The 72089-nt window shown below is 44.4% G+C and overlaps 1 protein-coding gene across 1 annotated transcript; it reads left to right on the plus strand.

Moving 5' to 3' along the window:
• The first annotated feature begins 7221 nt into the window (after positions 1-7221).
• On the plus strand, positions 7222-44501 carry LOC143767277 (uncharacterized). Its single transcript, XM_077255484.1, has 6 exons — positions 7222-7371; positions 7819-7998; positions 8081-8204; positions 8288-8385; positions 12622-12712; positions 40642-44501. Exons 1-6 carry the CDS (start codon positions 7294-7296, stop codon positions 41727-41729), a joined length of 1659 nt encoding a protein of 552 aa, XP_077111599.1. The 5' UTR covers positions 7222-7293; the 3' UTR covers positions 41730-44501.
• The last annotated feature ends 27588 nt before the right edge of the window (positions 44502-72089 follow it).

Raw genomic sequence — 72089 nt, forward strand, 5'->3', positions numbered from 1 at the left:
GTGGGGGGGCGGGATTTTGTGTGGTGATGTGGTGTGGAGGGCGGGATCATGTGTGGTAATGGGGTGGGGGGACGGGATTATGTGTGGTAGTGTGGTGGGGGGCGGGATTGTGTGTGGTAATGTGGTGGGGAGTGGGATTGTGTGTGGTGATGTGGTTGGGGCGGGATTGTGTGTGGTAATGGGGTGAGGGGCGAGATTCTGTGTGGTGATGAAGTGGGGGGCGGAGCTACTGTGCAGGGGGCGGGATTAGCGAGTAATCACGATGCCTCTTATATATAGATAAGAATAATAATATTACTAGGGTTAAGAAATCTCCGAATCAAACAACTGACAGATAGATAATAATGGCTGAAGCACCTTATCATGGGTAGTTATTTGTTGAACAGTACCTGCGACACTTTACCGGTCTTCAGGGACCGAAACTACCGAATTGAAATCCCCACCCACTATTTTATTAGAGTTGTAATCAAGCATGAGTCTAGTTTCCAGTTGTTTAAAAAAAGATTTGTTCCCCACACTAGGGGCATAAATATTGTAAATAGAGAAAACCCCACTAGGCGTGGATATTGTTAGGTGGATTAGTCTACCTTCACTATCCGATTGCTGGTTAATGATATGGTGTGTGAAGTGTTTATCGATTATGATTAAGACCCCAGCCGTCCTGTCCACTGAAGAAGAGCCATAAACCTTGCGCACCCACAGCTTCTTCATCCTGAAGAAATCTGACCCTGGAAGATGTGTTTCCTGTAAGAGGGCTATGTCAGGTTTTAGGCGTTTTAAATGTCTGAGGATTTTCATGTGTTTTTGAGGAGATCTCAAACCTTAAACATTCCATGACACAATAATCATACTTGGGACCAAAATGGATGATCAGCACTAATAAGATAATTACAAACTGAAGATGGCATATAGTCAGATCAGAAAACAAAAAAATTTTTTTCTCAACAATGTATAACAGACCTAAACCAAAGGTATCAAACAAAACCAGATAATTGCCCTAGCAGGAGTAAGGACATTTTGCTCCAAACTCGCTAGGAAAAAAACTTTCTACTGGACTTCACTTCTGCCCGACCAAGTGTATGAAACTTATAAATAGCCCCCCTATGTAAGATTTTCTCTTCCGCATGTCACTCTCCCTTTTCCTACTCCCACCCCCTTCTCACCTCCCTAACTTTTCTAACACTCCCAAGAGGAGGTTAATTACATCAGTTCTGTGATAAAGATAATAAAAATCCTGAAAGAGAAAGAGGTAAAGGCAAATAACACAAATTATGACTGTTTAGCATTCCTTGACTTATATCTGTTAGGTCTCTGTTCTCCTTTGCTCACTCAACTTGCCGAAACCCCTGGGAACCGTGAATGGTGAGATTCCCCATCAGCTTAGGGAGCCCGATCAGAAATGCATGTTGAACTCAGAAGTTTGTTAACAAAAGTCCCCGCCTTGTCAGGTGACAAAAATTCTCGAAAGGAACCTTCAGGTTCCTTCACATGTAAAGTAGCTGGGTAACGGAGTTGAAAGCGGATTTTTTACCTTGTGCAGCCTGGTGCATATGGAACTGAAAGCTCTGTGTTTCCTGGATACCTCCATAGAATAGTTCTCGAAAAGCAGGATTTTATGACTTTGAATGAAAAGTAGTTGGTTCAGCTCACTGTATGCTCTGCTAATGTCCGTTTTATCATTGAAATCCAGAAACTTCATGATGACTTGTCGCGGTCTAAGTGCATCATCCCGGTTATCGAGAGAAGATGGTGGGGGACCAATCCTGTGAACTCTCTCCAACTTTTTGCTCCTTGTAGTTTGAGCTCTTGGAACATCATCTTCACATAAAGGCTTCAGGGTATTGTGTGAATATGAATCCGGTAGCCCCACTAAGTGTAGATTGCTTCTGCGGGAACGATTTTCTAGGTCATCAATGCGATCTCTCAAAATCAAGTATTCACGGGCAATAGCTACCATCTTGGCATGATCATCATTTAAAACATCCTCGATGGATGATACTCGCGTTTCCAGTTCAGCCAGTTGTTCGGACTGCTCATCCTGTCTATCTTGTAGGCCCTTCAGGGCAGAAGTAAGAGTGGATTCAATTATTGTTTTAATTATCGGTAGCAATTTAGCCGTGACCTCAATAGCTAGGTCAGAAGGGTCCATTTGAGTTTCCCCTTTCTTTGAATAGAGGTACGGGGCAGGCGAGGGAATGATCCATCTTCTCCCCCAAGATGAACAACTGAGAATGTTGTTCATCTTGGTCAAGAGTGGGAGCCATTTTTGTGGAGGTTGGAGACGTCAAAAAGACTGGAGGAGACAGGCTGTTTTTGCCCAAAACGAAGGAGATAGCGGTCCATACAAGAAAATATTATTTTTTAAAGGTCACTTTTAGCTTGGTGTCAGCTTCAAAGATCATGAGGAGGTAAAAGTCAAGTGTCTAAATGATATAAGCAGGGGGAGAGCATAAGGGGTGTAATCAGGATTCACATGGTCGGTGCCTGAGCCAGAAGACCTACAGTTCAATATTTTGCAACGCTGATTGTCTGAATATCACAAAGGTATTCCACTCATTAACCAGTTAAGAACTCAGGTTTTGTATGTTTTATTGTAAGTCCGTAAGTGTAGTCATACTCTGACAACATTGTTCCTAGCAGCAACCTGGGAGTCTGAAATGTGTGCAGGTATCTTCCTCATACTGTTCCCATTAAATTTGAGGACAGTTTATATCCATTTCAGAGACTTTCCCGCCCCTCTGCAGAATTTCACATTGTGGACCTCGGCCTCAAGGATACTGCTCTCTCTTGGTTATTCTCCTACCTCTATAACCACTCCTTCACTGCAACATTTGCCTGCTCTTCTTCCCCTCCTCTTTCCCTTACTGTCAGAACATGTAATATGTAATAACATTTGAAGATTTTATCTTATTTTCTTAGATGTGCTGATCAACTTTATTATTCTTGGACATACCATCTCTATGCTGATGACGCCCATTTCCTATTTTTTCATATCTTCTCCTGACATCACCCCTGCATTACTATAAAATAACAGTGATTGTCTGTCAACCGTCTCTAACATCATATCCTCCCTCCATCTGAAATGGAATGTCTTCAAAACTGAACTTCTCGTGTTTCCTCCCTCTACTAACCTACCTATTCTCAATATAGAAATCTCCTTGGGTGGTACAACCATCTGTGGATCATATTTGACACAGAACTTTCCTTTATTCCCTATATCAAATCACTCACTCATGTCACCTGCATCTTAAAAGCATCTCTAGAATCCGATCCTTTCTCAACTTTGAAACTACAAAAACTCTTATTTAATCTCATCTGGACTACTGCAACTCTCTACTGATCAGTCTCCCTCTGACCATATTTTCTCCTATCCAATCCTTCTGGAATGCAGCAGCCAGGGGTACAACGATGCCTCAATTTTGTGTCCGTCATTGCACTGGTTACCCATCTACCACAGAGTACAATAAAAACGTATCCAGTACCCTACCTGTGTTCTCCTTTCGGCAACTGTTCTAAGACTAACATTCTCCATAATCTGAACCTTCCACTTCTATTTCCAAGACGTCTCTTGTGCTGTGCCAGTTTTATGGAATGCACTACCTCGGATGATCCAATTAATACCTAGCACCCACATTTTAATGTGTGCTTTAAAACACATCTCTTTAGCCGCCTATCACCTCACTTCACTAATCTAACTCTCCCCTGTTCCCTTATTTCTAATTTTTCCTGTCCCATCCCTGCTATTCCACATCCTCCCTGCACCAATAACACTTGGTATCTGCACTTAGACAGATCCTGGTTTGTGACTGGATCCTGCAGCTTTATATGAAAACTCCCAATTATTATACTGATGGCTGCACTGTACATGACGGCACGTCCTACCTATTGTGTCCCCCTTTTTCCTCATAGACTGTAGCTTGTGAGCATGACCTTCACTCCTCCTGTAACTGCTGAACTATGCATTAGTTTGTATTGTCTTTGTTGTCTGTATATATCCCCCCTTATTTGTACAGCGCTGTGGAATATGTTGGCGCCATAGAAATAACATTATTATTATCACAGCCAGCACAGCGGAGTCCTGCATACACTTACACTGAGGCCCCTGATCATGTGACCCCTGACTCCTCCCCTCCTGTGACCTCATCACAGGTCCTGTGCGCACAGAACAGCCATATATGTGGTGTGCGGCTCTGCAGGTGGAGGTAGGTGCTGGAGATTCCCCATTACTGGGCGGGGCAGGGGGCAGTAACCCCCTCAGTGCTGGTGACATTTCGCTCCTCGCTCCCATATAACTGACTGATGGAGGTTTCTTCTCTCTCTCTGGAGCCAGAGCTTCTGTTCTCTCCATAGACGATGAATAGAGAGAAGCACACACATCTCCTTTGGAAACCTCTCTGTGGTCATATACTAGATGGCAGCCCGATTCTAAAGAATCGGGAGTCTAGAATCCATATATACTTTATTTATTCAAATGTAAGAATAATTTGGTGGGCGGGGACCCTCGGCCTCTGATTTGGTTGGCGGGGCCCCACGGCCTCCGATTTGGTGGGCGGGGTCCCTCTGCCTGCGCTTTGGTGGGCGGGGCCGCTCAGCCTTTGATTTGGTGGGCGGGGCTCCTCGGCCTCCGATTTGGTTGGTGGGGCCCCTCGGCCTCCGATTTGGTAGGCGGGGCCCCTTATCCTCCGATTTGGTGGGCGGGGACCCTCGGCCTCCGATTTGGTGGGCGGGGCCCCTCGGCCTCCGATTTGGTGGGCGGGGCCCCTCGCCCTCCGATTTGGTTGGCGGGGCCCCTCGGCCTCCGATTTGGTGGGCGGGGCCCCTCGGCCTCCGATTTGGTGGGCGGGGCCCCTCGGCCTCCGATTTGGTGGGCGGGGACCCTCGGCCTCCGATTTGGTGGGCGGGGACCCTCGGCCTCCGATTTGGTGGGCGGGGACCCTCGGCCTCCGATTTGGTGGGCGGGGACCCTCGGCCTCCGATTTGGTGGGCGGGGACCCTCGGCCTCCGATTTGGTGGGCGGGGACCCTCGGCCTCCAATGTGGTGGTCGGGGCCCCTCGGCCTCCGCTTTGGTGGGCGGGGCCGGGCCCCTCGGCCTCCGCTTTGGTGGGCGGGGCCGCTCGGCCTTCGATTTGGTGGGCGGGGCTCCTCGGCCTCCGATTTGGTTGGCGGGGCCCCTCGGCCTCCGATTTGGTTGGCGGGGCCCCTCGGCCTCCGGTTTGGTGTGTGCTCTGCCTGGGGCCACTGTGCTCTGCCTGGGGCCCCATATGCTGCCTGGGGCCCCTGTGCTCTGCCTGGGGCCCCATATGCTGCCTGGGGCCCCTATGCTCTGCCTGGGGCCCCTGTGCTCTGCCTGGGGCCATTGTGCTCTGCCTGGGGCCCCATGTTCTGCCTGGGGCCACTGTGCTCTGCCTGGGGCCCCATAAGCTGCCTGGGGCCCCTGTGCTCTGCCTGGGACCACTGTGCTCTGCCTGGGGCCCCATATGCTGCCTGAGGCCACTGTGCTCTGCCTGGGGCCCCATATGCTGCCTGGGGCCCCTGTGCTCTGCCTGGGGCCCCATATGCTGCCTGGGGCCCCTGTGCTCTGCCTGGGGCCCCTGTGCTCTGCCTGGGGCCCCATGTTCTGCCTGGCGCCCCTGTGCTCTGCCTGGGGCCACTGTGCTCTGCCTGGGGCCCCATATGCTGCCTGGGGCCCCTGTGCTCTGCCTGGGGCCCCATATGCTGCCTGGGGCCCCTGTGCTCTGCCTGGGGCCCCTGTGCTCTGCCTGGGGCCCCATATGCTGCCTGGGGCCCCTGTGCTCTGCCTGGGGCCCCATGTTCTGCCTGGGGCCCCTGTGCTCTGCGTGGGGCCACTGTGCTCTGCCTGAGGCCCCATATGCTGCCTGGGGCCCCTGTGCTCTGCCTGGGGCCCCATATGCTGCCTGGGGCCCCTGTGCTCTGCCTGGGGCCACTGTGCTCTGCCTGTGGCCCCATATGCTGCCTGGGGCCCCTGTGCTCTCCCTGGGTGTAGGACACTGGTGACGTCACTTAGCTCCGGACATTAGCTCCGGACATTATCTCCGGACATTAGCTCCGGACAAAGCCACGGAAGTTGGCACAAATTGCAGGAAGTAGTATTCTAGGCAAATATATATATATATAACTTTTTTCTGTCGCGGTTTCTTCAGGTGACATTTATAATGGCGGCTGTTATAATTAATGACTCCTGTAATCCCCCTCATGGCCGCTCCCTGGGACCCTCCCAGTGTCATCACTCTTTGTGTTTCTGCTGGTCTCCTCCATATTTCTGAGGTCCCTGTAACCAGAGTGACTCCTGTAGTGATAATCTCCACCACTCCCCGTCACGGCAGATTTGGGGGGACGAACATAAAGTGCATGGTGTTCAGTCCGCGCTCCATCTTTATGGCACATATCCCGCTCTCAGCATCTTCATCATCCTCGACTTCTGGTATCGGTGATGGAGCTGTCTTCATATGATATTACATGCTCAAATCCATATTGTCACTCCGGTGACTTGATTAGGTGGTAAGTGCCGCCCTACTTGCCAAGAACACCGCTTTGCTGCCCCCCAGTCGCGGGCTGTCTCACTGAGCTGCCTCTTGTAGCATTCCAACCCTGATGCATCCTCCTGAAGCTGGTAAGTCTCCACCTTGGTTTAGGAAGGCACAGCCACTTTCTTCAGGTATTTAGCCCCATCGTGTACTGCACAGGTGAGATTCTCTGACCTATTCCCAAGCAGCAGGGTGTTTATTAATTAGGTTCCTTCCCTCACTCCTCACATAATCTAAGGTTCTAGTTCAGTTTCTGTCTAGATTCCTGTAAGGTGCTGTCTTGCTTTGTCTCTCCTGTTTTCTGACCCAACTTGCCTACCCGTTTATCCTGACTTCTCTGCTCCTGACCTCAGCTACATATATGGAACCAATGCTGCGTGCCCTAACTTTGGCTTGTCTGATCTGATCTTTGGCTCTGTCCACCTGTACTCCTTACCCATGTTTCTGACCCTTGGGTCAGATGCTGCCGACCCGGGACCTCCCTGGAATGGTACTGGCAGCCAAGCCTATCTTCACCATCAGAAACTCCAGTTAATACATGGTAGTCACTCAGTTACGTCCCTCCAAAATCTACACAGTATATTTTCACGTATGTTAACCCCTATTTTTGTCCAGTAATTGTTTTCTTACACGGGACTCTTTATGATGTTACATCAGCATTTTCTCCCCATTCAGGTCCCTACAATATCGGATCCTCTCAGTGGAGATCTTCTATAGCATAGAATTTTCCTGATTGACCAATCAAGGATGGATAGGGACAGGGACAAGATGGCGGAGAGGATATTACACCTCACCCTAGAGATCCTCTTCCGGCTTACTGGAGAGGTGAGAGATTCTGATGACGTCACATTTAGTGATGAGCGAATATACTCGTTACTTGAGATTTCTCGAGCACGCTCGGGGTCCTCCGAGTATTTTTTAGTGCTCGGAGATTTAGTTTTTCTTGCCGCAGCTGAATGATTTACATCTGTTAGCCAGCATAAGTACATGTGGGGGTTGCCTGGTTGCTAGGGAATCCCCACATGTACTTATGCTGGCTAACAGATGTAAATCATTCAGCTGCGGCAAGAAAAACTAAATCTCCGAGCACTAAAAAATACTCGGAGGACCCCCGAGCATGCTCGAGAAATCTCGAGTAACGACTATATTCGCTCATCACTAGTCACATTACATCATTCTTATCTATGGGAACAATAGATGGACAAACCTGGAGAGGTGAAGACTCTGGAAATGTCTGTAGTGAGATTTATTATTGTGTCTCTCTATAACTAGGATTACACAGTAGTGAAGAAGACCTCTAGTGAGCGCTATCAGGCCCCTGTGTCTGAGGGGTGGGGAAGACCCCTGAGCCCAATCACGGGGCCTCCACCTCACCCCCTGATACATGAGGTCATCAATGACCAGAAGATCCTAGAACTCACCTACAAGATGATTGAGCTGCTGACTGGAGAGGTGACACTGCTGGGAATGCTGGGACATTATACAGTAACACTATGAAGGGATCGGGGGATGACGGTATCATTGTATGTGTCAGGTTCCTATAAGGTGTCAGGATGTCACCGTCTATTTCTCCATGGAGGAGTGGGAGTATTTAGAAGGACACAAAGATCTGTACAAGGACGTCATGATGGAGGTTCCCCAGCCCCTCACATCACCAGGTAATAGACAAGACTAAATACACACGGCCTATAATTATCTGTATGTAAAGAATGAATTCAGTCCCTGTATGTGTTTTCTACAGTTCCATTAAGTGAGAGGACAACACCAGAGAGATGTCCCCAGCCTCTTCTTCCACAGGACTTTAAACAAGAAGATCCCAATGTTCCTCAGGATCATCAGGTAGATGGAGAGAAGGTGTCATGAAATCTTCCCTATAATGTGTAGAAGGCTGTGATGGTCTTGTGTTCAGTCTTGTTTTATCCACCAATATTATACTCTGAATGGCCAATTTATGTGAGACATTGTCTCTTTCATAATTATAGTTTCCATATATTAAAATTAGACCAATGACCTCAGAGTGCCGTAGAAAAAGAAGTGATAATTTTTCAGTGTGACTCCAAATTAGAATGAAAAACAAGAGTGATTCCAGTGGCTTTGACTGAGGTACAGTCATCAGAGCTAGGGTCAGCCCCAGTATTTCAGAACCTGCCAAATTTGTGGGATTTATATGTGCTGGGGTGTCAGGAGTATACAAAGGAAAAAACTTTAATTGAAAGGGGATTGTGTGGCTGTAAACAACTAATCTAAAAAGATATCAAGAACCATTCTTAGGGACACGTGGTACACAATTAATGCAAATTAAAACTGAACCAAGAAAAGAATAGGAAATTCGAGTGAACTGATCATTTCAGTCTGGTAAAGGTACCTAAGCATTGTGTACGATCAAGATCATCTCTTCGTGGCACCTGTCTACCCTGTGGTAGAAGGACAATGCCCCATGCTCAGAGGCGTAGCTAAGGGTTCAGCTCAGGGGGGGCGAACCATCTGAGTGGGCCCCTAACCCTTGATTACAACTATGGTGGCACACTTTAATCATGGGTATAGGGGGAACCTCAGCAGATGATCCTGCTGTAATCGAAAATGTATAATGGCCCCCGCATTGGCCCCCACGTTGTATCTCCCTTGGATTCTGGTCTCTGACCCTTTCTGTGGGCTGCAAATTGCAGAAAATAAAAACAACCAGTAAATGTGTATAGAGTCCATCATATGGGAATAGGTCCCTGAATGAATCCAGGTAACCCTAAAAGGAATACTCTTGTCTGGACAAGACCCAAAAGAGGTGAATGGAAAGAAAGAGGAAAGCAGAAGAAAGGGGGAGGTAAAATATCACACAATGAAAGAAGAAAGTGCGCCCCCCCGTATGTCATCTCTTCTTTTTTTGCCCTTCTCCCCATTTGCGGGCCATGTTATTCAGACTGAGTATACATATGCAGCTAAAGGTGATTGTGATTATCTATACTCACCTACTGGCTGTTCCCATTTTTATTCTATTTGGCTTTTCATCATATATATTTATACTCAACTTTATGGGGATTTTTATTGTTTATATAAATAGCATTTTCATGTTTGTTACCTTGTATTTACTGATATGAGATGACACACACTGGACTGATAGGACCCTGAGGCCATGTTCACACTTTGCGGTGTGCTCTGCAGGTTTATCCCGCAGAGGAATTGATAAATCTGCAGGGCAAAACCGCTGCGGTTATCCCTGCAGATTTATTGCGGTTTGTTCCGCGGTTTCCGCTGCGGGATTACTCCTGTACTATTGATGCTTCATATGCAGCAATATGCAGCATCAATAGTAATGATAAAAATAATAAAAATTGGTTATACTCACCCCCTCTGATGTCCAGATCTCCTGGGCGCTGCACCCGGCGCTCCGGTTCCAAAGATGCTGTGCCGAGAAGGACCTTCGTGACGTCACGGTCATGTGACCCGGGCGTCATCACGGTCATGTGACCGCGACGTCACCACAGGCCCTGCTCGCACAGCAAACCGAAGACCGGACGGCCGCGGGCAGCGCTGAGAGGTGAGTATAACATGATTTTTTATTTTAATTCTTTTTTTTGTTATACTATTTATGGGTCCCAGGGCCTGGAGGAGAGTCTCCTCTCCTCCACCCCGGGTACCACCCGCACATTAACCGCTTACTTCCCGCAACGTGGGCACAGCCCCATGCGGGAAGTAAGCGGTTCAATGCATTTCTATGGGTGCAGAATCGCTGCGATTCTGCACAAAGAAGTGGCATGCTGCGGGTTGTAAACAGCTGCGTTTCTGCGCGGTTTTTCCCGCAGCATGTGCACTGTGGTTTGCGGTTTCCATAGGGTTTACATGTTAATGTAAACGCTATGGAAACTGCTGCGGACCCGCAGCATCAAAATCACCGCGGATCCGCGGTAAAAACCGCAAAGTGTGAACATGGCCTGACCCCAGCTACAGGACCACATTACAAGAGATAGAGAGAGAGATGCTGAGAGACTGAGAGACAGAGAGAGAGAAGACAGAGAGAAAGACAGAGAGCGAGACTGAGAGAGACAGAGAGCGATACCGAGACAAAGAGACAGAGAGACTGACAGAGAGACTGAGAGAGACTGACAGAGAGGGACTGAGAGACTAATAGAGTCACACAGAGAGACAGACAGAGAGAGACTGACAGAGACAGACAGAGAGCGAGACAGAGACTAACAGACAGAGAGAGAGACTGACACAGAGACTGAGATCGAGACTGAGAGAGCAAGACAGAGAGAGAGCGAGACTGAGACAAACTGAGAGAGAGAGTGAGACAGAGACTGAGAGACAGAGAGAGACTGCCAGAGACTGAGAGAGACAGAGAGAGACTGACACAGAAACAGAGACTCAGAGAGAGACTGAGACAGAAAGACACAGAGAGCGAGACTGAGAGAGACAGAGAGCGAGACCTTGACTGAGAGAGACAGAGAGACTGAGAGAGACAGAGAAAGAGACAGACTGAAGAGAGAGACTGACAGAGAGACAGAGATTGAGAGACAGACAGAGAGACAGGGAGACTGACAGACTGAGAGCGAGACAGAGAGAGAGCGAGACAGAGAGAGAGCGAGACTGAGAGAGCGAGACAGAGAGAGAGCGAGACTGAGAGAGAGAGACTAAGACAGAGACAAACTGAGAGTGAGACAAAGACTGAGCCAGAGAGAGACTGACAGAGACTGAGAGACAGAGACTGACAGAGACAGAGACTGAGAGAGTGATTGACCCTGAGAGACAGAGAGAGCGAGACAGAGAGAGAGCGAGACTGAGAGCGAGACAGAGTGAGAGAGAGCGAGACTGAGAGCGAGACAGAGTGAGCGAGATAGAGAGTGAGCAAGACAGAGAGTGAGTGAGACAGCGCGAGACAGAGAGTGAGCGAGACAGAGATAGACAGACTGACAGAGAGCGAGACAGATTGAGAGAGAGCGAGCCTGAGAGCGAGACAGAGCGTGAGCGAGACAGAGCGTGAGCGAGACAGAGACAGACAGAGAGAGCAAGACAGAGTGCGAGACAGAGAGAGAGCGAGACTGAGCGAGAGACAGAGAGCGAGACAGAGAGCAAGCGAAACAGAGAGCAAGCGAGACAGAGAGCAAGCGAGACAGACAGCGAGATTGAGAGAGCGAGACAGAGAGACTGAGAGACTGACAGAGACACAGAGAGCGAGGGAGACAGAGAGACTGACAGAGACAGAGCAAAACGGATGCAAGAAACCTCAGGGACATGTCAGGAGGGGAACAACAGTGTCCTGCCTCCTCCTCACTGCACAGTGCAGTCACCTCCAGCCCCCTGCAGCCTGAGCTCCTACTCCGTCCTATCTCCTGTCCTGCTCCTGTATGCAGGGCAGGGAGGGAAGAAGCAGCGTCCTGAAGTCTCTCTGCAGACAGACACCACACAGCCGGCAATGTGTGCGTCTGCAGTATGCTCTGCTGGAGGCAGCAGGTACAGTGCCGGCACCCAGCGTCCCCGGGTACATGCTCCTCTACAGAACAGACCGCAGCAGAGCAGGGAGATTCTGTCCCTGCTCTACTGCAGAGCTCAACTATATTGGCGTGCACAGCAGGCTAATATAGTTAAGGGTAGCGTAGCTCCAGGTGGGCCCCCTCTGAGCTCCGGGCCCGGGGCGACAGCACCCTCTGCCCCCCTGGTAGCTACGCTACTGCCCATGCTACAAGGTTTTGTAAAAAAGTATCCTGCCTTCATAAGCCAACATTTCAACAAGTGTAATCACCAACAACAAATTGCTAAGATTCTGATGGCCACCAAGGTTTAATTCTCTACTAGATGGGTGTCGCTAATAAAGTAGCTATTCAGTGTATGTTTTATACTTGGTGGAAATGACAGAATAAAGCTGACCATAGATATTAGATGTTGTCTGGAGGTTCTCACCATTTTCTGATTATGGAGCCCGCTGATTAGAATTAGGAGCCAACAGGTTGGATTTATACAGGAGACCTGCAGATGTGTGATAACTACTGCTGTCGTTTGTGGTTGTCTTGTGAATTTACAATCTTTTCTAGTCTTTCACACAACTTTTCCATCTGTCTGTGACTTTTACAATCTTTGTTTCAGGGTAAAGATCTGCCCCATATTAATACTACAGAGACATATGTGAGGGGTGATGTCAAGTGTAAAGAGGAGATTCCTACAGATGACCGCACAGGTGAGTAGTGACACCTAAATGCAGAGGAGTAACAGATTTTATTCATCAAGAGGCTGATACAATTACACAAGTGGTACCCCTCGTTTAATGACAGAAAAACCCGCATTGATCACAGAAATAACTTGAATCTGACAAAAGTAATATTAAATAAAAGATCTATGAAAATGAACAAATGAAAGTCAGTCATGGCTTTTCAGCCATTCTTTCACAGAATTTTTTAAAAATAAAACTCATGAAATAGGGCTGGACAGAAATGATGGTACCCTTAACTTAGTATTTTGTTTCACAACCTTTTGAGGCAATCACTGCAATCAAACGATTCCTGTAACTGTCAATAAGACTTCTTCACCTCTCAACAGGTATTTTGGCCCACTCCTCAAGAGCAAACTGCTTCCGTTGTCTCATGTTTGAAGGTTGCCTTTTCCAGACGGCATGTTTCAGCTCTTTCCAAAGATGCACAATAGGATTTAGGTCAGGGCTCATAGAAGGCCACTTCAGAATAGTCCAATTTTTTCTTCTTAGCCATTCTTGGGTGTTTTTAGCTGTGTGTTTTGGGTCATTATCCTGTTGCAAGACCCATGACCTGCGACTGAGATCAAGCGTTCTGCCACTGGTCGGCACATTTCTCTCTAGAAACCCTTGATAGTCTTGAGATTTCATTGTACCCTGCATAGATTCTAGACACCCTGTGCCAGATGCAGCAAAGCAGCCCCAGAACATAACAGAGCCTCCTCCATGTTTCACAGTAGGAACAGTGTTCTTTTCTTGATATGCTTCATTTTTCCATCTGTGAACATAGAGCTGATGTGCCTTGCCAAAAAGTTCAATTTTTATCTCATCTGTCCATAGGACATTCTCCCAGAAGCTTTGAGGCTTGTCAACATGTAGTTTGACAAATTCCAGTCTGGCTTTTTTATGATTTTTATACAGTATAATAAGCTGGGTTCTTCTGTTATAAGGTCCATAGTGATATGGTTCTTTGAGAAATCGGGAACAGAACAAGGTAGTGTCATGGGGATACCACGACAGAGAGTGTCCAGAAGACCTCAGTGTCTGTTTGAACAGACGCACTCAAATCCCCCAAGGAAGAAATGTGGAGGATGGCCTCCGAAAAATGTTTTCCCTGTTTAAAGGAGCAGGTCTCCAAAACTTGTAATGCCCATACACTAAGTGCATGGGCTGCCAAACATTTTCCCCTGGGGGTACACCTCAACATACTGTGTAAGCATTTTTGGAAAGAGCATCATAAACACCCTTGAAAAAAATTACTTGGCTGCTGCATCACGGAACACATTTACCCTGGCCTGTCTTTTTTTTTTAACGCAAAATAGTGTATAGAACTAGAGTAACACGCAGCAAAACAGTTGAATGGAGGCCTCAAATGCCACAATTTGTAGGACACAGATAGATGAGGCGTCTGACGGAGATACCACACTGTTCAATATGTGGCCTGTCTTTTTAGTTTTTTAACGAAAAATAGTGTATAGAACACGGGTAACAGACAGCCAAAACAGTTTAATGGTGATCTCAAATGCCACAATTTGTAGCCCACAGATAGATGAGGTGTCTGAAGGAGATAACCCACTTTCAAATATCTGGCCTGTACTTTTTTTGCCCAGCTAAATTGTGTCAACGAGTAGGCTAAGACACAAGAAAAAAAATTCTATGGAGGCCTGAAATGGCACAATTTTGAGTGCAATGATATGCGATCCATGTGGCGGACAAAACCCAGTGTAAAATATCTGCCCTGTAGCTAAATATTTTTTGGCAGCTAAATATTTTTTGGGCAGCAAAATAGTGTCAAGAAATTATATAAGACACTCCAAAAAAAATTTCCAGTACCACAGAAAATGGCATAATTTTCTGCGCACTCAGATGTGATGGTTGGGACGAGCAAACCCGTTTAAAATAGCTGGATGTTTACGCTGTACTATGAAAGATTTGGCTGTATTCTGTGTCAACAAGCAAATGGAGAAAAAAAAGGGGGCTCTGGATTGCTTTGGAATAAAATAATCAGGATTAAGATGCCAAAAAAAAATTATTCATGACCACTGATACCTGGGGCTATGTATATACGGTCAATATATTATTATTTATTATTATAGCGCCATTTTTTCCATGGCGCTTTACATGTGAGGAGGGGTGTACATAATAAAAACAAGTACAATAATCTTGAACAATACAAGTCACAATTTGTACAGGAGGAGAGAGGACCCTGCCAGCGAGGGCTCACAATCTACAAGGGATGGGTGAGGATACAGTAGGTGAGGGTAGAGCTGGTCGTGCAGCGGTTTTTAACCCCTTAATCCCATATGACGTACTATCCCGTCGAGGTGGGGTGGGCCTTAATTCCCACCGACGGGATAGTATGTCATAGCGATCGGCCGCGCTCACGTGACCGCTCACTATGTGCCAGGAGCGGTCACGGACTGCACCCGGCACATTAACCCCTCCATGACCTTGGGATTTTCCGTTTTCCCGTGTTCGTTTTTCCCTCCCCTCCTTCCCAGAGCCATAACTTTTTTATTTTTCTGTCAATTTGGCTATGTGAGGGCTTATTTTTTGCGGGACGAGTTGTACTTTTGAACGACATCATTGGTTTTACCATGTCGTGTACTAGAAAACGGGAAAAAAATTCCAAGTGCAGTGAAATTGCAAAAAAAGTGCAGTCCCACACTTGTTTTTTGTTTGGCTTTTTTGCTAGATTCACTAAATGCTAAAACCGACCTGCCATTATGATTCTCCAGGTCACTACGAGTTCATAGACACCTAACATGACTAGGTTATTTTTCACCTAAGTGGTGAAACAAAATTCCAAACTTTGCAAAAAAAAAAAAAAAAAAGCGCCATTTTCCGATACTCGTAGCGTCTCCATTTTTCGTGATCTGGGGTCAGGTGAGGGCTTATTTTTTGCATGCCGAGCTGGCGTTTTTAATGATAGCATTTTGGTGCAGATACGTTCTTTTGATCGCCCGTTATTGCATTTTAATGCAATGTCGCGGCGACCAAAAAAACGTAAATCTGGCGTTTCTAATTTTTTTTCTCGTTACGCCGTTTAGCGATCAGGTTAATGCTTTTTTTTTTATTGATAGATTGGGCGATTCTGAACGCGGCGATACCAACCATATGTGTAGGTTTGATTTTTTTTGTATTGATTTATTTTGATTGGGGCGAAAGGGTGGTGATTTAAACTTTTATATTTTTTTAATTTTTTTCACATTTTTTTTTAACTTTTTTTTTTTAACTTTTGCCATGCATCAATAGCCTCCATGGGAGGCTAGAAGCAGGCACAGCACGATCGGCTCTGCTACATAGCAGCGATCTGCTGTTCGCTGCTATGTAGCAGAAAATCAGGTGTGCTGTGAGCGCCGACCACAGGGTGGCGCTCACAGCTGCTGGAGATCAGTAACGATAGAGGTCTCAAGGACCTCTATGGTTACCATTTAGAAGCATCGCCGACCTCCGATCATGTGACGGGGGTCGGCGATGACGTCATATCCGGCCGCCCGGCCGGATGCGGTAGTTAAATGCCGCTGTCTGCGTTTGACAGCGGCATTTAACTAGTTAATAGCGGCGGGTTAATCGTGATTTCACCCGCCGCTATTGCGGGCACATGTCAGCTGTTCAAAACATCTGACATGTCCCGGCTTTGATGCGGGCTCACCGCGGAGCCCTGCATCAAAGCAGGGGAGCTGACCTCGGACGTACTATCCCGTCCGAGGTCAGTAAGGAGTTAACCCCCGGCACACCGCGATCAAACATGATCGCGGTGTACCGGCGGTACAGGGAAGAATCGCGCAGGGAGGGGGCTCCCTGCGTGCTTCCCTGAGACGATCGGTACAAGGCGATGGATCCAAAATGGCCGCGGGGCTGCATCCGGGTCCTGCAGGGAGTACTTCCGGGTCCGGAGCAGGCTGCAGAGCAGCCTGCTCCGATTAAAGTATGATCGCCTATCTGACCGAGTGCTGTGCAAACTGTCAGATCGGCAATCAGTGATGTCCCCCCCTGGGACAAAGTAAAAAAGTAAAAAAAAAAATTTCCACATGTGTAAAAAAAATAATAATAAAAAAAAATTCCTAAATAAAGAAAAAAAATATATATTATTCCCATAAATACATTTCTTTATCTAAAAAACCCCCCCAAAAACAATAAAAGTACACACATTTAGTATTGCCGCGTCCGTAACGACCCAACCTATAAAACTGTCCCACTAGTTAACCCCTTCAGTGAACACCGTAAGAAAAAAAAAAAAACGAGCCAAAAAACAACGCTTTATCATACCGCCGAACAAAAAGTGGAATAACACGTGATCAAAAAGACGGATATAAATATCCATGGTACCACTGAAAACGTCATCTTGTCCTGCAAAAAAACGAGCCGCCATACAGCATCATAAGCAAAAAAATAAAAAAGTTATAGTCCTCAGAATAAAGCGATGCCAAAATAATTATTTTTTCTATAAAATAGCTTTTATCGTATAAAAGCGCCAAAACATAAAAAAATGATATAAATGATGTATCGCTGTACTGACCCGAAGAATAAAACTGCTTTATCAATTTTACCAAACGTGGAACGGTATAAACGCCTCCCCCAAAAGAAATTCATGAATAGCTGGTTTTTGGTCATTCTGCCTCACAAAAATCGGAATAAAAAGTGATCAAAAACTGTCACTTGTCCGAAAATGTTACCAATAAAAACGTCAACTCGTCCTGCAAAAAACAGGACCTCACATGACTCTGTGGACCAAAATATGGAAGAATGATAGCTCTCAAAATGTGGTAACGCAAAAAATATTTTTTGCAATATAAAGCGTCTTTCAGTGTGTGACGGCTGCCAATCATAAAAATCCGCTAAAAAACCCGCTATAAAAGTAAATCAAACCCCCCTTCATCACCCCCTTAGTTAGCGAAAAATAAAAAAATGTATTTATTTCCATTTTCCCAATAGGGTTAGGGTTAGGGTTAAAGCTAGGGTTAGGGCTAGGGTTGGGGCTAGGGTTGGAGCTAAAGTTAGGGTTGGAGCTAAAGTTAGGGTTGGGGCTAAAGTTAGGGTTGGGGCTAAAGTTAGGGTTAGGGTTGGGGCTAAAGTTAGGGTTAGGGTTGGGGCTAAAGTTAGGGTTAGGGTTTGGATTACATTTACGGTTGGGATTAGGGTTGAGATTAGAGTTAGGGGTGTGTCAGGGTTAGGGGTGTGGTTAGGGTTACCATTGGGATTAGGGTTAGGGGTGTGTTTGGATTAGGGTTTCAGGTAGAATTGGGGACTTTCCACTGTTTAGGCACATCAGGGGCTCTCCAAACGCGACATGGCGTCCGATCTCAATTCCAGCCAATTCTTTGTTGAAAAAGTAAAACAGTCCTCCTTCCCTTCCGTGCTCTCCCGTGCGCCCACACAGGGGTTTACCCCAACATATGGGGTATCAGCGTACTCGGGACAAATTGGACAACAACTTTTGGGGTCGAAATTCTCTTGTTATCCTTGGGAAAATAAAAATTTGGGGGGCTAAAAATCATTTTTGTGGGAAAAAAAGGATTTTTTTATTTTCACGGCTCTGCGTTGTAAACTGTAGTGAAACACTTGGGGGTTCAAAATTCTCACAACACATCTAGATAAGTTCCTTGGGAGGTCTATTTTCCAATATGGGGTCACTTCTGGGGGGTGTCTACTGTTTGGGTACATCAGGGGCTCTGCAAATGCAACGCGACGCCCGCAGACCAATCCATCTAAGTCTGCATTCCAAATGGCACTCCTTCCCTTCCGAGCTCTGCCATGCGCCCAAACAGTGGTTCTCCCTTACATATGGGGTATCAGCGTACTCAGGACAAGTTGGACAACAACTTTTGGGGTCCAATTTATCCTGTTACCCTTGTGAAAATACAAAACTAGGGGCTAAAATATCATTTTTCTGAAAAAAAGAATTTTTATTTTCACGGCTCTGCGTTATAAACTGTACTGAAACACTTGGGGGTTCAAAGTTCTCACAACACATCTAGATAAGTTCCTTGGGAGGTCTAGTTTCCAATATGGGGTCATTTGTGGGGGGGTTGTACTGTTTAGGTACATCAGGGGCTCTGCAAATGCAACATGACGCCTGCAGACCAATCCATCTAAGTCTGCATTCCAAATGGCGCTCCTTCCCTTCCGAGCTCTGCCATGCGCCCAAACAGTGGTTCCCCCCCACATATCGGGTATCAGCGTACTCAGGACAAATTGTACAACAACTTTTGGGGTCCATTTTCTCCTGTTACCCTTGGTAAAATAAAACAAATTGGAGCTGAAATAAATTTTGTGTGAAAAAAAGTTAAATGTTCATTTTTATTTAAACATTCCAGAAATTCCTGTGAAACACCTGAAGGGTTAATAAACTTCTTGAATGTGGGTTTGAGCACCTTGAGGGGTGCAGTTTTTAGAATGGTGTCACACTTGGGTATTTTCTATCATATAGACCCCTCAAAATGACTTCAAATTAGATGTGGTCCCTAAAAAAAAAAATGGTGTTGTAAAAATGAGAAATTTGTGGTCAACTTTTAACCCTTATAACTCCCTAACAAAAAAAAATTTGGTTCCAAAATTGTGCTGATGCAAAGTAGACATGTGGGAAATGTTACTTATTAAGTATTTTGCGTGACATATCTCTGTGATTTAAGGGCATAAAAATTCAAAGTTGGAAAATTGCGAAATTTTCTAAATTTTCACCAAATTTCCATTTTTTTCACAAATAAACGCAAGTTATATCGAATAAATTTTACCACATGAAGTACAATATGTCACAAGAAAACAATGTCAGAATCACCAAGATCCGTTGAAGCATTCCAGAGTTATAACCTCATAAAGGGACAGTGGTCAGAATTGTAAAAATTGGCCCAGTCATTAACGTGCAAACCACCCTCGGGGCTTAAGGGGTTAATATGCAGCAGCCTGTAATGGAATGGACCCTCTTTATGTATGCAATGAAGTATGCCACATACAATGCCTGCCTGCTACTGATATTTATATACCCACAGACACTCCCTGCCTACCCAGCACTGCAATCTATATACCCCGTAATTAGTCCTTAGAATGATTGTTGATTAAGCTGGATTTGTGTATTCTTTTATGGTATACCCATACTAACTTATAAACTCCCAAATCTGTCCTTATCTCGCCAGCAAATCTCCCTACACTGATTCCAGAGGTGACTGTTCCGAGAAGGGCGGTGCCAGGTGTGATATAGACCTGATGACACTGTGCGGCCAGCCAATCACTGTAATGCCGCAACCAACATGACTGTGGCATTACAGTGCGTAGCAGACCATCCCTGCATGTTGATTGGCGCTCTAAAGAGTTCCAAACATGCAGGGCGTGGACCCGAACTCCCGCTGAATAATCACATAAATGCTCGGCGCTCGCCGAGCACCACGAGTACAGCGAAGCTCGAGCGAGTACCGAGCATTACCGAGTATGCTCACTCATCACTAATAACAAGTATAGCAGAGCCCAGTGACAATAGCAGAGCTACAGTTGTGGCCAAAAGTATTGACACCCCTGCTATTCTGTCAGATAATACTCAGTTTCTTCCTGAAAATGATTGCAAACACAAATTCTTTGGTATTATTATCTTCATTTAATTTGTCTTAAATGAAAAAAAAAACACAAAAAGAATTGTCCTAAAGCCAAATTGGATATAATTCCACACCAAACATAAAAAAGGGGGTGGACAAAAGTATTGGCACTGTTCGAAAAATCATGTGAGCTTCTCTAATTTGTGTAATTACCAGCACCCGTAGCTTACCTGTGGCACCTAACAGGTGTTGGCAATAACTAAATCACACTTGCAGCCAGTTGACATGGATTAAAGTTGACTCAACCTCTGCCCTGTGTCCTTGTGTGTACCACATTGAGCATGGAGAAAAGAAAGAAGACCAAAGAACTGTCTGAGGACTTGAGAAACCAAATTGTGAGGAAGCATGAGCAATGTCAAGGCTACAAGTCCATCTCCAAAGACCTGAATGTTCCTGTGTCTACCGTGCGCAGTGTCATCAAGAAGTTTAAAGCCCATGGCACTGTGGCTAACCTCCCTAGATGTGGACGGAAAAGAAAAATTGACAAGAGATTTCAACGCAAGATTGTGCGGATGTTGGATAAAGAACCTCGACTAACATCCAAACAAGTTCAGGCTGCCCTGCAGCCCGAGGGTACAACAGTGTCAACCCGTACTATCCGTCGGCATCTGAATGAAAAGAGACTGTATGGTAGGAGACCCAGGAAGACCCCACTTCTTATCCAGAGACATAAAAAAGCCAGGCAGGAGTTTGCCAAAACTTACCTGAAAAAGCCTAAAACGTTTTGGAAGAATGTTCTCTGGTCAGATGAGAAAAAAGTAGAGCTTTTTGGGCAAAGGCATCAACATACAGGGGTTGGACAAAATAATGGAAACACCTAACGTTTTGGCATTATAATCTTCGAACATGTGATAAACATGCAAACCGTGACATATGGTAATGTTTTGTAGTTGATTATTTGTGTTAGGTGATATGTGTATGTAAATTAACTGTTTGTTTTGCATAATTGTAAGGACATTGATGAGAACCTGATACCAATGGCAGACCTCTCGGATTTTCAAAGAGGCCAAATTGTTGGTGCTCGTATGGCAGGCTCTAGTGTAACAGAAAGTGCCCGAATGCTTGGCGTGTCAAGAGGTACTGTCTCCAAAGTAATGACTGCGCTTGAAAGAGAAGGAAAAATGTCCGCAGCAAAGCACAGGTCCGGCCGAAAGTCAAAGTTGACTGAGAGAGACCGTCGGGCTCTAAAGCGAATTGTGAGAGAGGATCGCAAGACCACAGCCCCGAAAATCAGTGCTGATCTCAATGAACACCTACAGAACCCAGTTTCCACGAAAACTGTTAGTCGGGAGCTGCACAAATCTGGATTCCACAGAAGAGCTGCAATTAGAAAACCATTGCTCTCAATGACAAATGTTTCCAAGCGTTTGGAGTGGTGTAGAAACCTCCAGAATTGGTCCCTCGAGCAGTGGAAACATGTGATATTCTCAGACGAATCATCATTTACCCTATTTCCAACCTCCGGCCGAGTGTACGTTTGGAGACAGCCGAAAGAAGCATTCCATCCAGACTGCCTTCTCCCAACCGTAAAACATGGTGGAGGTTCTGTGATGATCTGGGGTGCTATTTCGTGGAGATCCACCGGGCCAATGGAAGAATTAACAGCCGAGATTATTTAGGCATTTTGGGTGACCAAGTGCATACAATGGTTCAAGCACTGTTCCCGGAGGAGAACGCCATCTTTCAGGATGATGATGCACCAATTCATACAGCTAGAATCATTAAAGCATGGCACGAGGAACATTCTAATGAAGTTGAGCATCTCACCTGGCCACCACAATCCCCAGACCTCAACATTATTGAGCATTTATGGTCGATTTTATATATTCAAGTTAGACGTCGATTTCGGCCACCATCGTCGCTCAAAGAACTGGAGGGTGTTTTAACAGCAGAATGGGCTAAAATTCCTTTGGAAACAATTAACACCTTGTATGAATCCATACCTCGGAGAATTGCCGCAAAAGGTGGACCTACACCATATTAAACTAACTTTTGTTAATGTTTCCAGGTGTTTCCATTATTTTGTCCAACCCCTGTAGAGTTTACAGGAGAAAAAGAGGCATTCAAAGAAAAGAGCACAGTCCCTACAGTCAAACATGTCAGACGTTCCCTGATGTTTTGGGATTGCTTTGCTGCCTCTGGCACTGGACTGCTTGACCGTGTGCATGGCATTATAAAGTCTGAAGACTACCAACAAATTTTGCGGCATAATGTAGGGCCCAGTGTGAGAAAGCTGGGTCTCCCTCAGAGGTCATGGGTCTTCCAGCAGGACAATGACCCAAAACACACTTCAAAAAGCACTAGAAAATGGTTTGAGAGAAAGCACTGGAGACTTCTAAGGTGGCCAGCAATGAGTCCAGACCTGAATCCCATAGAACACCTGTGGAGAGATCTAAAAATGGCAGTATTATCTGACAGAATTGCAGGGGTGTCAATACTTTTGGCCACAACTGTAAGTATGGCATGATGGCCAAGGTAGAGATAAACAAAAGAGTTGAGAAACGCTTATAGTTGAATTTATCAGGAGACTGTGGCAGTGTAGCAGTTTTAAATGGTATGAAAGAGCTGGGTTAGAAGCCAAGTAAAATGAAAAAATTAAAAATTGCCAGTCTTGATGAACTGAGGCCATTGGAGGAAGATGCAACGCGTTGCTCCATATACTGTGTATAGTCTACTTCTGGATACTGCTGAATAACTCCTGTTCTCTTAAATTGAAGCTGTTCTGTAATGCCAAACAGTCGGGCTCCCACCTATCTGATATAGATGGCCTTTCATAAGGATAGTTCATCAACTGGACATCCTCTTCAAAGCACATTTTACATGCAATATTAAACTTAATCTTAAAGCTTGGCAATTCTTAACTTTAAAGGAAACTCTTGGACTTGTCAGCTGCTTTATTTTGTATATTACTAGACTTGCCAGATAGAATTGAAATGATCAGAAACAGCCCCTGGAGTATCAATCTCTACAGGAAAGAGGTTCAACCATGATTCAATCATAAATCAGCTTAGACGATTGTTCTGGTGAAGAAGAATCAGGGCTATAGAGACCAAAGACACCAGAAAAGACCACTTATTGATTTGTCTGATAATGATGCAGTCTGATATGTACTGTGATATATTTTGTTAGATAGAATGAATAATTCCAGTTTAATCAGCTGGTGGTAACGACGTTTCACGTATTCAGTATAAAAGCCCATGTCTGTTTTATGCAACGTTTACATAATATCCTATCCAGTCTGAGAGCAAAGTCATGACAGTCTACAAAAAATTAGCGATTGGATATTAAGGTATCAGCTTCCTCTAAGGCCTGACGTTCTAGAAGAAATTGACTTCAGATGTCAAAATCGTTCCACTGAGAATTTATCATCTGAACTCAGAGTAACAGTCTCCTGCTCAGTGTCCAGCCTGATGAAAATGTAGAATTTTTCTTTCTGAACTTTGTTTAGGTCATTAACCCCTTACTGACAACCAACGTACACTTATGGATGCCAGAAGTGCATATATTGAGCAAGCTCAGGAGCTTAGCCCACGTCATATACAGTGGATGTTGAATCTCATACAGTGCTATAAACGTAAAAATAAAAAAGATATGCATTTCAGGAAAAGATAACTGATTTCTTCAACATTTATAAGTCTTTTAAAAGCTTAAAAGCACTAAAATATAAGTTTAGTGTAACCATAGTCGAACTGAACTTAAAAACCATATCTACTGTTGATGGAAATCAGTAAAAAAAAAAAAAAGTTTTTTCTTACCATTTTTCCATTCTTGGAATTTTGTTCCCAGCTTTCCAACACATTGTATGGTAAAGTGAAAATAATTATTATGGTAAAGGTATACAAAACTGTAACTCATCCAACAAAATAAAAAGCCTTTATATTTCTATGTCGATGGAAAATGAAAAAAGTTATGGCTCTTTTAACCCCTTATCCCCCAAGGGTGGTTTGCACGTTAATGACACGGCCAATTTTTACAATTCTGACCACTGTCCTTTTATGAGGTTATAACTCTGGAACTCTTCAGCGGATCCTGATGATTTTGACATTGTTTTCGCGTGACATATTGTACTTCATGATAGTGGTAACATTTCTTTGATATTACCTGCGTTTATTTGTGAAAAAAAAACTTTGAATTTTTATGCCCTTAAGGCTACTTTCACACTAGCGTTAACTGCATTACGTCGCAAATCGTCTTTTTTCAGAAAAAAACGCATCCTGCAAAATTTTTTGCAGGATGCGTTTTTTCCCCATAGACTTGTATTGGCGACGTATTGCGACGGATTGGCATACGTCGTGTCTGTCGTACGACGTATGCGTCGAAATTTGGCGACACGTCGGCGGCAAAAAACGTTGATTGTAACGTTTTTTGTCTCCGCCTAAAAAACGTGTCGCGACGCATCCTGCGGCATGCGTCGTTGGCTACAATGGAAGCCTATGAGCGACGGATGCGTCGGGACACGTCGTACGATGCAATGCAGCGCTGCAATACGTTTTTTTCCACTTAGCATGCTCAGAAGCTAGATTTTGTTGCCAATTGGCCAGACACCCCCAAATCTATATAAACCTGGCCTGGGCCTTCAACCCCACATATGCCAGCAAGACCCAGAGGAGAGAAGAAGCCTGCCAGCAAGACTCCAGGCTGCCAGCAAGACTCCAGCCACCATAGAGCCAGTGTGAGTATTGCAATTTTTGTGTGCGTCTGTGTGCCTGTGCATTTGTGTGTGTATGAGGTACTGACTACAGCAAGAGCTTAAAACCTGAAGAGAACCAGAGGCCTGCCATCGTCCTGCAACAGCCAGTGCCATGCTAGAGTCCAGATCCACCCTGATGCCAGCCACTGTGAAGACATGCAGCTCCAGCCAGAGGATTGTCAGCCTTTTTTACGTGTGTGTATGTGTGTGCGTATGCGTCTTCTGATTGGGTCCACCTTTCTGCCTTTGTTGTACATATGTGTATTTTCATAAAGCTTGTGTGTGTGTGTGTGTGTGTGTGTATTTTTGTACGGCTGTGTGCTTTTGTAAGTATGTCTTCATGTGCCTGCACCTTATTATGCCTTCGCCTGATCATGTGGGAGGGTATGTGTCCACATTCAGGATTTCATCAGCATTTGGTCAGGATTTTTCATCAGTATTTGTGTGGGTGATAAATGCAGAAGTGGTGCATATGTTTCTATTATACTTTTCCTCTAATTGTTACACTCCTGGTTTTGGATTACAAATACTGATGGAAAATCCTGACCAAATCCTGATGCAATCCTGAACGTGGACACATACCAGGCATGTTTGTGCGCATCATGTTGATTGCATGTGCATTTGTCCATGCCTAATTGGTTAATTGCCTTTTTCTGATGGATTTACTAAGTTTAGTGGTCTGTGCAGCCTGTGGTTTAAATGTGTGTATTTTTTTTTTTTAATTATTATTTTTTTTTAAAATCTGATGTATTTTTTCAAAGTCTAGTCTGCAGCTTGTGGTTTGAATGTGTGAGTTTTTTTTTTTTTTCTATTTAATAGTGATTTTCTGTTGAAACCATTTGCAGTTGATGTACCGTACTTGTATTTAAAATAAAGAGCATTTCAGCTCCCAATTGTGATGTGAAGGAAAAAAAAAAAAAAAGGATAATAAAATGTTTGTTAATAAAAATGTCCGTAGTATCATTTCAGAAAGGTAAATTTAAAACTGGTTTATGTACCAACGGTTACACATGCAATAAAGAGTTGGTTGACATCTCATTTTTTAATAAAGGTTATACTTTAAAGGTTTTTTGGGGGAGGTGATTTTTGAAAATAAAATGTAGTAAATATTTTTTTACATGGTGGGTTCACATTTTAAAAATATTTTTTTTGGGACATGGAAATGAATGGTGTAACGTGCACCTGTTTTTGGGTTTTGGTGTTCACCTTTAATGAACATTTCTCACATCAATTCAGCAGGGTGTTTATCTTAAACATTACCTAGTTCAGGGGGTGGTCTAACTATAAATCCATTATTACAGATACACCAGGGACCAGGACCACATCCGCCGCCGCCTCTAGTCCCAACCAGGACCACAGCCACCGGTCATCCCACAGGACCACAGCCATACCCACATCTTGAAATATTTCAAAGTAAGTTTTGAAGACCCCAAATCTGCTACTTCAATGTGTAGAGCAGATTGCAAGTGTCTTTTTAACTTACAGATACACCAGGACCACAGCCGCAGCAAGCCGCCTCTAGTCCCAACCAGGACCACAGCCGCAGCAAGCCGCCTCTAGTCCCAACCAGGACCACAGCCACCAATCTTTTCAAGTAAGTTTTGAAGACCCCAAATCTGCTACTTCAATGTGTAGAGCAGATTGCAAGTGTCTTTTAACTTACAGATACACCAGGGCCGCAGCAAGCTTGATCAACAATGTCCTCTTCTGACAGCCCTCCTCCACAGCAACAGCGTGTATTGGTAAGTTAACACAAAAAATGTGTTTTTTTTTAGTTTTTTTAAATTACATTTTTATGGATCACTACATGCATAAATTATGTTTCAACAGGAAGCTGAATCAGATGAGGAGCTGGTGGAGAGATGCAAGTGGAGGAGGAACCAAGTGTAAGTAGTGGTGAAACAGTTGCTTCACACATCACACTGCACCATACACAAAAAAGATTTTCATACATAACTAAACACCGAAAACATGCCTACATTACAGAGAATTTGTTTCCTTTATTTCAGTCTCCTGCTGCTCCTGCTGCTGCTGAACAGTCAGCAAATCGTGAAGGTTCTCCCAGACGCTCCCAGAGTCGGCGGAATCGTCGCCGCGGTCGGCCATCAGTGAGTTTTTTTTTTTGGAGGGGAATTCTATTGGTACTTTAGTGTTTCAGTGTACTAATTTGTTTGTTTTTCTTCTTCTTTTTTTGCACAGGCTTCACAGCGTGCTCCCGCAGAGGAGTTCGATGAGGAAATAGAGATTGACAGTCTCATCGAGGAGGTTCGCGAGCGGGAGCCGCTGTGGAACATGGCTGACCGCAGCCATGCCGATACCGGTGTCACCCGTCGGCTCTGGGACGAAGTGTGTCATAACATCTTTCCAAGGTGGGAGGACCTTCATCCACAGCAGCAGAGCAAACTTTGTAAGTATTCACTTTTCAGTGATGTTTTGAGCTGACTGTAATGTATTGCATTTACTAATTTTTTTTTTTCTTTTCATTCTTGTCTTCACAGGTGGAAAGGTTAGGAAGCGGTGGCGGTCACTGAGGGATCGCTTTAAGAGGGAATTTAACGAGGAGATGCAGGCCCCGAGTGGCTCAGCAGGAAGGAAGAGGAGCAGATATAAATATGGCCCTGCCCTCTCCTTCCTGAGGCGAACCATGCTGAGTAGAGTGTAAGTATTCTACAGCCCACTAATAACCATGTTAACCTGTCTAACTTAGTTTGGTTTCAGTCAGGGCTTTTTCATATCAATATATTAATTTCATTTGTTTTTTCTTTCACAGCACCTTCTCCAGCCACCGGGCGCCTGAATCTTCCTCTGCACCCTCTGGAGCGATCCCTCCTGAGTCCGCCACTGAGGGCCACGTCGGTAGGCCCCACACCACTGACCCCTCCTCTGACCCCTCTGTCCCCTCCACCTCATCTGCCCCAAGCAGTGGAGCATTATTGCAGCCTTCATTGCTCGCATCTGATGCTGAACAGATAGCGTTTCCTTTACCCCACCCCTCTGATCCTGCCACCTCTAGACCACCATTAGGTTCGTGGCGGCAGCGGCAGAGGGGTCAGGAAAAGAGCTATGCTCCTGAGTTCTTACATCTGAATGCATCCTTCCAAAGGTCTTTTAAAATTTTGGGAGAGCAAGTGACTGCTGGTTTCAACATGGTGCAATCACGCATCAGTGAAACAAGCCATGAAACCAGCAGTCGCTTGGATAGGCTGCATTCAGATGTAAGTCAGTCTCCGGCCAATCTTTTTTTTCAATCCATGCTCAGGAGCATGGAGAAGCTTTCTCTTCAGCAACAGATGCGGGTAATGAATACCTGCCATAATGCTCTAATGAAGGCCCTTAACGAACCCGAATCTACCCACACATCCACTACAATTCCACACCATGCCCCACCCCAGGCCCCATTTCCACACCATACCACCCATTACCAAACCCAGCCCCAATACCCACACCAGCCCCATTACCAAACCCAGCCCCAATCCCCACACCAGCACCATTACCAAACCCAGCCCCAATCCCCACACCAGCACCATTACCAAACCCAGCCACAAACCCCACGCCAGCCCCATTACCCAACCCAGTCCCACTACCCAACCCAGTCCCACTACCCAACCCAGTCCCACTACTGTGATAGAAATATATATATCATGTAGATCTCACTTGCATGTATACTCCTCTATAATCAAATATATACTTATATGCTCACAGCTAATATATATATTATAATCAATGGTTTAAAATGGCTGACAAACTGATATAAGCCAGACAGATTATATGGGGTTTTCCACCCCTAAAAGCAGAAGAGAGTCAGATGTTTGGTGACCGCTGGTCAGGTGTCTCCACTTTGTCCTAGACAGAGAACTCGAGTTTAGTTGCTTGATCAGCAGTCATATGAGCATTAATCACAATATTCCATATATGTTTAGATAACCAATGACAGAGGAGCTAGACAATATGATAATTAACTAACCACCCCTGACAACCCCTAACCACTCCTTTCTATGTGAAAATATAAAACTATGTATGTACAATAAAGTATCAGTATTGATGGAATGTTGTTCTGTCACAGTTGTGTACAGTCCATTCTTGATGAGCGCTCAAAATACTCAGTCTAATTGGGAGCGGCCACAGCACACACAGGGATATATTTATCCAACCCTAATATTTCCATAACACTACCCAACCCAGTCCCACTACCCAACCCAGTCACAATACCCAACCCAGTCCCAACACCCAACCCAGTCCCCATACCCATCCCGGCCCCCAAACCAAATTCCTTCTCCACTGTTTTCTTCCTTGCCCAGCTTACCTTCCCCAGTAAGTATTCCCCCTACCCCAACACCACCCCCCTCTGGTCAGCCTCCTGGTTTTACCCCCACTTCCACTGCACCCCAAACAAGTAGGGTTTCCCCACCTATCGACGTGGTCCAACCTTCCTGCCCCTCCTCCCCTCGTATCTCCACCCCACACTTTGAAGACTTGTAATGGAGTTTTGAAAATGTTTATGTAAATCTTATTTAAAAAAATTTAAGTTTTCAAAAAAAAATTTTTTTTTTAAAAAAAAGGTAAAATAAAAATCTCTCTGATTTTAATTCTAGTCTTTGTGTGTGTGTGGATTTATTAAGGTAATATGGCAACTAAATAAAAAAGGTAAAATAAAAACAAACACCAGACGTGTGAAAGGTATAACATATTGGTTTTACTAGCAAGAAAATCACGCTTTTGGGCCTTTTTTTTTTGGGGAGAAACACATTTTTCACATAAACCAAACACATGGAAAACAGGTTACACAATTATGTCTTGCCATGGGATCCGCCCCACAGGTGACAAAAAATAATCCGCAAACTGGTCCCTCATCCTTGTAACAGAACCTGTAGAGCGAACCGAGCTGCTGCGGTAGTCCCACAAGGTTGTCTCCAACTCTTCGTCATCCAAGGAAACGGGCTCTTTTGAAAGGACAAAGTTGTGGAGCACCACACAGGCTTTAACAACCTCGTCTATAGTTGTGGTTTTCAGTTTGATTGCCGTCAGTAGAACTCGCCACTTCGCCGTCAATATACCGAAAGAACACTCTACTACTCTTCGTGCTCTAGTAAGCCGGTAATTAAATACCCGCTTGGTACGGGTTAAGTTCCGGCTACTATACGGTTTCAGTAGGTGCGGCGACAGTTGAAAGGCTTCATCACCTACACAAACATATTCCATGGCTGGTTCACTTGTTCCTGGCAGTGGTCTGGCTGACGGGAAATCGTAGCTCTCTCCATAAAGGCAACGACCCATTGGAGAGTTTTTAAAAACTTGCGAATCGTTGGACCATCCATACGATCCTATGTCCACGGCAAGGAACCTGCAGTTGGCGTCTGCAATAGCCATAAGAACGATGGAGAAATACTTCTTGTAATTATAGTACTCCGATCCTGTTCCTGCCGGTTTCGCAATCCTTATATGTTTCCCGTCAACTGCACCCACACAATTTGGGAAATTGCAAAATTGCTGAAACTGTTCGGCACTTCTCAACCAGATTTCCATGGATGGTTGGGGGATGTACTCTGGCTGTAAAGTGGTCCAAATAGCCCGACATGTCTCCTTCACTATTCCTGAAATAGTGGAAATGCCCAGCCGGAATTGGTAATGGAGCGAAGTCATCGATTCACCAGTAGCTAGGAAGCTGAAAAAAAAAAAAAAAAAATGTTAGAAAAAATTGCACAGACCAAAAAGTTTCAATAAATGGCACTGTGAAAAATTTTTTTTAGGACAGGACACACAATAAAACCTGCATGAAACCGGTGTAAAAAAGCAGTGGAATGGCCGCAAACAAAACCAAAATTACATGCTGCAGAAAATAGTGCGCAATATGTCAGCGCAGTATTGTCTGCAGCATGTAATATAACATTCAATATCAGCAATGAAATAAAAAAAGAGGCTTACCGCAGGGTCACCATCAGCCGCTCCGCCGGTGTGATGGCAAGCCTCATCCTTGTGTCCTGCCTTCGGATGACATCCTCCAGTTTTTGAAGCAAAAAGTCAAAATGTTCCATCCTCATCCGCACGTAATTGTAGAATTTGTGTGGATTGTGCCGCAACTCCAGGTACAGAGTGGACTGGACACCCCGAGTCATCCGTAGTTCATTAATCGGATGTATCCAGAGTCGCCTCCGTCTCCGTTGCTGCAGAAGCATCCTCCGTCTTTCTGCTGCCGCCTCCTTCTCCCGCACTATGATATCCAGGCGATTCGTCTCAAAGATAACGTCGGTAACCAAACTAGCAATCCTCACAAGAACACCTTCCATCGCTGCCACAAAACTAAAACCCTCAAAGATGGGCTGTAAAAACAGTAACTATATAGTTTTCCATATTTTCCAGTAGCCAATCAAATTTGGGAGCCTCCCATTTTAAAAACGGATCTGTCGTAAAAACGGATGCAACGGATGGTAAAAACGGATGCAACTTATGCAACGCATCCAGTATTTCGACGGAAACGTTTAGCGGATTTGCGACGGATCCGTCGAAATGCTGTATGCGTTGCATACGTTTTTCACTTTTTTGACGCATCCGTTTTTTCGGCAAAAAAATGGATTTGCGACGTAATGCAGTTAACGCTAGTGTGAAAGTAGCCTAAATCACAGAGATATGTCACACAAAATACTTAAGTAACATTTCCCACGTCTACTTTACATCAGCACAACTTTGGAACCATATTTTTTTGAACATTTAACTTTTTTCACAAAAAATTTATTTCAGCTCCAATTTGTTTTATTTTACCAAGGGTAACTGTTGTGAATTCCGTTCTTGGGCTCCCTCCGGTGGTTGTAAATGGCACATTTGTGAGTTCTGCCCTTGGGCTCCCTCCGGTGGTTTTGAGTGGAGCTGCTGCTCCTTGGATTTAGCTTAGCAGCTGCTTCCACTGATCGTCTCTCCTGCTCTACTATTTAGCCTGGCTCTGATCTTCAGCCTGTGCCAGCTGTCAATGTTTCTTGGTTGGATTCAGATCTCTCCTTGGATTTCCTTGTTAGTCGGTCCAGTTCAGCAAAGACAAGTCCTTGCATGTTCATTTGTTGTCCACTTGCTGTGGACTTAATCGTTCAGCTCATTTTATGTTTGCTCTAGTCCAGCTTGTCAGTATTCCATATTCAGTTAAGCTGGAAGCTCTGGGGAAGCAGATTTGCCCTCCACACCGTTAGTCAGGTGTGGAGATTTTTTGTAAACTGATGGAATTTTTTAGCTTTTAATACTGACTGCACAGTATCCTTTCCTATTATGTCTATCTAGTTAGAAGTGGCCTCCTTTGCTAAATCCTGATTTCATTCTGTGTATGTCATTTCCCTTTCTACTCACAGTTCATATTTGTGGGGGGCTGTCTGTCCTTTGGGAATTTTCTCTGAGGCAAGATAGCTTTCCTGTTTCCATCTTTAGGGGTAGTTAGCTCTCCGGCTGTGACGAGATGTCTAGGGAGTGACAGGAACATTCCACGGCTACTTCTAGTGTTGTGTTAGGTTCAGGAACTGCGGTCAGTAAAGATACCATCTCCTCAGAGCTCGTCCATGTTGCTCCTTAACCACCAGGTCATAACAGTACAGCTGGCCAGCAATGTATTGAATGCATCTCAAAAGAGGGAAAAAAAAAGTTCTGAACCATTTTTTTTTTCTCTGCAGCCTGTTTTTTCTTTTTTTTCCCCTTAATCTCTGGGTGGTTCAGGATTTTGGCGCTGACATGGATGTTCAGGGTTTGTTCTCTCGTGTGGATCAACTTGCTGCAAGGGTACAGAGTATCCAAGATTATGTTGTTCAGACTCCGGTTTTGGAGCCTAGAATTCCTACTCCTGATTTGTTTTTTGGGGCTAGATCTAAGTTTTTGAACTTTAAAAATAACTACAGATTGTTTTTTGCTTTGAGACCCCGTTCCTCTGGTGACCCCATTCAGCAGGTGAAAATTGTCATCTCTCTGCTGCGTGGAGACCCTCAGGATTGGGCATTCTCCCTTGAGTCAGGGGATCCGGCATTACTTAATGTAGACGCATTTTTTCAAGCACTCGGATTACTGTATGATGAACCTAATTTTGTGGATCAGGCAGAAAAGACCTTGTTGGCCCTGTGTCAGGGTCAGGAAGCGGCAGAATTATACTGCCAGAAATTTAGAAAGTGGTCTGTGCTCACTAAATGGAATGAAGATGCTCTGGCTGTAATTTTCAGAAAGGGTCTTTCTGAAGCCCTTAAAGATGTTATGGTGGGGTTCCCCACGCCTGTTGGTTTGAACGAATCTATGTCTCTAGCCATTCAGATTGATCGGCGCCTGCGCGAGCGCAAGGTTGTGCACCATATGGCAGTGTCCTCTGAGCAGAGTCCTGAGCCTATGCAATGTGATAGGATTTGGACTAGAGCAGAACGGCAGGAATTCAGACGTCAGAATGGGCTGTGTTTTTACTGTGGTGATTCTGCTCATGCTATTTCTGATTGCCCTAAGCGTACTAAGAGAGTCGCTAGGTCTGTTACCATTAGTACTGTGCAGCCTAAATTTCTCTTGTCTGTTACCCTGATTTGCTCATTGTCGTCCTTTTCTGTCATGGCATTTGTGGATTCAGGCGCTGCCCTGAACTTAATGGACTTAGAGTTCGCCAGACGCTGTGGTTTTTCTTTACAGCCTTTGCAGAGCCCTATTCCCTTAAGGGACATTGATGCTACACCATTGGCCAAGAATAAACCTCAGTACTGGACTCAGCTGACCATGTGCATGGCTCCAGCACATCAGGAAGATTGTCGTTTTCTGGTGTTGCATAATTTGCATGATGTGGTTGTACTGGGTTTTCCATGGTTACAGGTACATAATCCAGTGCTGGATTGGAAATCTATGTCTGTCACTAGTTGGGGTTGTCAAGGGGTACATAGTGACGTTCCTTTGATGTCAATTTCCTCTTCCCCCCTCTTCTGAAGTTCCTGAGTTTTTGTCAGATTTCCAGGATGTATATGATGAGCCCAAGTCCAGTTCCCTTCCTCCTCATAGGGACTGATTGTGCTATTAACTTGATTCCTGGCTGTAAGTTCCCTAAGGGCCGACTTTTCAATCTGTCTGTGCCAGAGCATGCCGCCATGCGGAGTTATGTTAAGGAGTCTTTGGAAAAGGGGCATATTCGGCCCTGTTTGTCACCGTTGGGAGCGGGATTCTTCTTTGTTGCCAAGAAGGATGGCTCCTTGAGACCCTGTATTGATTATCGCCTTCTTAATAAGATCACGGTCAAATTCCAATACCCTTTACCTTTGCTTTCTGATTTGTTTGCTCGGATTAAGGGGGCTAGTTGGTTTACTAAGATTGACCTTCGAGGGGCATATAATCTTGTTCGTATTAAACAGGGTGACGAATGGAAAACTGCATTTAATATGCCCGAAGGCCATTTTGAATACCTTGTGATGCCATTCGGGCTCTCTAATGCCCCATCTGTGTTTCAGTCCTTTATGCATGATATCTTCCGGAATTATCTTGATAAATTCATGATTGTATATTTGGATGATATTTTGATTTTTTCCGACGATTGGGAGTCTCATGTGAAACAGGTCAGGATGGTATTTCAGATCCTTTGTGCTAACACTTTATTTGTGAAGGGGTCTAAATGCCTATTTGGAGTTCAGAAGGTTTCTTTTTTGGGTTTTATTTTTTCTCCCTCGGCTATAGAAATGGATCCTGTTAAGGTCCAAGCCATTCATGATTGGATTCAACCCACTTCTGTGAAGAGCCTTCAGAAATGTTTGGACTTTGCTAATTTTTATCGCCGTTTCATTGCCAACTTTTCCAGTGTTGTTAAGCCCCTGACCGATTTGACGAAGAAAGGCGCTGATGTGATGAATTGGTCCTCTGCGGCTGTTGAGGCCTTTCAGGAGCTTAAACGACGATTTACTTCTGCCCCTGTGTTGCGTCAGCCAGATGTTTCTCTTCCTTTTCAGGTTGAGGTTGACGCTCCTGAGATTGGGGCAGGGGCCGTTTTGTCTCAGAGAAGTTCCGATGGTTCTTTGATGAAACCGTGTGCCTTCTTCTCCAGAAAGTTTTCGCCTGCGGAGCGTAATTATGATGTCGGCAATCGGGAGTTGTTGGCTATGAAGTGGGCATTTGAGGAGTGGCGACATTGGCTTGAGGGAGCCAAGCACCGTATTTTGGTCTTGACCGATCATAAGAATCTGATTTACCTCGAGTCTGCCAAGCGGTTGAATCCTAGACAGGCTCGATGGTCCCTGTTTTTCTCCCGTTTTGATTTTGTGGTCTCGTATCTTCCGGGATCTAAGAATGTTAAGGCTGATGCCCTCTCTAGGAGTTTTTTGCCTGATTCTCCGGGAGTCCTTGAGCCGGTTGGTATTCTCAAGGAGGGGGTGATTCTTTCTGCCATCTCCCCTGATTTACGGCGGGTGCTTCAGGAATTTCAGGCTGATAAACCTGACCGCTGTCCAGTGGGGAAACTGTTTGTTCCTGATAGATGGACTAGTAAGGTAATTTCTGAGGTTCATTGTTCGGTGTTGGCTGGTCATCCTGGGATTTTTGGTACCAGAGATTTGGTTGCTAGGTCCTTCTGGTGGCCTTCCTTGTCGTAGGATGTGCGTTCTTTTGTGCAGTCCTGTGGGACTTGTGCCCAGGCCAAGCCTTGCTGTTCCCGCGGTAGTCGGTTGCTTTTGCCTTTACCGGTCCCTGAGAGGCCTTGGACGCATATTTCCATGGATTTTATTTTGGATCTTCCTGTCTCCCAGAAGATGTCTGTTACCTGGGTGGTTTGTGACCGGTTTTCTAAGATGGTCCATTTGGTACCTTTGCCTAAATTGCCTTCCTCCTCTGATTTGGTTCCATTGTTTTTTCAGCATGTGGTTCGTTTGCATGGCATTCCGGAGAATATTGTGTCTGACAGAGGTTCTCAGTTTGTTTCTAGGTTTTGGCGGTCCTTTTGTGCTAGGATGGGCATTGATTTGTCTTTTTCTTCGGCGTTTCATCCTCAGACAAATGGCCAAACTGAGCGAACCAATCAGACCTTGGAGACCTATTTGAGATGCTTTGTGTCTGCTGATCAGATCAGGATGATTGGGTGGCCTTCTTGCCGTTGGCCGAGTTTGCCCTTAATAATCGGGCTAGTTCGGCTACTTTGGTTTCGCCCTTCTTTTGTAATTTTGGTTTTCATCCTCGTTTTTCTTTGGGGCAGGTTGAGACTTCTGACTGTCCTAGTGTGGATTCTGTGGTTGACAGGTTGCAGCAGATTTGGGCTCATGTGGTGGAGAATTTGGTGTTGTCTCAGGAAGAGGCTCAACGTTTTGCTAACCGCCGTCGGTGTGTTGGTTCCCGGCTTCGGGTTGGGGATCTGGTCTGGTTGTCTTCTCGTCATGTTCCTATGAAGGTTTCTTCCCCTAAGTTTAAGCCTCGGTTTATTGGTCCTTATAGGATTTCTGAGATTATTAATCCGGTGTCTTTTCATTTGGCCCTTCCTGCCTCTTTTGCCATCCATAATGTTTTCCATAGATCTTTGTTGCGGAGATATGTGGTGCCCGTTGTTCCCTCTGTTGATCCTCCTGCCCCGGTGTTGGTTGAGGGGGAGTTGGAATATGTGGTGGAGAAGATTTTGGATTCTCGTTTTTCGAGGCGGAGGCTTCAGTATCTTGTCAAGTGGAAGGGTTATGGCCAGGAGGATAATTCTTGGGTTTTTGCCTCTGATGTCCATGCTGCTTATTTGGTCCGTGCCTTTCATCTGGCTTGTCCTGATCGGCCTGGGGGCTCTGGTGAGGGTTCGGTGACCCCTCCTCAATTCTGCTCTTGGGTTCCCTCCGGTGGTTATTGGTGGTAATACCGTTGTCCCTGGGTTGCAATCCTGGGCAGGTGTCCCTGCTGATTGCAGCTCTGACTGGGGTATTTAGGTGTGCAGGATTCATTAGCCCTTGCCAGTTGTCCATTGTTCTTGGAGGTTTTGCATCTCTGTCTGGTTCCTCCTGCCCTGCTGCCAAATCAGCAAAGATAAGTGTCTGGTTATTGTTTCTGCAGCACACATGCTGTGTGCTTTACTATTCAGTGCTATTCATTGTTTTTTTCTTGTCCAGCTTAGACTGTGTTTGGATTTTTTCAGTCAAGTTGGATTCTCAGGAGATGCAGATATACATTCCATGTCTTTAGTTAGATGGTGGAATTTTTGTATTATCTGCTGTGGATATGTTTAGGGTTTTAATACTGACCGCTTAGTATTCTGTCCTATCCTTTCCTATTTAGCTAGCGTGGCCTCTTTTGATAAATCCTGATTTCTGCCTGCGTGTGTCTTTCCTCTAATACTCAGTCAATATTTGTGGGGGGCTGCCTATCCTTTGGGGTTTTGCTCTGAGGCAAGATAGAATTCCCATTGCCATCTATAGGGGTATTTAGTCCTCCGGCTATGTCGAGGTGTCTAGGATGTGTTAGGTACACCCCACGGCTACTTCTAGTTGCGGTGTCAGTTTAGGGTTTGCGGTCAGTACAGGTTCCACCTACTCCTGAGAAAGTCTCATGCGGCTCCAAGGTCACCGGATCATAACATAAGACACCATGTCACGTTTGGAGAGCCCCTGATGTGCCTAAACATTGAAACCCCCACAAATGACACCATTTTGGAAAGAAGACCCCCTAAGGAACTTATCTAGATGTGTTGTGAGAACTTTGAACCTCCAAGTGTTTCACTACAGTTTATAACGCAGAGCCGTAGATATAAAAATTATTTTTTTTCCACAAAAATTATTTTTTAGCCCCCAGTTTTGTGTTTTCCCAAGGGTGACAGGAGAAATTGGACCCCCAAAGTTGTCCAATTTGTCCTGAGTATGCTGATACCCCACATGTTTGGGTAAAGCCCTGTTTGGGTGCACGGGAGAGCTCGGAAGGGAAGGAGCACTGTTTTACTTTTTCAACGCAGAATTGGCTGGAATTCAGATCGGACACCATGTCGTGTTTGGAGAACCCCTGATATGCCTAAACAGTGGAAACCCCCCAATTCTAACTGAAACCCTAACCCAAACACACCCCTAACCCTAATCCCAACCATAACCCTAACTACACCCCTAACCCTAATCCCAACCCTAATCCCAACCGTAAATGTAATCCAAACCCTAACTTTAGCCCCAACCCTAACCCTAACTTTAGCCCCAACCCTAACTTTAACCCTAACTTTAGCCCCAACCCTAACCGTAACTTTAGCCTCAACCTTAACCCTACATTTAGCCCCAACCCTAACCCTAATGGGAAAATGGAAATAAATACATTTTTTAAATTTTATTATTTTTCCCTAACTAAGGGGGTCAGGAAGGGGGGTTTGATTTACTTTTATAGCGGGTTTTTTAGCGGATTTTTATGATTGGCAGCCGTCACACACTAAAAGACGCTTTTTATTGCAAAAAATAGTTTTTGCGTCTCCACATTTTGAGAGCTATAATTTTTCCATATTTTGGTCCACAGAGTCATGTGAGGTCTTGTTTCTTGCGTGACGAGTTGACGTTTTTATTGATACCATTTTCGGTATCAATAAAATTGATCGCTTTTTATTCCGATTTTTGTGAGGTAGAATTAACAAAAACCAGCTATTCATGAATTTATTTTGGGGGGGTCGCTTATACCGTTCCACGTTTGATAAAATTGATAAAGCAGTTTTATTCTTCGGGTCAGAACGATTACAGCGATACCTCATTTATATCATTTTTTTATGTTTTTGCGCTTTTAACGTTAAATACTATTTTATATAAAAAAGAAATATTTTTGCATCGCTTTATTCTGAGGACTATAACTTTTTTATTTTTTTTTTCATTAATGACGCTGTGTTGTGGCTTGTTTTTTGCTGGACAAGATGACGTTTTCAGCGCTACCATGGTTATTTATATCCGTCGTTTTTATCGCGTGTTATTCCACTTTTTTGCCTCATTTTTTTGTTACGGTGTTTACTGAAGGGGTTAACTAGTGGGACAGTTTTATAGGTCGGGTCATTACGGACGCGGCGATACTAAATATGTGTACTTTTATTGTTTTTCTTATTTAGATAAAGAAATTTATTGGAACAATATATATATATATTTTTATTTAGGATTTTTTTTTTTTTTTACACATGTAATATTTTTTTTTACATTGCCTCAGGGGGGGACATCACATTATAGTGACAGATCGCTGATCTGACACTTTGCAGTGCACTGTGTCAGATCAGCGATCACACAGGCACTGCAGGGAGGCTTCCCGGCGCCTGCTCTGAGCAGGCGCTTGAAAGCCACCTCCCTGCAGGACCCGGAAGGCCCCCTGTGGCCATTTTGGATCCGGGCCTGCAGGGAGGAGGTAGGAGACCCTAGGGGCAACGCAATCACATCGCTTTGCTCCGAGGGTCTCAGGGAAGCACGCAGGGAGCCCTCTCCCTGCGCAATGCTTCCCTATGCCGCCGGAACGCTGCGATCATCTTTGATTGCAGTGTGTCGGGGGTTAATGTTCCAGAAGTGGACATAGTGCTGGATGTCAGCTGTAATAATCAGCTGACACCTGGCGGCGATCGGCCACGCTCCCCCCAGGTCACCTTGATTGGATAGTACGTCATATGGAATAAAGGGGTTAAGAAGGGCAGGAAAAAACTTAAATTGTAATAATGAAGTCTCAAAGAAATTGATAATTTCCAGAGACAACAGCTCTTTAGACTCATAAGGGAGAGTGAATGCCCACCTCTGAGGATCCTCCTGCAACAAAGAAATACTAAGTGTTGTTGTTCAAAGGCAGAAGTCGGTAATTGAAATAACCTTAATAACGTTGACAGAAAGGCACAAATGTATTGGCAGACTACAGAAAATTGATTAGATAAATTTATCCTCGCCTTTTTATACAGGAGCTAAAGCTTGAGCATAAAAAGAAATTTACCAAATTTTGAATTTGTTTGGTCAATTCATACTACAACTGCTACTTGCTTTTGTGAATTGTATGGCCAGCTGTTTTCACAGACAATGATTTCTGGAAGTATTCCTGAGCCCAAACAGTGATTTGCACAACTGAATCATATGTTTTTAATGTGGTGCCACCATAGCGTCTCTATATCATGACAATCCCAATATCGATGGTCGGCCTTGTTATGTACTGTAGATGGTGAAATATTCAAAGTCTTTGCAATTCCACATTGAGGAAAATTTTTCTGAAATTATTCTACAATTTGTAGATGCAAATGCTTCTGAGAGACTCTGCCCCTCTAGCATGATCTTTTTATGTACAATCATGTGACTTATTGAATATTGGCCCTCAAGCTGTTTTTCATTAGTAGCACTTACTTTTACTGCCTTTTGTTAAACGTGTCACAACTTTTTTGAGAAGTATTCCTGGCATCAATTTCCCAAAAATGTTTCAATAAAATGAAGAAATGTCTATCAATTTTTGATATATGTTTTATGTTGTGTTCTGAAGAAAATATGACTTTGAGACTTCCAAATCATTGCATTCTTGGTTTCTTTACATTTTACACAGGGTCCCAATGTTTTTGGAATTTGGTTTACTCAAGATATTTTGTTGCAGCCAATGTCTTACTCAGTTTAAAATTAAATTTTGCTACTCTACAAATTATATAGACACTTTAATAAATACATGTTATAAAATGTCTATTAGAATTAGTATGCCTAAAAGACACTGTTAATGAGTAATATCAATTGTTTCATTTTTGACAGATGACTGTACCAGGCGCTCAAAGAAACATATGATATTTTCAGATGTTAAAGCAGATGACCGTAGTATCACACCAGATACGTATGAAGAGTATGCCATTATCCAAGAAATACCTCCAGCCTTTCACAGCATAGATGTATCATGTAATCCCTTTCAACGGGTTCCTTCTCCTGATTTATCACAGACTTTAACACAAAATAAAAATAACCAAAGGGATGGTAAACCTAAAAGAGAAAATGCAAGAAAGAAGCCGCTGTCATGTTCAGAATGTGGTAAACGTTTTACAGACAAATCAACTCTTGTTACACATCAGAGAATTCACACAGGGGAGAAACCATTTTCATGTTCAGAATGTGGAAAATGTTTTAATCAAAATTCACAACTTGTTACACATCAGAGAATTCACACAGGGCAGAAGCCATTTTTATGTTTCGAATGTGGGAAATGTTTTAATCAGAAAACAAATCTTCTTACACATCTGAGAATTCACACAGGGGAGAAGCCATTTTCATGTTCAGAATGTGGGAAATGTTTTGCAGACAAATCAACTCTTGTTAGACATCAAAGAATTCACACCGGAGAGAAGTTATTTTCATGTCCAGAATGCGGGAAATGCTGTTCTCAGAAATCTGATCTTGCTAAACATCAGAAAACTCACACAGGAAAGAAGCAATTTTTATGCTCCGTGTGTGGGAAATGTTTTTATCAGAAAACAAATCTTGTTACACATATGAGAATTCACACAGGGGAAAATGCATTTTTATGTACAGAATGTGGGAAATATTTTCCAAAGAAATCAAATCTTGTTACGCATCAGAGAGTTCACACAGGGGAGAAGCCATTTTCATGTTCCCAGTGTGGGAAAAATTTTACAGTGAAATCAAATCTTGTTAAACATCAGAGAAGTCACACAGGGGAGAAGCCATTTTCATGTTCCCAATGTGGAAAATATCTTACATCTAAGTCAAGTCTTCTTAGACATCAGGTGATTCACAAGGCAGAAAAAACATTTTCTTGTTTAGAATGTGGGAAATGTTTCAACCAAAAATCTATTTTTGTTGCACATGAGAGTATTCACATAGGGAAGTAGACAATTATTTTTTTTTATTATTATTATTGACAAACTGTACAAGGTACAAATATCAGTTAAGCCATGTGCACACGTTCAGTATTTGGTGACTTTTTTTTACCTCAGTATTTGTAAGCTAAAACCAGGAGTGGAACAATCAGAGGAAAAAGTATAATAGAAACATGCCACCATTTTTCATCCACTCCTGGTTTTGGCTTAGAAATACTGAGGTAAAAAACTCACCAAATACTCAATGTGTGCACGTGAACTTACAGTGAAAGTAAAGCATTATGTCATGGGTTTTGAATGGAAAGCAACTTAAAGCATTAATTGATGATTGAGGAATATAAGAAATGATCAATAAGCATTTGTTATAAAAAAAGCAAATAGAATCGAAATAAGTCACCCATACACTAAATCAGCAACTTGATTGAGACATAGTTGGCTGCAATTTTCTTGAATGTGTACTGCCTGTTCCTCAGAATGATTCTTAATGAGGTTTTCAGATTCAGAAAGTCCGTTTCTAAGCTGCAGTTTGTTTTAAATAAAAAACTATCAAAATAACTCACTCTAGCAATGAGTCTCTGCCACTGCTCTATTATCTGCAAATTGTCTTCTGAGCAAAACTTTCAAAAGGGATCATTCAGGCATCTATTTTTTACGTACGAGTGCTCTCCATGGCTTTCATGGACAGCACTAGTACCTACAATAGAGAATGGGGCTATTCACATGACCATGATTTTTTATGGACCAAGCAGTTAGCACAAAATTGAGGACACATGTTTGATATTAATTTGATTGGCAATGCAAGTCTATGGGTCTGTAAAAAAAATGGACAGCACTCGGATGCCATCCAAGTGTGGGCCAATTTTCATTGACTGTCAGATAGGAGAAGGTAGACAATTTTTTTTTCACGTGCGAGAAAAACAAAAGAAACTTGGACCAAACGCTGATAATACTCCGACTAAAATTGCTGATGAAACTCAGTTAGTTTTACTCATACCTGAAAAAACTGACAAGTAGTGCACCTGAAGAAACAGAGGAATGGAAGCATGTGACCCAGAGAAGCAGGAGGATTGGGAGGCAGTCAGCACCCATATTGCTCAGGAACCAGTACCCGGCCCTCACGCAGGAGAATGATGATCAAATATATCAAGTTAAGACAAAGAACCGCCTTGTAAGAACTCAGAGTCCTTTTGGATGGAGAAATAAAAATGTTGTGACGAAGAAAAGGTGAGGATGATACACCTCACCCTAGAGCTCCTCTTCTGGACTACTAGAGAGGTGAGAGATTCTGATGATGTCACATTACATCATTCTTATTTATGGGAATAACAGATGGGCAGAACTGGAGAGGTGAGGACTCTTGAAATGTCTGTAGTGAGATTTATTAATGTGTCTCTCTATAAACAGGATTACACAGTAGTGAAGAAGACCTCTAGTGAGCGATGTCAGGCCCCTATGTCTAAAGGATGGAGATGAAGGTCAATTATGGGGCCTCCACCCCACCCCCTGATACATGAAGACATTAATGACCTGAAGTTCCTAGAACTCGCCTACAAGATGATTGAGCTACTGACTAGAGAGGTGACACTGCTGGGAATGCTGGGACATAATACAATAATGTTATGAAGGGATCGGGGGTTGACAGCATCATTGTGTGTGTCAGCTTCCTATAAGGTGTCAGGATTAGAGATGGGCGAACCTGAACAGTAAAGTTCGGCGGCTGTACTGAACACCTACTGTTCGGGCATGGACGCAGAACATGGGTTTCACCAGGAAGGCCGTGTTACTGTCTGGGTTCGGCACCATGAACACCGAGTGTTTGTCATGCTGTCATATGCATGACAGCATGGCAAATACTGCTTCTGATTGGCGGTAAACTCATTTGGGCCAGTCAGAGAGTCACGATTCCCACGCTGTCTACTGGCCACGTGAACCCGCAGCGGTTATAGCAGGTAAAAAGTTTACCTCATGTCGGTGGCGTCGGCAGAGATGGGAATATTCATCACCCACCGCCTGCGCTCTAAATAAATAATTGAAAACAAAAACTGGAGTGAGTTCCCTTTGTATTTTTTGATAACCAGCCAGGCAAAATTCACAGCTGGGGGTTGCAACCCTCAGCCTTCAGCTTTAGCAATGCTGGTTATCAAGAATAGAGTGGTCCCCACTTGGATTTTTTAAATTACTTAAATAAATAATTTTAAAAAACGGCGTGAGGTCACCCCATTTTTGACAGCCAACCAAGATAAATCAGACAGCTGGGGGCTGGTATTCTCAGGCTGGTAAGGGGCCATGGATATTGCCCCACCCCACCCCAGCATAAAAATAGCGGCCCACAACCACCCAGAAAAGGTGCATCTATTAGATGCACCAATTCTGGTGCTTTGCCCGGCTCTTCCCACATCTTTCTCAAATATCGTCTTTCTAATTTGTGACACACCTGTATATCAACTTCTCTGCGGAGTACAATATACAAAACGCGTCGAGAGCTATCGGAGTCACTAGGAGGGGACAGCCACCAATGAATACAGAACACATCTTTAAGAGTATCTACAAGATTGAGTGAGATTGTTCCGTTTACTCTAATTCAAGCATGCCCGATTTTGGATGCACAGTATCTGTACAGCATTAGGTTGAACATGACAACTGTTCAGTGATGTTGTTTTGCTGAAGCTTGAATACTTTGGGTGCTAATGCCATGGATAGGGCATCTTTCGACGTGTTTCAAGCGACATGCGCACTTTGTCAAGAGGATCTGTATTCTCTTTTTTGTGAACACACAATTTTAATATTTGCTTCATGTACCTTGGATAATAAAATGCACTTATTGGATTTAATCTGTGAGCTGGATTTTTCTGCTTCCCATAGTTACAATGAATTGTTGCTTTTAGCCTAGATGCAATGTTTAATGATACCAGAGCTAGATAATGTTATTATTCAGCTCGTTGTAAAAGAGTATCAAAAATTAATGTCTGCATCTGTAGCGTTATGGTAGTAGGTAACCTAATATCCAAGGATGATGTTGTTTATGATGAACAAGCAACCAATACGCTCGGACAAAAGCATGACTAATGGTCCCCTGGTAATGTGGTAAATGCCACATAGCACACACTGTGATATACAGTAGGAAAAATAAGTATTTGACCCCTTGCTGATTTTGTAAGTTTGTCCACTGACAAAGACATGAACAGTCTATAATTTTAAGGGTAAGTTAATTAACATTGAAAGATAGAATATCAAAAATAAAACCCAGAAAATCACATTGTATAAATGATATAAATGTATTTGCATTTTACAGTGAGAGAAGTATTTGATCACCTACCAACCATTAAGAGTTCTGGTTCCTACAGACCAGTTAGATGCTCCTCATCAACTCATTACCTGCATTAAAGCCAGCTGTCTTAAATAGTCACCTTTATAAAAGACTCCTGTCCACAGACTCAATTAATCAGTCAGACTCTAACCTCTACAACATGGCCAAGACCAAAGAGCTTTATAAGGATGTCAGAGACAAGATCATAGACCTACACAAAGCCGTAATGGGCTAAAAAACCATAAGTAAGACGCTAGGTGAGAAGGCGACAACTGTTGGTGCAATAGTAAGAAAATCTAAGAAATACAAAATGACTGTCAATTGACATCGATCTGGGGCACCATGCAAAATCTCACCTCATGGGGTATCCTTGATCTTGAGGAAGGTGAGAGATAGACCTAAAACTACATGGGGGAACTTGTTAATGATCTCAAGGCAGCTGGGACCACAGTCACCGAGAAAATGTGTAACATTACGCTGTAAAGGTTTAAAATCTTGCAGTGCCTGCAAGGTCCCCCTGCTCAAGAAGGCACATGTGCAGGTCCGTCTGAAGTTTGCCAATGAACACCTGGATGATTCTGTGAGTGATTGGGAGAAGGTGCTTTTGTCAGATGAGACAAAATTGAGCTCTTTGGCATTAACTCAATTTGCCGTGTTTGGAGGAAGAGAAATGCTGCGTAAGACCCAAAGAACACTGTCCCCACTGTCAAACATGAAGGTGAAGGTGGAAACATGTTTTGGGGATGGAGCCATGTACTGTAACATCCTGAATGACAAACACCTTCCCTCCATCAGGACATTAAAATGGGTCCTGGCTGGGTCTTCCAGCAAGACAATGAGCCAAAATATACAGGCAAGGCAAGAAAGGAGTAGCTCAAAAAGAAGCACATTAAGGTCATGGAGTGGCCTAGACAGTCTCCAGACCTTAACCCCTTCACCCCCAAGGGTGGTTTGCACGTTAATGACCGGGCCAATTTTTACAATTCTGACCACTGTCCCTTTATGAGGCTATAACTCTGGAACGCTTTGACGGATCTTGGCGATTCTGACATTGTTTTCTCGTGACATATTGTACTTCATGTTAAAGGTAAAATTTATTCGATATAACTTGCGTTTATTTGTGAAAAAAATGGAAATTTGGCGAAAATTTTGAAAATTTTGCAATTTTCCAACTTTGAATTTTTGTGCCCTTAAATCACAGACATATGTCACGCAAAATACTTAATAAGTAAAATTTCCCACATGTCTACTTTACATCAGTACAATTTTGGAACCAAAATTTTTTTTTGTGACGGAGTTATAAGGGTTAAAAGTTGACCAGCAATTTCTCATTTTTACAACACCATTTTTTTTTAGGGACCACATCTCATTTGAAGTCATTTTGAGGGGTCTATATGATAGAAAATACTCAAGTGTGACACCATTCTAAAAACTGCACCCCTCAAGGTGCTCAAAACCACATTCAAGAAGTTTATTAACCCTTCAGGTGTTTCACAGGAATTTTTGGAATGTTTAAATAAAAATGAACATTTAACTTTTTTTCACACAAAATTTATTTCAGCTCCAATTTGTTTTATTTTACCAAGGGTAACAGGAGAAAATGGACCCCCAAAGTTGTTGTACAATTTGTCCTGAGTACGATGATACCCCATATGTGGGTGTAAACCATTGTTTAGGCGCATGGCAGAGCTTGGAAGGGAAGGAGCGCCATTTGACTTTTCAATGCAAAATTGACTGGAATTGAGATGGGACGCCATGTTGCGTTTAGAGAGCCCCTGATGTGCCTAAACATTGAAACTCCCTACAAGTGACACCATTTTGGAAAGTAGACCCCCTAAGGAACTTATCTAGATGTGTGGTGAGCACTTTGACCCACCAAGTGCTTCACAGAAGTTTATAATGCAGAGCCGTAAAAATAAAAAATCATATTTTTTCACAAAAATGATCTTTTCGCCCCCAATTTTTTATTTTCCCAAGGGTAAGAGAAGAAATTGGACCCCAAAAAATGTTGTGCAATTTGTCCTGAGTACGCTGATACCCCATATGTGGGTGTAAACCATTGTTTGGGCGCATGGCAGAGCTTGGAAGGGAAGGAGCGCCATTTGACTTTTCAATGCAAAATTGACTGGAATTGAGATGGGACGCCATGTTGCGTTTGGAGAGCCCCTGATGTGCCTAAACATTGAAACTCCCTACAAGTGACACCATTTTGGAAAGTAGACCCCCTTAGGAACTTATCTAGATGTGTGGTGAGCACTTTGACCCACCAAGTGCTTCACAGAAGTTTATAATGCAGAGCCGTAAAAATAAAAAATCATATTTTTTCACAAAAATGATCTTTTCGCCCCCAATTTTTTATTTTCCCAAGGGTAAGAGAAGAAATTGGACCCCAAAAAATGTTGTGCAATTTGTCCTGAGTACGCTGATACCCCATATGTGGGTGTAAACCATTGTTTGGGCGCATGGCAGAGCTTGGAAGGGAAGGAGCGCCATTTGACTTTTCAATGCAAAATTGACTGGAATTGAGATGGGACGCCATGTTGCGTTTGGAGAGCCCCTGATGTGCCTAAACATTGAAACTCCCTACAAGTGACACCATTTTGGAAAGTAGACCCCCTAAGGAACTTATCTAGATGTGTTTTGAGAGCTTTGAACCCCCAAGTGTTTCACTACAGATTATAACGCAGAGCCGTGAAAATAATTTTTTTTTTTTTCTCAAAAATGATTTTTTAGCCCCCAGCTTTGTATTTTTACAAGGGTAACAGAATAAATTGGACCCCAAAATTTGTTTTCCAATTTGTCCTGAGTACGCTGATACCCCATATGTGGGGGGGAACCACTGTTTGGGCGCATGACAGAGCTCGGAAGGGAAGGAGCGCCATTTGGAATGCAGACTTAAATGGATTGGTCAGCAGCCGTCACGTTGCATTTGCAGAGCCCCTGATGTACCCAAACAGTACAAACCCCCCACAAGTGACCCCATATTGGAAACTAGACCTCCCAAGGAACTTATCTAGATGTGTTTTGAGAACTTTGAACCCCCAAGTGTTTCACTAAAGTTTATAGCGCAAAGCCGTGAAAATAAAAATTCTTTTTTTTTTTTCACAAAAATGATTTTTTAGCCCCCAGTTTTGTATTTTCACAAGGGTAACAGGATAAATTAGACCCCAAAAGTTGTTGTCCAATTTGTCCTGAGTACGCTGATACCCCATATGTCAGGGGGAACCACTGTTTGGGCGCATGACAGAGCTCGGAAGGGAAGGAGCGCCATTTGGAATGCAGCCTTAAATGGATTGGTCTGCAGGCGTCACGTTGCATTTGCAGAGCCCCTGATGTACCCAAACAGTACAAACCCCCCACAAGTGACCCCATATTGGAAACTAGACCTCCCAAGGAACTTATCTAGATGTGTTGTGAGAACTTTGAACCCCCAAGTGTTTCACTACAGTTTATAATGCAGAGCCGTGAAAATAAAACATCTTTTTTTTCCCACAAAAATGATTTTTAGCCCCCCAAATTTTTATTTTCCTAAGGATAACAAGAGAACTTGGACCCCAGAAGTTGTTGTTCAATTTGTCCCGAGTACGCTGATAACACATATGTTGGGGTAAACCCCTTTTTGGGCGCACGGGAGAGCTCGGAAGGGAAGGAGCACTGTTTTACTTTTTCAACGCAGAATTGGCTGGAATTGAGATTGGACGCCATGTCGCGCTTGGAGAGCCCCTGATGTGCCTGGACAGTGGAAACTCCCCAATTCTACCTGAAACCCTAACCCAAACACACCCCTAACCCTAATCCCAACGGTAACCCTAACCACACCCCTAGCCCTGACACACCCATAATTCTAATCCCAACCCTAATCCAAACGTAAATGTAATCCAAACCCTAACCCTAACTTTAGCCCCAACCCTAACTTTAGCCCCAACCCTAACTTTACCTCCAACCCTAGCCCTAACCCTAACCCTAACCCTAAACGTGACTGAAATACGTGGCACTGAAATACGTGGCACTGAAATACGTGGCACTGAAATACGTGGCACTGAAATACGTGCAACTGAAATACGTGGTACTAAAATATGTGGCACTGAAATACGTGATACGTGGCACTGAAATACGTGGCACTGAAACACGTGGCACTGAAATACGTGATACGTGGCACTGAAATACATGGCACTGAAATACGTGGCACTGAAATACGTGGCACTGAAATACGTGGCACTGAAATACGTGGCACTATGACTGTCAGAAAATGTTCTTTAAACGGTTAGGGGTGAGGTTAGGGGTAGAGTTAGGGTTAGGGTTTGGATCCCTTTATCACCTTGATGGTGGTGGGTGGCTTTTCAGTGTCTTTTCTGTTTTTTTCAATAAAAATGCATGCGTTTTTAACGCAAACAAACGCATGTGCTTAAAAACGCAAGAAAATACTGCAGGTTGTATTTCTGAAAATGAACGCATGCAGAAAAAAACCGCATGCGTTTGAAAACGCGACCAAACGTGTACAAAAAAACCGCATGCGTTTTCAATGTTAAATATAGGGAAAAAACGCATGCGTTTTTTTGTGCAAAAAACGCTGCAGACAAAAACGCAAGTGTGAAACCAGCGACGCTTTTTATAGCAAAAAAGTTTTTGCGTCTCCACATTTTGAGACCTATAATTTTTCCACATTTGCTCCACAGAGTCATGTGAGGTCTTGTTTTTTGCGGGACGAGTTGACGTTTTTATTGGTAACATTTTCGGACACGTGACCGTTTTTGATCGCTTTTTATTCCGATTTTTGTGAGGCAGAATGACCAAAAACCTGCTATTCATGAATTTCTTTTGGGAGAGGCGTTTATACCGTTCCGGGTTTGGTAAAATTGATAAAGCAGTTTTATTCGTCGGGTCAGTATGATTACAGCGATATCTCATTTATATCATTTTTTTTATGTTTTGGCGCTTTTATACGATAAAAACTATTTTATAGAAAAAATAATTATTTTGGTATCGCTTTATTCTCAGGACTATAACTTTTTTATTTTTTTGCTGATGATGCTGTATGGCGGCTTGTTTTTTGCGGGACAAGATGACGTTTTCAGCGGTACCATGGATATTTATATCAGTCTTTTTGATCGCGTGTTATTCCACTTTTTGTTCGGCGGTATGGTAATAAAGCGTTGTTTTTTGCCTCGTTTTTTTTTTTTTTTTCTTACGGTGTTTACTGAAGGGGTTAACTAGTGTGGCAGTTTTATAGGTTGGGTCGTTACGGACGTGGCGATACTAAATATGTGTACTTTTATTGTTTTTTTTTTTTTTTATTTAGATAAAGAAATGTATTTATGGGAATAATATTTTTTTTTTTTTTCATTATTTTGGAATATTTTTTTTTATTTTTTTTTACACATTTGGAAATTTTTTTTTTTACTTTTTTACTTTGCCCCAGGGGGGGACAATACAGATCGGTGATCTGCCAGTTTGCATAGCACTCTGACAGATCACCGATCTGCGAGAAGTACAGGCTGCTTCACAGTGCCTGCTCTGAGCAGGCTTCTGTGAAGCCACCTCCCTCCCTGCAGGACCCGGATCCGCGGCCATCTTGGATCCGGGTCTGGAGCAGGCAGGGAGGGAGGTAAGACCCTCGCAGCAACGCGATCACATCGCGTTGCTGCGGGGGGCTCAGGGAAGCCCGCAGGGAGCCCTCTCCCTGCGCGATGCTTCCCTGCATCGCCGGCACATCGCGATCATGTTTGATCGCGGTGTGCCGGGGGTTAATGTGCCGGGGGCGGTCTGTGACCGCTCCTGGCACATAGTGCCGGATGTCAGCTGCGATATGCAGCCGACACCCGGCCGCGATCGGCCGCGCTCCCCCCGTGAGCGCGGCCGATCGGCTATGACGTACTATCCCGTCGGCGGTCATACGGGCCCACCCCACCTCGACGGGATAGTACGTCAAATGTCGGGAAGGGGTTAAAGGGAACCTGTCACCCCCAAAATCGAAGGTGAGCTAAGCCCACTGGCATCAGGGGCTTATCTACAGCACTCTGGAATGCTGTAGATAAGCCCCCGATGTATCCTGAAAGATGAGAAAAAGAGATTATACTCACCTGGGCGGGCGGTCCAATCCGATGGGCGTTGCGGTCCAATCCGGGGCCTTCCACCTTCTTATGATGACGTCCTCTTCTTGTTATCATGCTGCGGCTCCGGCACAGGCGTACTTTGTCTGCCCTGTTGAGGGCAGAGCAAAGTACTGCAGTGCGCAGGCGCCAGGCCTCTTTGTCCTTTCCCGGCACCTGCGCACTGCAGTACTTTGCTCTGCCCTCAACAGGGCAGACAAAGTACGCCTGCAACGGAGCCGCAGCATGAAGACAAAACGAGGATATCATCATAAGAATATGGGAGGCGCTGGACCGCACCGTGAAACTCATCGGACTGGACCGCAGCGGGAACGCCCCTGGGTGAGTATAATCTAACCTCTTTTTCTCATCTTTCAGGATACATTGGGGGCTTATTTACAGCATTCCAGAATGCTGTAGATAAGCCCCTGATGCTGGTGGGCTTAGCTCACCTTCGATTTTGGGGGTGTCAGGACTCTGAACATTTTTTATTACCTTTTTGTGCATTACTGCCCTTTTCCAAGATGGTGTCTTTGGTCTCATGTGCACTGTGTCTTCCTGCTATAAAACTCCACCACAGCCTTCAGTCTGTGCTAGAGTATTCTGCCTTGCATCCAGCTCCTGACCTCTTGGTGACTCCCTGGCTATATACCTGCTCCTGTGAACCTGTGTGGTGATCCTGCTACTCTGCTCTGAGTTCCTGCTGCATACACCAGTTCCAGTAATCCTCCTTCATCTGCTGCTCGTGTTTACTTCCATCTGCATTTGCTGGACATGTAAGCTGTTTCTGCTCTGCAAGAACCTGAGACTATTACCCAGACCTCCCTGGTTGAGCTAAGATGTTATTTGAACTGCCTTATAAGCATATCTATCTGTGTTTTGGGCTAAGCAAGGACTTATTCGTGTCAAGTATCCTCAAGAATAATTGTGCTTCATAGACTTTCTGCATGATTGCATTTTCCTCTGAAGTTTCCTATAGACTGCTGAGCTGCATTTGATATTTGCACCAAGTGTTGTGGAATTGAGTTTCTCTCTGCACCTGTTTGAATCACCGTGTGATAATATAGACTTTACCTCTTATAAAACTGTGTCCTGTAGTTGTCTTGTTCCACGCAAAGAGTCTCCTGAGTTATCCCCTATAATTATTACAGGATACTCTAGCCTTAAAAAAAATAAAAAAAAAGGAGACTGCTGGAAGAATGACTGCAGAAAGCAGACTAGAGCAGGTGTTTTCCATAATTAGATCACTGCAGAAAGATGTGGAAGGTCTGCAAAAGAAGTTTGGAAGCTTTGAACACAATCAACAAGTGTTTGGACAGTCTTTGCAGGACTTAAGCACCCGCATGGCAGCCCAGGAAAACAAACTTGCTGGTATAGAGTCCCAGTATGGACAGGCTTTTCAGGACATAAGCACGCAAATAGCTGCACAAGCGACTTTTCCCTCTGGGCAACCGCCATCAGCTAGCCCCATTTAGATTTAATGGTGATCGCCACAAATTTTGTGGCTTTGTGAATCAATGTATGCTATATTTTGATGTGCATGCTGACCGTTTTCCTAATGATAGATCCAAAATATTGTGTGTAATAATGCTGCTGACCGCATGAGCGCTCGCCTGGGCGAATCCGATGATTGAGTCTTGTGACCCATGGTTAAATAACTTAGATGATTTCTTGGCCGCTATGGCATTAATGTTTGATTATCCTAATTGCCGTGCAACCGCTGAATCTGCTTTATTGTCTTTACGCCAGGCAAAACGTTCTGTTATTGAGTATGCTACTGAATTCAGGAGATTAGCGGAGATTCCAATTGGGACAGTTATGCACAATTGCTTATTTTTAAAAGGGGTCTGTCTAGTATTGTAAAAGATTAACTAGCTCGCTCTGAGTCACCACAAGAGCTAGAGACATTTATACAGCATTGTGTGCGCATTGACATTCGCCTTACTGAGCGTAGGCAGGAGAAGTTTGCTGCATATAACCGTATTTCTAACTTTTCCCTTCCTTCCAAAGAGCCTGCAGGTAAAACATCTTAGGAGGTGGAGGAGGTGCCCATGCAAATTGATTCCGTTCAGAGGCGCGAGATCAATGAGCGCCGGGAGCATCGCCTTGGTGAAAGTCTATGTTTCTACTGCGGCCAGTCTGACCACTTCTTGATCAATTGTCCTAAGTGTCCTAGACGGCCTAACAAGGTGCTAGCAGCAGTAGGGGAGTATGACAACTGTTATGATGAATCTGACATCTCTGAATGTAGCCTGCCTTTAAACGCTGTATTCCATTCACTTTCTATGACTTCACCCCCCAAGGAGCTTAAGGAAAAGAACAATCACTGTTCTCTCCCTATTAAGATCCTGTGTTCAGGACAGTGGATTTCCAGTGCAGCTATGATTGACTCTGGTGCAGGTGGCAATTTCATGGATATCGCATTTGCCAAGGAACATGGTATTGAAATTCAGCAAAAAGCCTCTCCAATTACCATAGAAACAGTGAATGGGTCACCTTTAATCTCTGGGCTTGTAGATCAGGAGACCGTACCACTTGAAATTTTGTTGGAGCCTAATCATCAGGAGCAACTTTCTTTCTTGCTAATTTCTTCTCATTTTCCTGTGATTTTAGGCATTCCTTGGTTGCGTTCTCAGAACCCAATTATCAACTGGGAGACCAAGGAGATTATCTTTCCAACAAGGAGCAACTCAGCGTTAACAGAAGCTGTCCCTGAGTCCACAGCTACGGAACCACATGTACAGGTATTTTCTTTACCTCCAGCATATAAAGAGTTCTCTGACATCTCTGACAAGAAGAATGCAGATCAGCTTCCTCCACACAGGCATTATGACTGTCCCATTGAGTTGCTTCCTGGGGCAGCTATTCCTTTTGCTAACGTATACCCTTTGGCGGCACCTGAGCTTCAAGCCTTAAAGGAGTATATTGATGAAAATCTGGCCAAAGGCTTCATACGTCCTTCTTCCTCACCAGCAGGGGCACCTATATTTTTTGTAAAAAAGAAGGATGGGACCCTGAGACCCTGTGTTGACTATCGGGAACTCAATAAGGTAACCGTACGAAACCGTTACCCTTTGCCTCTGATTCCCGAATTACTGGAAAGAGTCCGCCATGCTAAGGTGTTCTCTAAACTGGATCTTCGTGGGGCTTATCATTTGGTGCGTATTCGTCCAGGGGATGAGTGGAAGACAGCATTCAGATGCCGGTATGGACACTTTGAATCTCTTGTGATGCCCTTCGGGCTTTGTAACACCCCTGCAACGTTTCAACACCTTGCTAATGACATTTTCAGAGATTTGTTGGACCAGTTTGTAGTGATCTATTTGGACGATTTACTAATCTTTTCTGACTCTCTACAGGAACATGAAGAACATGTCAAAACTGTTTTAAGACGTCTGAAAGAGAACCATCTGTATATTTAGCCGGAGAAATGTGAGTTCCATCGTTCTGAGATACAGTTCTTAGGTTATATCATCTCTCCCCAGGGGCTGAACATGGAATCTGGTAAGATTCAGGCTATCCTTGACTGGCCGTTGCCCAAGAACGTTAAGGAGGTGCAACGTTTTATTGGTTTTGCAAATTTCTACAGACGCTTCATTCGAAATTTTTCTGATATTGTCCGTCCCATTACTTCCTTGACAAATAAGGAAAAGCCATTTAAGTGGTCATCACAGGCTCAAGAAGCTTTTGATCAGCTTAAGATCTGTTTCACATCAGCACCGCTGTTGATACACCCAGATCCAACACTTTCTTTCATTGTGGAGGTGGACGCTTCTGATAATGCTTTGGGGGCTATTCTCTCCCAAAGAACTGGAGAGAAGGGTCTGCTACATCCTTGTGCTTTCTTTTCCCGTAGACTAACTTCAGCAGAGAAGAATTACGACGTGGGAGACAAGGAATTGCTGGCTATTATTATGGCTTTCAAAGAATGGAGGCATCATCTGCAAGGAGCTGCACAACAGATCATAGTGCTAACTGACCATCGCAATTTAGAGTTCCTTAGATCTGCTAGATGTCTTTCTCCTCATCAGGCTCGTTGGAACGTATTTTTAAATCAATTTAACTTTGTTATCTCGTACTGTCCAGGTTCTCGTAATGGGAAGGCTCATGCTTTATCCCGAATCCATGCTGCGGATTCCGAACCTGGAGCCCCGTCCAAGACCATTCTATCTGATGCCAATTTCATCGGAGTTATCCACGATCAGGACTTGTGGAAGGAGTGCAGGGAGGCCTATGACGGTGATGTATTTCTGGCCAACCCACCTGTGGATATTAATCCTTGTCTTTAAGGGTGGCATGTGGTTCAGAGATCGACGTATCTACGTCCCTGAGGTCCGTCTGCAGATCCTCAAGTTGGTACATGACTCCAAGTTGGCTGGTCACAGGGGGGTACAGAAGACACAAGAGTTCCTGAGCCGATTCTTCTGGTGGCCAACTTGCCTGAAGGATACCAAGGACTATGTTCTCTCTTGCGAGGTATGTGCTCGTTTCAAGACTCCTCATGTGGCACCTACGGGTCTTCTGCAACCATTACCTGTTCCGTCCCGCCCTTGGGGGTCTATATCAATGGACTTTATTGTGGAGCTGCCTACATCGGGGGGCATGAATACAATCGTGGTAGTTGATCGCCTGACTAAAGCTGCTCATTTTGTTCCATGCACCGGCCTCCCCTCAGCTAAAGATACAGTGAACTTGGTTATACAGAATGTCTTTCGGTTGCATGGGGTTCCGGATGAGATCATCTCTGACCGTGGAGTGCAGTTCACTTCAAGATTCTGGAAGGGGTTTTGCTCTGCACTCAATATTAATGTCTGTCTCTCTTCCGCTTACCATCCCCAGACAAATGGTCAGACTGAGCGTATCAACCAGACGCTGGAACAATATCTAAGATGCTATGTCAGCCATCTCCAGGATGATTGGTTGGAGTTACTGCCGTTAGCCGAATTTTCATATAACAATTCTCAGAGTGCCTCCACTAAATTTACACCTTTCTTTGCCAATCTGGGTTATCATCCGTGTATCTTACCTAGGTCTCCAATTAATTATCCGGTTCCGGCAGTGGAGGAAAGGCTGACTGCGATGAGGCAAAATCTGGAGGTTCTGAAGGAATCCCTGACCACAGCTCAAGAACGTTATAAGAAATCGGCTGATAGATTCCGTAAACCTGCACCCATGTTCAAGGTAGGAGATTCCGTGTGGTTAGCAACTAAGAATCTGAAGTTAAACGTTCCTTCACAAAAACTTGGACAGAAATTCATTGGCCCTTTCAAGATCAACGGTATTGTGAGCTCTGTGGCCTGCCGGCTGAAGCTGCCTAGGACTATGAAGGTACACCCAGTTTTTTATGTATCTTTACTAAAGCCTGTATCTCCTAATACCTTCCAGAGACGTGTTGTGCCTCCTCCGCAGCCTGTGGTGATTGATGGACAAGAACAATTTGTGGTGGAGGAAATTGTTGATTCCAGGATTCGCAGGAATCGGGAAGATTGGCTTCTGGGAAGAAGCCAATATCATTAAAGATTCCCAGGTTATTAATATCAGCCCGCAGCTGTCTGCGTAACCTTTACTGGTTATTAAAATAGGGGGAATCATCAAAAAAGTGATGTGGGGTCCCCCCTATATTTAATAACCAGCAAAGGCTAAACAGACATCTGTGGGCTGATATGAATAGACTGGTAAAGGGCCATGGATGTTGTCCCCCTCCTAGACTTAAAACCCCATCCCTCAGCTGCCCCAGAATGGCGCATCCATTAGGTGTGCCAATTCTGGAGCTTAGCCTCTACTCTTCCCACTTTCCCTGGTGCGTTAGCAAGTGGCGTAATAGTTTTGGACCTCACTTTGTTTTTTTTTCATTCATTCATTTGTTAATAAATGAAAAAAACTGGCTTGGGTTTCCCTCATTTTTAATAACCAGCTATGGGAAAGCAGACAGCGGAGGGCTGCAGTCCCCAGCTGTCTGCTTTCCCTTTGCTGGACATCAAAAATGGGGGGACTTCACGTGTTTTTTTACATGCATTTATTTATTAGTAATAAATAAATATAAAAAAGGCATGGATTTTGACCTCTTTTTAATAACCCCCAGCTCTCTGCTTTCCCTTGGTTCGTTATCAAAAATGGGGGGACTCCACAACATTTTTTTAACCCCTTTCTGACACCTGACATAATAATTTGGCTCTGTGCCCTGGGTCTTTCTGACCAGGGATGGGTTATGTCATCGTGATCAGCTATGCTCGGGCGATCGCCGCCCATGCTGTATCAGTCTGCAATTATAGTCCTATAACGGGACCTGACCTACAGAACTGTCCCACTAGTTAACTCATTTAGCGAACATAATAAAAAAATAAAAAAACAAGGCAAAAAAAATGCATTATCATCATTCTGCTGAACAAAAAGTGGAATAAAACGCAATAAAAAAAAATATAAATAAACATGGTACCAATGAAAAGTCATCTTGTCCCCAAAGGAACAAGAAATCATAGAGCTTCATTAGCAGAAAAATAAAAAAGTTATAGCTCTCAGAATAAAGCAATGCAAAAATAATTATTTTTTCTATAATAGTTTTTATTGTGTAAAAATGCCAAAACATAAAAAAGATATAAAAGAGGAATCACTGTAATCTTACTGACCTGAAGAATAATACTACCTTATCAATTTTACCACACAAGAAACGGCATAACCCCCCCCCCAATTAAAAAAAATAAATCCTGAATTGCTGTTTTTTGTTCATTCTGCCTTCCTCTGAAAAATCAGAATAAAAAGTGATCATGTGCCCGAATATGGTACCAATAAAAAATATCAACTCATTCCGCAGAAAAGAAGCTCTAACATAGCTCTGTGGGCCAAATTATGTAAAAATTATAGCTCTCAAAATGTGGTGATGCAAAAACTATTTTTTTGCAATAAAAAGTGTCTTTCAGTGTGTGACAGCCGTCAAACATAAAAACCCAATATAAATCTGGTATTGCTGTATTGTGACCCGAAGAATAAAGCTGCCTAATCACTTATACTGCACGAGGAACGGTGTAAAAATCACCTAAAACCAATTTGTCACATGCTGTTGATTTTTTCATTCTGCCTCCCAAAGATTGCAGTAACGCTCAGCGCACATATATCCTGCGTTCTGCGCTGAGCACTTGCATAGGGGTTTCCACTTAAATATCTGAAATACGTGATTCAGACGGAACCTCTGGCAGAAGATTCCCTATAATGAGGCAGATGGAGGCAGTGTGGACACCGTCTGACCTGTGATCCTGCGGTGTCCGTCTTTTTAGGTTTGCATAAAAGTGCCATCGGCCACAGTTTTGTGCACTTCTGAAAAGAAGGACATCGCTGAACAGAAGCCAGATGGAGTATAAAGTAACTCTGCTGCCTCATGATAGTGAATGGATCCCTTGGGGGTTTTAACTGAATCACATCACTGAGAGATTTAGATGGAAACCCCAAAGTGCTCAGCGTGGAGCACCGTATAAATGTGATCCCAAACATTATGTAAAATGTTCCCAATAAATGCTTCAACTCAATCCGCAAAAAAAGCAAATCCCCACTCAAGTACATAATCTGTTAACGGAAATATAGGGGCTTCCACGTTACTGGTAGCACAAAGACTCTCGGAATGCAAAATGGCTTCTCACCCGTCAAAAGAAATTCAGCAAATTCTCAGCTCCCAAATCCAAATGCCCCCCCCCTTCTGAGCCCCAAAGCATAACTAAACCACATATTGCGTCCACGTTTGGCATTTCTGAAGCAACGAGAGGTCACCTAACTTATGCCTCCGGAAGTACAGACTGGACAATAACGTACTGGTGACTGCAAAGTATCGGTCACTATAACTGCAGATTGCAATTTTCACTCGGCAACATTCATTGCTGTTTGTTTCTGGAAAATACCTATGGAGTCAAAATCGTCATTACACCTGTAGATAAATTCCCGAAGGGGTATAGTTTCCAAAATGGGAGCACTTGATGAGGGGATTCTTCTCTTCTAGCAATTAGGGGTTCTGTATAAGGAGTCCGTAAAGTGTTCTAGGAAAATCTGTGCTCCAGGAGGCAAATAGCGCTCTGTTCCTCCCGAGTCTCTCCATATGGCTAAATAGTACTGTACAGCCACATATGGGATATTGCAATGTTCAGTTGAAATTGTGAGACACATTTTGGTACAATTTTTACACTTCTTCAGTGAAAATATAAAATCTGGGGCTAAAACCAAATTTTGGTTGTAAAAATTATTTTTTCTTCACTGCCATATGGTATAACATTCTGTAACACATCTGTGGTGTCAATATGATCACTGCACCCCTAGATGAATTGACTGAGAGGTTTAGTTTGTAATATGGGGTCACTTATGGGGTTTCTTCTGATCTGGCACCTCATCGGCTCTCGCAGTGGGTCATGGCACCTGCAAACCATAAAATCTGGTGCTCCTTTCCTTCTCAACTTTGCACTGTGCCTGAAAAATATTTCCCGATTACATGTAGGGTATTGGAGCACTCAGGAAAAATATGTACCTCAGTTTGTTGTAAAAAAATTCCTATTCGCCCTTAGAAAAATTAAAAACTTGGGGCTACAACAAAAAAGGATTTTGGGGATATGTCAAAAGTAAAAGAAAAGTCAAACATGCTATAGGATTTTTACAGGATGAAAATTATGAAATGGTAAGAAAGGATGTTTAGAAGGCCGAACTTTTAAATTCCTATTTTGCATCTGTTTTCGCTCAGAAAGGAAGTGTAACATCAACTGATCTTCATTGTCCTATTAAAGGAATAGAAGAATCCAGGATATCTATAAACAGAAAGATAGTGAGGAAACACTTAGCTAACATAAATGAATTCAAGTCTCCATGTCCAGATGAATTACACCCCAGATTACTGAAGGAGATATCAGAAGAAATTTTTGAACCACTCCCCACAATCTTTGAAAATTCTTGGAGAACAGGAGAAGTCCCAGAAAACTGGAGAAGAGCAAATGTTATTCCTATCTTCAAAAAGGGGAAGCAGGTGGACCCAGGGAACTATAGGCCTGTGAGTCTGACTTATATACCAGGAAAGATCTTGGAACAAATTATTAAACAACATGTATGCAAGTACCTGGATAAGAATGAAGTTATTAACCAGAGTCAGCATGGGTTTGTAATTAATAAGTCATGTCAGACTAACTTAATTTCCTTCTATGACAGAATCAGTGACTTGGTGGATCAGGGAAATGCTGTAGAGTATATCTTGACTTCACCAAAGCATTTGACAAATTATCTCACACCATCCTTATTGAAAAAATGACTAAGTATGGAATGGATAAGGCAACTGTTAGGTGGATTCATAACTGGCTTAGTGATCAGACCCAAAGAGTGGTCGTAAATAGCTGCACATCTCAAGTGGGGTACCACAGGGTTCTGTCCTGGGCCCTATATTGCTCAACATCTTTAGCAATTATTTAGATGAAGGAATTGAGGGTACACTGATTAAATTTGCTGATGACACAAAGCTAGGAGAGATAGCTAATAGAACAGAGAGAGATGATTCAAAAAGATATAAATACTTATTCCGCTCTCTCCCCATTCCGTTGCCCCATAAGACTTTACACGAGATTCACTCTATGATTTCAAAATTTATTTGACAAGGACAAAAACCCAGAATCCGTCAAAAAACTATGTTCATACACAGAAGGTTAGGGGGGCTTTCCATGCCCAACTTCACACTGTATTACAAGTCGGCTCAGTTGGCCCAATTGACTAATGCCTGCGCTGCCAACCATGCTCCGAGATGACCCCCCTCTTCTGTAACCCCATGTTCCCACCAGGACTTGACCCACGTTCTTTTGCTTGGTGGAAAGTTAATGGAATTACCACTCTAAAACACCTCTGCTCGCCCTTTAATATAATTTTATCTAGACAAGAATTCCTCCATAAATACAATCCATCCATTAACGAAACCTTTCGTATCTATCAGGTTTTCCATTTTGCGGAACAGTTTCTACAACATAAAATCCCTTTTCACGCGACTAGCTTTGAACAGAGGTGTATGGATGACCCACTGGGAAGGGGAACTATTTCTCTGCTATACAGATCTCTCAATGTGGCACATGGAGCCGACAAATTACATTACATGAAACAGTGGGAGGAAGACCTGGGTATTCAATTAACTTTGGAAAATTGGAGGCGATGCTGTGACACAGTTTCCAGGGGTAGTCATCAAGCCTCCCTGGCAGAGACATCCATTAAAGTCCTACACAGAACATACCAAGTCCCAAGTAAACTCCACACTATATACCCCAACATTTCAGATAAATGCTTTAGAGGATGTGGCGCAGTGGGAGATATGAAGCATATTTGGTGGGAATGTCCGATAGCCTCGTCTATGTGGCGGGAAGTAGGATTAATAATTGAAAAAATGTATGGCGGGGCAATACAACCTGACCCGGCCACATTCCTTTTGGGAGCCAAGTACCCAGGCTTTTCTAACAAATTCCACAGGTTGATAGGCCAGCTGCTTATGGCCGCTAAGCTACATATAGCTACCAACTGGAGGTCGCCATTCCTCTCTGTCCAATCAGTTAGAGATAAAATGAATACAATCCTCTTATATGAACGTATACATGCGACTAGGGAAGATTTGTGGGAGGCCTTCTACCAAATTTGGAAACCATGGATGGATCTTAACACGAACTTGAATCTTGAACAAACCTTGACTTTATCTATTTGAGACTTCATTATCCTGTGAGAGATTCTGATGACACGGGTTGAGCCTACATTGGGTGGGGTGCGGGGAGGTGGGAGGCGGAACTCATAAAACGGAGCAAAGTATAATCTTGTCTTGTAAATATACTGCAGCTTACCATAAAGTAAAGTGCAAAATCTCATTTCCCTCCCCATTTTCCCTCTTTTATGTCCCCCCATGTTCTTGTCTTGTAATATCTGTATTTTCGAATTTGAGTTAATATATGTATGGTTTTTCCTCTTTGTTTAGATTTAAGCTTATTGAACTCCCTTGTAAGGGAATCTGTTGTTCAATTGCTATGTTATTGAAAATAAAAAGTTATTGAAACTAAAAAGATATAAATAAACTGGAGCAGTGGGCAGCAACTAACAGAATGGTTTTTAACAGGGAAAATGCAAAGTACTACATCTGGGCAATAAAAATGAAAAAAGCATATACAGAATGGGATGAATAGGGCTAAGCAACAGCACATGTGAAAAAGACTTTGGTAGACTAATCTAATATATAATTGCCTAGAATACTACTTCCTGCAATTTGTGCCAACTTCCGTGGCTTTGTCCGGAGCTAATGTCCGGAGATAATGTTCGGAGCTAATGTCCGGAGCTAATGTCCGGAGATTAATTGCGTAGAATACTACTTCCTGCAATTTGTGCCAACTTCCGTGGCTTTGTCCGGAGCTAATGTCCGGAGATAATGTCCGGAGCTAATGTCCGGAGCTAATGTCCGGAGATAAGTGACGTCACCAGTGTCCTACACCCAGGCAGAGCACAGTGGCCCCAGGCAGCATATGGGGCCCAAGGCAGAGCACAGGGGCCCCGGGCAGCATATGGGGCCCCAGGCAGAGCACAGTGGCCCCAGGCAGAGCACAGGGGCCCCAGGCAGCATATGGGGCCCCAGGCAGAGCACAGTGGTCCCAGGCAGAGCACAGGGGCCCCAGGCAGCATATGGGGCCCCAGGCAGAGCACAGTGGCCCCAGGCAGAGCACAGGGGCCCCAGGCAGCACACAGGGATGGGGCCCCAGGCAGAGCACAGTGGTCCCAGGCAGAGCACAGGGGACCCAGGCAGCATATGGGGCCCCAGGCAGAGCACAGTGGCCCCAGGCAGAACATGGGGCCCCAGGCAGAGCACAGGGGCTCCAGGCAGAGCACAGGGGCCCCAGGCAGCATATGGGGCCCCAGGCAGAGCACAGGGGCCCCAGGCAGCATATGGGGCCCCAGGCAGAGCACAGGGGCCCCAGGCAGCATATGGGGCCCCAGGCAGAGCACAGTGGCCCCAGGCAGAGCACAGGGGCCCCAGGCAGCATATGGGGCCCCAGTTAGAGCACAGTGGCCCCAGGCAGAGCACAGGGGCCCCAGGCAGCATATGGGGCCCCAGGCAGAGCACAGGGGCCCCAGGCAGCATATGGGGCCCCAGTTAGAGCACAGTGGCCCAGGCAGAACATGGGGCCGCAGGCAGAGCACAGGGGCCCCAGGCAGCACACGGGGCCCTAGGCAGATTACAGGGGCCCCAGGCAGCATATGGGGCCCCAGGCAGAGCACAGGGGCCCCAGGCAGCATATGGGGCCCCAGGCAGAGCACAGTGGCCCCAGGCAGAGCACAGGGGCCCCAGGCATAGCACAGGGGCCCCAGGCAGCATATGGTGCCCCAGGCAGAGCACAGTGGCCCCAGGCAGAGCACAGGGGCCCCAGGCAGCATATGGGGCCCCAGGCAGAGCACAGTGGTCCCAGGCAGAGCACAGGGGCCCCAGGCAGCATATGGGGCCCCAGGCAGAGCACAGTGGCCCCAGGCAGAACATGGGGCCCCAGGCAGAGCACAGGGGCTCCGTGTGCCCCAGGCAGAACATGGGGCCCCAGGCAGAGCACAGGGGCCCCAGGCAGAGCACAGGGGCCCCAGGCAGCATATGGGGCCCCAGTTAGAGCACAGTGGCCCCAGGCAGAGCACAGGGGCCCCAGGCAGCATATGGGGCCCCAGTTAGAGCACAGTGGCCCAGGCAGAACATGGGGCCCCAGGCAGAGCACAGGGGCCCCAGGCAGCACACGGGGCCCCAGGCAGAGCACAGGGGCCCCAGGCAGCATATGGGGCCCCAGGCAGAGCACAGGGGCCCCAGGCAGCATATGGGGCCCCAGTTAGAGCACAGGGGCCCCAGGCAGCATATGGGGCCCCAGGCAGAGCACAGGGGCCCCAGGCAGCATATGGGGCCCCAGTTAGAGCACAGGGGCCCCAGGCAGCATATGGGGCCCCAGGCAGAGCACAGGGGCCCCAGGCAGCATATGGGGCCCCAGGCAGAGCACAGGGGCCCCAGGCAGCATATGGGGCCCCAGTTAGAGCACAGGTGCCCCAGGCAGCATATGGGGCCCCAGGCAGAGCACAGGGGCCCCAGGCAGCATATGGGGCCCCAGGCAGAGCACAGCGATATTTTGGACCACTGTGCGGTGTTTCAGACCCCCTGTGTGATGTCTGGGGCCCCGTTCTTAAGTATATTAAAGATTAAAGTAACGTATATTAAAGTATATTATAGATCAAATTTGACACGTTTATGAGCACCATTGAGTGATATACTCAAGAATGACATAATTTTTCAACATTTTATGGTTTCAAACTGTAAACCCTCAGTTTTTTTTACTTCAACCAGAAAACCTTAACGGTTCATAAAAAACTTGACTGTTCAGGATATGATAAAAGTCATAGTATTCTGAATCTTTAACTTATAAAAATACCTTTACATGGGGTGATTATTGGTTCCAGAGAGGCTTTCGGCCGATAATTGTACACATGGCTGGTGACAGGACAATACAATATAAACGTTCAAAGGTAAACACTGATAACATTAAAATCTAATATATAATTGCCTAGAATACTACTTCCGGCAATTTGTGCCAACTTCCGTGGCTTTGTCCGGAGATAATGTCCGGAGATAAGTGACGTCACCAGCGTCCTACACCTGCTCAGGGTGGACAAAGATATATGCCTTCGTGGTGCGCGGCACTTTTCTGATTGGTTGCCGCCTGCCGCGAGCGACCAATCAGAAACGTGCCGTACTGTGACACACTCCGCCCGCCATTTTGGTGTGATTTTTGAATTTTTACCTCACAGCAAGTTTGTACTGCGTGGAGGCGGTCCCAGTGACGTCGCTCTTCAAGCTCCTGCCGAATTTCGTCAAAAAAATGATAATACCATTTACCAAAACTATATATATTTAGTTGTGAAGTGGTTCAGTGACATTTTCACACCAATTTTGAACTTTTGTTTGGTGTTTTCTCCATATACTGCCTATTATTCACTGACTGTTATACTGAGAGACTGTCGTTTATTAACCTCTTCTTTGTCACACTGGGTATATTGTTCTATTATTTGCCACATAAGGACATTGTCCATTATTGCCCAGCAATTTCTCTGCAATATAAACTGCCTATTTATTAATATCTGCATTCCTGCAAAGAACTATTGCCTATCATTAACTGGCTATTTTCCTACTACCTGACACTGCCTCTTATTAACCTGTTGTTTGCCACCACCACGTTTAAAGCTGTTTAGCTTAGCCAACATGAGCTCTAATAGTAAGGATACTAATGACACACAGCCCAAAGCTGCTGATGGCGCACGTAAGATTAGGTCTGATATAAAGTATACTAATAATGCAGAGCAAAAAGACGCCGATGCCGCACGTAAGCGCAAACAGCGTGCTAACAAGAGTACAGAGGATAGATGCAAGCCCCTGGACACTGTTAAGTATACTAATGACACAGAGTCCAAAGCTGCTGATGGCGCACGTAAGATCAGGTCTGATATAAAGTATGGTAATGATGCAGAGCGAAAAGCCGCCGATGCCGCACGTAAGCGCAAACAGCGTGTTAACAAGAGTACAGAGGATAGATGCAAGTGCCTGGATACTGTTAAGTATACTAATGACACAGAGCCCAAAGCTGCTGATGGCGCACGTAAGATCAGGTCTGATATAAAGTATGGTAATGATGCAGAGCGAAAAGCCGCCGATGCCGCACGTAAGTGCAAACAGCGTGTTAACAAGAGTAAAGAGGATAGATGCAAGCGCCTGGATACTATTAAGTATACTAATGACACAGAGTCCAAAGCTGCTGATGGCGCACGTAAGATCAGGTCTGATATAAAGTATGGTAATGATGCAGAGCGAAAAGCTGCCGATGCCGCACGTAAGCGCAAACAGCGTGCTAACAAGAGTACAGAGGAGAGATGCAAGCGCCTGGACACTGTTAAGTATACTAATGACACAGAGCCCAAAGCTGCTGATGGCGCACGTAACATCAGGTCTGATAATAAGTATACCAATGACGCAGAGCGAAAAGCCGCTGATGCTGCACGTAAGCATAAACAGTGTGCTAACAAGAGTACAGAGGATAGATGCAAGCGCCTGGACACTGTTAAGTATACTAATGACACAGAGCCCAAAGCTGCTGATGGCGCACGTAACATCAGGTCTGATAATAAGTATACCAATGACGCACAGCGAAAAGACACCGATGCCGCACTTAAGCGCAAACAGCGTGCTAACGAGACTACAGAGGACAGACACAAGCGCCTGGACACTGTTAATGCTGCTTGCAATAAACGCATTACTAATGAGTCTTTTGGGGACAAAACTAATCGATTAAGTAATAAAGCTGCTGCTGCACGCTCTCAATGTTGCAAACATAATATTTCCACGTCCTCAGTTATAGATTCTGCCCACAATACAGCTTCTTTGTCTCCATCCATAGAATGTGTGCAGCCTGAAGCTCCTTTAACCGTTGGTAAATCTGCACGTAAGCGTAAACACTGTCCTACTTACACTCCAAATGATAAACGCCGTCACCTGCACACCGTTAAGTCTGCTTATAAGACATGCTTCACACCTGACTCTTCTAAGGCAACAAACAAACCATTACCAAATGCAGCTGGTGCACGCCGTGAACGTCGCAAAAAAACCGCTTGCACCTCCATATTAATAAACCCTGACCACGATACACCTTCCAACTCCTCAGTGATTGAATCTGTGGACAGTGAAGATCCTCTACCAGGTCCACGTTTTATATATGTTGGCTTACAGAAACATTCCAATGCTCCGTTACCACAACCTGTACCTCAACATCCTACAGGTTTTACTAATGATGACAGTACCATAGTAGAACACTCCTGTGGTCCTATGAACTATTTATGTGAACATTGTCAAGCATTACATTTTAATGCTGAGATACCAGCAGATAAAAATTTTACTCTGTGTTGTCACAAGAGTAAAGTGCATATACCTATACCCCAATATCCCGAGGTCTTTAAACGATTGCTGACAGGCAGAGCACAGTGGCCCCAGGCAGAGCACAGGGGCCCCAGGCAGCATATGGGGCCCCAGGCAGAGCACAGTGGTCCCAGGCAGAGCACAGGGGCCCCAGGCAGTATATGGGGCCCCAGGCAGAGCACAGTGGCCCCAGGCAGAACAAGCATGTTCATGGATCCTGTGTAACTGTACCTTAAATAACAAGAATTGTCAAGAGCTGGTGAGTGCAGCCATTTTTTGTTCTTTCTTACTATTATTTATTAATTGTATTATTCTTACATTTGAATAAATAAAGTATATATGGATTCTAGACTCCCGATTCTTTAGAATCGGGCTGCCATCTAGTAGATCATAAACTGAACATGAGTCAACAGTGTGATGCAGCAGCATAAAAAGCAAATGCAAGAAAAGGCAAATGCAATTCGGGGATGTATTAACAGAAGCATACAGTCTAGATCACGCAAAGTCATTATGGCCCTCTTCTCCTCTTTGGTCAGACCTCATCTGGAATACTTTGTCCAGTTTTGGGCACCACATTTTAACCCCTTCCCGACCTGTGACGCCACGTAGGCGTCATGAAAGTCGGTGCCAATCCGACCTGTGACGCCTATGTGGTGTCATGGAGGGATCGCGTCCCTGCAGATCAGGTGAAAGGGTTAACTCCAATTTCACCCGATCTGCAGGGACAGGGGGAGTGGTACTTTAGCCCAGGGGGGGTGGCTTTGCCCCCACGTGGCTACGATCACTCTGATTGGCTGTTGAAAGTGCAACAGCCAATCAGAGCAATTTGTAATATTTCACCTATGAAAAGTGGTGAAATATTACAATCCAGCCATGGCCGATGCTGCAATATCATCGGCCATGGCTGGAAACCCTGATCTGCCCCCCCACCGATCTCCTCCCCAGTCCTCCATCCTGTGCTCCGCTCCACTCCGTCCGCCTGTCCCCTCCCCTGTCCTCCTGTCCACTCCCCCCGTGCTCCGATCCCACCCCCCATGCTCCGATCCCCCCTTGTGCTCCAATTCCCCCCCTCATACTTACCGAGCCTCCCGGTGTCCGTCCGTCTGTTCCATGGGTGCCGCCATCTTCCAAAATGGCGGGCGCATGCGCAGTGCGCCCGCCGAATCTGCCGGTAGATTCGTTTCATGTACATTTTGATCACTGTGATAGGTTTTATCACAGTGATCAAAATAAAAAAAATTGTAAATGAACCCCCCCTTTATCACCCCCATAGGTAGGGACAATAATAAAATGAAGAAAATATATTTATTTTTATTTTTCCATTAGGGTTAGGGTTAGAACTAGGGTTAGAACTAGAGTTAGGGTTAGGGCTAGGGTTAGGGCTAGGGAGAAATAGGGTTAGGGTAAGGCTATGTGCACATGTGTTCTGGACCTCTGCAGATTTTTCCGCAGTGGATTTGATAAATCCGCAGTGCAAAACTGCTGCGGAATTATTGCGGATTTACCGCGGTTTTTCTGCGGTTTTTCTGCGGATTTCACTGCGGTTTTACAACTGCGGTTTTCTATAGGAGCAGCTGTAAAACCGCTGCGGAATCCGCAGAAAGAAGTGACATACTGTGGAATGTAAACTGCTGCGTGTCTGCGCAGTTTTTTCCGCAGCATGTGCACAGCGTTTTTTGTTTCCTATAGGTTTACATTGAACTGTAAACTCATGGGAAACTGCTGCGGACCCGCTGCGGATCTGCAGCGTTTTCCGCAGCATGTGCACATACCCTTAGAATTAGGCTATGTTATGTGCACACGGTGCGGATTTGGCTGCAGATCCGCAGCGGATTGGCCGCTGCGGATTCGTAGCAGTTTTCCATCAGGTTTACAGTACCATGTAAACCTATGGAAAACCAAATTCGCTGTGACCATGGTGCGGAAAATACTGCGCGGAAACGCTGCGTTGTATTTTCCGCAGCATGTAAATTCTTTGTGCGGATTCCTCAATAGGAATCCGCAGGTGATATCTGCACAAAAAACACTGGAAATCCATGGTAAATCCGCAGGTAAAGCGCAGTGCCTTTTACCTGCGGATTTTTCAAAAATGCTGCGGAAAAATCTCACACGAATCTGCAATGTGGGCACATAACCTTAGGGTTAGGGTTGGAATTAGAGTTAGGGTTGGATTTAGGGCTAGAGTTGGAAATAGGGTTAAGATTATGCTTGTGGTTAGGGTTATGGTTAGGGGTGTGCTAGGGTTAGGGGTGTGCTGGGGTGTGTTGGGGTTAGGGTTGTGGTAATGGTTGGGATTTAGGTTAGGGGTGTGTTGGGGTTAGGGTTGTGGTTAGGGGTGTGTTGGGGTTAGGGTTGGGATTAGGGTTAGGGGTGTGTTTGGGTTAGTGTTGGAGTTAGAATTGAGGGGTTTCCACTGTTTAGGCACATCAGGGGTCTCCAAACGCAGCATGGCGCCACCATTGATTCCAGCCAATCTTGCGTTCAAAAAGTCAAATGGTGCTCCCTCCCTTCCGAGCACCGACGTGCGCCCAAACAGTGGTTTACCCCAACATATGGGGTACCAGCATACTCAGGACAAACTGGGCAACAACTATTGTGGTCCAATTTCTCCTATTACCCTTGTGAAAATAAAAAATTGCTTGCTAAAACATCATTTTTGAGGACAGAAAAATGATTTTTTATTTTCACAGCTCTGCGTTGTAAACTTCTGTGAAGCACTTGGGTGTTCAAAGTGCTCACCATACATCTAGATAAGTTCCTTGGGGGGTCTAGTTTCCAAAATGCGGTCACTTGTGGGGGGGTTCTACTGTTTAGGCACATCATGGGCTCTGCAAATGCAACGTGACGCCCGCAGACCATTCCATCAAAGTCTGCATTTCAAAACGTCACTACTTCCCTTCCGAGCCCCGACATGTGCCCAAACAGTGGTTCCCCCCCACATATGGGGTACCAGCATACTCACGATAAACTGGGCAACAACTATTGTGGTCCAATTTCTCCTATTACCCTTGTGAAAATAAAAAATTGCTTGCTAAAACATTATTTGTGAGGATAGAAAAATGATTTTTTATTTTCACAGCTCTGCGTTGTAAACTTCTGTGAAGCACTTGGGGGTTCAAAGTGCTCACCATACATCTAGATAAGTTCCTTGGGGGGTCTAGTTTCCAAAATGGGGTCACTTGTGGGGGGTTTCTACTGTTTAGGCACATCAGGGGCTCTGCAAACGTAACATGATGCCCGCAGACCATTCCATCAAAGTCTGCATTCCAAAATGTCACTACTTCCCTTCCGAGCCCCGACGTGTACCCAAACAGTGGTCCCCCACCACATAAGGGGTATCAGCGTACTCAGAACTGGACAACAACTTTTGGGGTTCAATTTCTCCAGTTACCCTTGTGAAAATAAAAAATAGCAGGCTAAAAAATAATTTTTGAGGAAAGAAAAATGATTTTTTATTTTCACGGCTCTGCGTTATAAACTTCTGTGAAGCACTTGGGGGTTTAAAGTGGTCACCGCACATCTAGATTAGTTCCACGGGAGGTCTAGTTTCCAAAATGGGGTCACATGTGGGGGAGCTCCAATGTTTAGGCACACAGGGGCTCTCCAAACGCGACATGGTGTCCGCTAACGATTGGAGCTAATTTTTCATTAAAAAGTCAAATGGCGCTCCTTCCCTTCCGAGCCCTGCCGTGTGCCCAAACAGTGGTTTACCCCCACATGTGAGGTATCAGTGTACTCAGGAGAAATTGCCCAATAAATTTTAGGATCCATTTTATCCTGTTTCTCATGTGGAAATGAACAAATTGAGGCTAAAAGAAGTTTTTGGCGAAAAAAAAGTACTTTTTCATTTTTACGGATCAATTTGTGAAGCACCTGGGGGTTCAAAGTGCTCCAAATGCATCTAGATAAGCTCCTTGGGGGGTATAGTTTCCAAAATGGGGTCACTTGTGGGGGAGCTCCAATGTTTAGGCACACAGGGGCTCTCCAAACGCGACATGGTGTCCGCTAAAGATTGGAGCCAATTTTTCATTGAAAAAGTCAAATGGCGCTCCTTCCCTTCCGAGCCCTGTTGTGCGCCCAAACAGTGGTTTCCACCCACATATGGGGTATCGGCGTACTCAGGACAAATTGTACAATAACTTTTGGGGTCCAGCTTCTCTTTTTACCCTTGGGAAAATAAAAAAATTGTTGCTAAAAGATCATTTTTAACTAAAAAGTGAAATGTTCATTTTTTCCTTCCATGTTGCTTCTGCTGCCTCTGCTGCTGTGAAGCACCTGAAGGGTTAATAAACTTCTTGAATGTGGTTTTGAGTACCTTAAGGGGTGCAGTTTTTAGAATGGTGTCACTTTTGGGTATTTTCAGCCATATAGACCCCTCAAACTGACTTCAAATGTGAGGTGGTCCCTAAAAAAAATGGTTTTGTAAATTTCGTTGTAAAAATGAGAAAACGCTGGTCAAATTTTAACCCTTATAACTTCCTAGCAAAAAAAAATGTTGTTTCCAAAATTGTGCTGATGTAAAGTAGACATGTGGGTAATGTTACTTGTTAACTATTTTGTGTCACATAACTCTCTCGTTTAACAGAATAAAAATTCAAAATTTGAAAATTGCGAAATTTTCAAATTTTTTGCCAAATTTCCATTTTTTTCACAAATAAACGCAAAAATTATCGAACTAAATTTACCACTAACGTGAAGCCCAATATGTCATGAAAAAACAGTCTCAGAACCGCTAGGATCCGTTGAAGCATTCCTGAGTTATTACCTCTTAAAGGGACACTGGTCAGAATTGCAAAAAACAGCCAGGTCATTAAGGTCAAAATAGGCTGGGTCATGAAGGGGTTAAAAAAAAATCAACAAATTCGAGCAAGTTCAGAGAAGAGTGACCAGAATGGTGACCGGTCTGCAAACCATGTCCTATGAGGAACGGATACAGGATTTGGGAATGTTTAGCTTGCAAAAAAGCAGGCTAAGAGAAGAGACTTAATATGTCTACAAATATCTCAAGGGCTGTCAAATTG

This window comes from Ranitomeya variabilis, chromosome 4 (assembly GCF_051348905.1).
Source record: "Ranitomeya variabilis isolate aRanVar5 chromosome 4, aRanVar5.hap1, whole genome shotgun sequence".
NCBI classification, from domain to species: domain Eukaryota; kingdom Metazoa; phylum Chordata; class Amphibia; order Anura; family Dendrobatidae; genus Ranitomeya; species Ranitomeya variabilis.

Coding starts and splice junctions, on each gene's coding strand:
- LOC143767277 (XM_077255484.1), top strand. CDS start 7,294: ATGGATAGGGACAGGGACAAGATGGCGGAGAGGATATTACACCTCACC. Junction 8,205..8,287: donor CCAGCCCCTCACATCACCAG/GTAATAGACAAG, acceptor TGTTTTCTACAG/TTCCATTAAGTGAGAGGACA. Junction 12,713..40,641: donor TCCTACAGATGACCGCACAG/GTGAGTAGTGAC, acceptor CATTTTTGACAG/ATGACTGTACCAGGCGCTCA.